Source organism: Pelophylax lessonae (assembly GCF_965119305.1).
Source record: "Pelophylax lessonae genome assembly, chromosome: 2".
Classification (NCBI taxonomy): Eukaryota; Metazoa; Chordata; class Amphibia; order Anura; family Ranidae; genus Pelophylax; species Pelophylax lessonae.
In genome coordinates, this window is record NC_138769.1 from 326,565,947 (window position 1) to 326,638,035 (window position 72,089).

A 72,089-nucleotide genomic window follows, 5' to 3' on the forward strand; every position below is an offset into this window, starting at 1 on the left:
CCCTTTCAATGCAGACTGACCACAGCGTGCCCCCTTTCAATGCAGACTGACCACAGCGTGCCCCCTTTCAATGCAGAGTGACCACAGCATGCCCCCTTTCAATGCAGAATGCTCAGAGTGTGCCCCCTTTCAATGCAGACTGACCACAGCGTGCCCCCTTTCAATGCAGACTGACCACAGCGTGCCCCCTTTCAATGCAGACTGACCACTGCGTGCCCCCTTTCAATGCAGAGTGACCACAGCGTGCCCCCTTTCAATGCAGAGTGACCACAGCGTGCCCCCATCAATGCAGAGTGACCACAGCGTGCCCCCTTTCAATGCAGAGTGACCACAGCGTGCCCCCTTTCAATGCAGAGTGCCCAGAGCGTGCCCCCTTTCAATGCAGACTGACCACAGCGTGCCCCCTTTCAATGCAGAGGGACCACAGCATGCCACCTTTCAATGCAGACTGACCACAGCATGCCCCCTTTCAATGCAGACTGACGACAGTGTGCCCCCTTTCAATGCAGACTGACCACAGCGTGCCCCCTTTCAATGCAGACTGACCACAGTGTGCCCCCTTTTAATGCAGACTGACCACAGCGTGCCCCCTTTCAAAGCAGACTGACCACAGCGTGCCCCCTTTCAATGCAGAGTGACCACAGCGTGCCCCCTTTCAATGCAGAGTGACCACAGCGTGCCCCATCAATGCAGAGTGACCACAGCGTGCCCCCTTTCAATGCAGACTGACCACTGCGTGCCCCCTTCCAATGCAGAGTGACCACAGTGTGCCCCCTTTCAATGCAGAGTGACCACAGCGTGCCCCCATCAATGCAGAGTGACCACAGCGTGCCCCCTTTCAATGCAGACTGACCACAGCGTGCCCCCTTTCAATGCAGACTGACCACAGCGTGCCCCCTTTCAATGCAGACTGACCACAGTGTGCCCCTTTTCAATGCAGAGTGACCACAGCATGCCCCCATCAATGCAAAGTGACCACAGCGTGCCCCCTTTCAATGCAGAGTGACCACAGCGTGCCCCCTTTCAATGCAGAGTGACCACAGCGAGCCCCCTTTCAATGCAGAGTGACCACAGCGTGCCCCCTTTCAATGCAGACTGACCACAGCATGCCCCTTTTCAATGCAGACCGACCACTGCGTGCCCCCTTTCAATGCAGAGTGACCACAGCGTGCCCCCTTTCAATGCAGAGTGACCACAGCGTGCCCCCATCAATGCAGAGTGACCACAGCGTGCCCCCTTTCAATGCAGAGTGACCACAGCATGCCCCCTTTCAATGCAGACTGATCACAGCATGCCCCCTTTCAATGCAGACTGACCACAGCGTGCCCCCTTTCAATGCAGACTGACCACAGCGTGCCCCCTTTCAATGCAGACTGACCACTGCGTGCCCCCTTTCAATGCAGAGTGACCACAGCGTGCCCCCATCAATGCAGAGTGACCACAGCGTGCCCCCTTTCAATGCAGAGTGACCACAGCGTGCCCCCTTTCAATGCAGAGTGACCACAGCATGCCCCCTTTCAATGCAGAGTGCCCAGAGCGTGCCCCCTTTCAATGCAGACTGACCACTGCGTGCCCCCTTTCAATGCAGAGTGACCACAGCGTGCCCCCATCAATGCAGAGTGACCACAGCGAGCCCCCTTTCAATGCAGAGTGACCACAGCGAGCCCCCTTTCAATGCAGAGTGACCACAGCGTGCCCCTTTTCAATGCAGACTGACCACTGCGTGCCCCCTTTCAATGCAGAGTGACCACAGCGTGCCCCCTTTCAATGCAGAGTGACCACAGCATGCTCCCTTTCAATGCAGAGTGACCACAGCGTGCCCCCATCAATGCAGAGTGACCACAGCGTGCCCCCTTTCAATGCAGAGTGACCACAGCGTGCCCCTTTTCAATGCAGACTGACCACTGCGTGCCCCCTTTCAATGCAGAGTGACCACAGCGTGCCCCCTTTCAATGCAGAGTGACCACAGCATGCTCCCTTTCAATGCAGAGTGACCACAGCGTGCCCCCATCAATGCAGAGTGACCACAGCGTGCCCCCTTTCAATGCAGACTGATCACAGCGTGCCCCCTTTCAATGCAGACTGACCACAGCGTGCCCCCTTTCAATGCAGACTGACCACAGCGTGCCCCCTTTTAATTCAGACTGACCACAGCGTGCCCCCTTTCAATGCAGACTGACCACAGTGTGCCCGCTTTCAATGCAGACTGACCACAGCGTGCCCCCTTTTAATTCAGACTGACCACAGCCTGCCCTCTTTCAATGCAGACTGACCACAGCGTGCCCCCTTTTAATTCAGACTGACCACAGCGTGCCCCCTTTTAATTCAGACTGACCACAGCGTGCCCAATTTTAATGCAGACTGATTGACCACAGCGTGCCCAATTTTAATGCAGACTGAGTGACCACAATGCAGAGTGAAAAGCGTGCCAAGCCCCAGTGCACTTGACTTACCTGTTGTAGCGGCGGCTTCCTCTCTTCAGTCCCCGCGTCTCTTCGAGTCCTCCCGCATCCCGCCTCCTCCTCGACCAATGCCACTGGCCAAGGAGGCAGTGTTAATTTTGGCAGCAAATTTCAATTTAGTTTTAGTCTTAGTCTTAGGACTAAAATGGCATTTTAGTTTTAGTCCCATTTTAGTCTTCTGCAAGTGTTTTAGTTTTAGTCGTATTTAGTCGACTAAAACTCCAGTACATTTTAGTCGACTAAAACATCTTACATTTTAGTCATCTAAATGGTCATGGTCAGGTCAGAGAGGAGGCCTGTAATGCTGCTGCCTGCAGTCAGTGCAGTGAGTGCACACAGTGCTGCTCAGAGTGCTGGATGGGGGTCTCAGGTTTAAGGGGGGTCTCTGGTCTGACTCTGAACTGAAGTTGTTGAACAGGATGGGCCGGGCGGGCCTCAGCGGCCTATATGCACGCACACAGTCCTGGATGGATGGCGGAATCGGATGCCAGTGGTGACTGGTGAGTGGTCTGAGGGGTTTCAGGGAGGCAGTAATAGCTGGCCTGGCTGTTAACTCACAGTGGGTGCTCTGCTCTGGATGTGGTGGTGGCCGGGTGCCAGTGCTGTGTGATGAGTCGGGCCTGGCGCGTCTGGCTGTAGTGCTGCAGTGCTCTGGTGAGGTCAGGTGACTGGTCTGGAGTCGACTCTCCAGTCCACTCCTCACGTCGGACGTCACAGGGCACTCCACGCCAGACGCCACACAGGCGGAGCTCTGTGAAAACCGGACGTTGGGTAAACGTCCCTGCCTCACATTTTCGTTTAGTTTTCATTCGTTAACGAAAATGGATTCGATTTTCATCATAGTTGTCGTCATTTGACTTTGCGTCTCGTTTTCGTCAGTTGAAAAATGCCGGTGACGAAAACGTTTTCGTTGACGAAATTAACACTGCTGTAAACTCCATTGGCTGTAATATACGTTAAATCCAGATTTTAGGCAAATAGAAGCAAACAGTAACCTGAACTCTGGTTGGTTGCTGTGGGTCATTGTGGCAATATACAGTATGTTGTGGTTTTTTATTGGCTGTGGTTTTTATTGAATAAGATTGTATCTGTTTAGTTTGATGCTTGAAGTTAACACAACTTACTGTATACAGAAGCCAGTTTTGTCAAAAGTTTTCTTTCCTAACATCTCATTGGCTTCTGACTAAAATGCCATTTTAGTTTTAGTCGTATTTTAGTCTTAAGACTAAAATGCCATTTTAGTTTTAGTCGTATTTTAGTCATCTGAATTGTTTTATTTTCAGTCGTATTTTAGTCGACTAAAATTGTGTTAATTTAGTCGACGAAAATGTTTTAGTCGGTTTTAGTCGAAGAAATTAACACTGCAAGGAGGAGGAGGATCCGTGAGACAGTAGCGAATTTTCATTCGCTATTGTCACACAAATGGACGGGCTCGAGGCGCACTGCTCTGCGCCTCGGGTCCACCCTTTTCGGAGATTCACAGTGTCAGAACGGAGCCATCCGCTCCTTCTGACACAGCGGCACCGGGGGGGGGGGGGGGCGGACAGAACGATCGTGCAGGCCGCATGCGGTTCCCCACCCCTGCCCTAGAGAATAAAATGGCGTTGTCATATATATCAATTATTTGTATAAGATGAAAGATGATGTTACGCGGAGTAAATAGATACCTAACTTATCATGCTTTAAATGTACACGTGCTCGTGGAATGGCGCCAAACTACGGCACTTAAAAATCTCCATAAGCAACACTTGTAAAGCTTCTACAAGTTACCAGTTTAGAGTTACAGAGGAAGTCTAGTGCTAGAATAATTTCTCTTGCTCAGACGTTTGTGGTGACACTTGTGGTGCAAGCACCATTTACCTATGCGTTTACTACTGTGCATGAGCACGCAAGGACAGGGGCGCTTTAAAAAAATGTTTTTATATTTTTTACATTTTTACACTGACTCTTTGAAAAAAAAAATGTGATCACTTTTTTTGCTATCGCAAGAAATGTAAACAATACAGCATGACAGGTCCTCCTTATGGGAGTCTAAACACCTTTGCTGCCATTGTGCTATGTGCTGTATGTTCAGTGTGACCCTGTGCCTTTAAGGAGGGGTGGGCTCCCTCCAGTCACCTGTCCTCCATCTATCCATCTGAGTACATGTGCTCCCACTGTGGAGACTCTTTAAAGGTAGATTTAGGGTCTGCAGATATCAGGGTGCCTTGTCGTGGCTTGCAGCTTACGCATGTATTTGCAAATGTGTGCAACTAAACCCCCGTTTTGAACGCATACTGTTAGACAGGTTAATTCAGTTGGTCGCAGGCTGGTTGGTAAGTTGTGACTGGAAACTCCTTGCCTTTTTGACTCGCGTGCACTGGCGACAACTATGCTTGACCCAAACTGATTTGAGAGGCATAGACCACAACGTGATAACAGTTAAACTAAAAGGACAAATTGGGGGGGGGGGGTATAGAAAGTGATGAACAGGAGCAGTAGTCTCTCATATGATCTCTGTGCTGGCTATGGTTGGGGCCCTTGAAGACTTTGGTGCACTTGAAAGTCCCCATGAGAACCTGCATGCAGTAAAATAAGCACTGAGGAGCCGGCTTATCTCGGTAGAATACTTTGCATCTGCTGTCAGATTTGGATGCTATTAAGGATCCCTGCAGCTCGGTTTCGTTGGATAAGATGAAAGATAATATTTATAACATAAAATCCAAATTAAGTCAGGTGTACTAGGATTCTGGTGCCTAATGCCTATTGTCCTGCTCTCAGTGGCTTGGCGAGAAATAACAGAGAGAAGCAAGGGACTGAGGCTCTCTCACTAACTCCCAGGGCTAGGCAACAAGCTCGTGTCATGAAGGGGGGCCTCCCTTAGCTGTGCTAGGATGAAGGTAGAGTCCAGCAATCTGTAGCAGTGAGCCTGGAAATGTTCTGATCTTCCCGGCAACAATGAAAGAGGAAGCGATAATACAGGCTGTAAAACAAAACCAAAGAAAATTCCCAGCTCAACTTACTGACCAGCCTGCACCCAACCGAATTATCCTGTCTAATGGCGCTTTTCCACTGCATGGAACCGAACGGTTCGGCACGCTTTTGTGCTTTTCCACTGCTGGTACCGCATGGTATAGTGTCGGAACGGTTCGGTACGGTGGCGCTTTTCCACTGCATTGAACCGAACGGTACGGCACGGTACGGCTCTGAAAAAACAGTACCTACTCGATTGTGGTTCCAACAGGTACCATAACTAGTACCATATCCCACAATCCTTTGCATGCAGTCACTACTAGCCACTGATTGGTCAGAGAATCCCACCCACCCCGTTGTTATCCCACCCACTTAACTTTAGTACTACTTTAGTGGAAAAGCAAACCATACCGTACCATACCGAACCGTTCCAACACCATACCATGCGGTACCAGCAGTGGAAAAGCAAACCAGGCCAAGCAGGGCCGAGTAGAGCCGAACCGGTACTTGCAGTGGAAAAGTGCCATAACAGTATGCGTTAAAAACAGGGGTTTAGTTTGTAAATATATGCGTAAGCTGCAGAGCCATTTCATTGCACCCCAGTATTAGCTGCATTCCGAACTCTAAATTTTGAGAACCTCCACAGTGGAAGCGCATGCATTATAATGGATAGGCAGAGGCCAGGTGAGCCTGCAGAGAGCCCACCCTTTCTTAAAGGCACAGGGATGCACTGGACACCCAGCATATAACACAATGGCAGCAAAGGTGTCCCGTCACCAGTATTCCAACAGTACAAACAAATTTCCTCTGCCCCCACCTTTAACTGGCCTTTGCAGCAAGGAGCACATGGAAGGGTGATGCATGTTAAACAAAACCCAAAAAATTTCACAGCTCAACTTACCAACTACAATCAACCAAATTATCCTATCTAACCGTATAGGCTGGGTTGCTCGGTGTCTCGCACATCTGCTGGCAGATGGTCCCGAACTCCACCAGTGCAATCCCCCAAGGATCTGTTTGTCTCCCAACTCCCACGGTGCCATGAATGTGGCAACTCTATTTAAGTCAATCTTGGTCCCTCCTATGCTTAGTGTATAGGAATTTATTGATAAGAAAATCAGCGGTTCCCTTTACATAGTTGTCTTGGAGTACACCTTCCGAACTTCTCAGCACTCTTCATATAAGTGTGTGGATTCACTTTGTTCTGGTTCCCCCTTCCTCTGGTGGCCGGAGGAGAATGATGCAGCATGGCTGCAATAGCCCTTTAGAAAGGGGTACAGAAGTAAGACGGTGTAGTGTTCTCTATATTACTGTAGCCCAGTGCCTGGCTACACTTATCTATGTTATATTGTCTGTAATGTCAAGAGTGACTGATAATCAAATATTAAAGTCACAGAGATAAAAATAGCCTTGCTTTGATATTCTGCACTGACCCTCAAAGATGTCCTGAAATTGTTACTGCTCAGTGGCTCAATCAGAATTCATTATTGTAAAAGAGCAGTAAATATTGTGAAAGAGCAGGAAATATGATAATTTGCAGAGTACATGATCACTCTCTAAACAATAGGTGGTTGCTACCATTGCCATGACTTGTGACATGCCTGTGTATCTAAGTAACAGTATGGATTTAAAATGTTAAAAGTGGATTTTAAATATCATTTATTATTTCATCTTGACCAATAATCAAAAAAGCTTTTGATGCCAGCTGATTATAAATTTAAAAGGCTTATTAGTTAACCCAATAGCCCATCTGGGGATCATGCGCTGCAAATAGAAATAGGATTTCTGTATATTTTTTCTGTTACGCATACTAGTTATTCATTGAAGACAACATTGTGATAATACCATTAATTACTGAAATACATTTGAACCTGACATGCAAATAAAAATCTGGTGGTTGCTTATGTTATCATTGCAACCAGGGTTGTCATTCAGCCAATGATGGTGGAGGGGGGGGGGGGGAGATTCCAAGCACCCTGCCAAGAACATAGTATACAGTCGTCCCTGACAACCAAGACAGGAATAGATCTGTAACACTAAAAATGGCTTCTGTAAATCCTGTACACATATGGCATTTAATATGTATGTTATACTTCATAAACCAGCTTGATAACCATTACCCAAATGGCTTTTAACAAGGGAAAGTGTTATTACAAACATACAAAGTCACTGGTAGGTATTAGCCTATAGGAGACTGATAGAAATTGTAATATTTAAATTGGAACACACATTGATAATACTATTCACAGCAATGATTAAAAATGATTAACTGACTAGTAAGGGCAGCCCTTCTTATAACTATATTGATAAAAGCACTGGGCTTAAAGGCATAGTTCACCTTTACCAAAAAATTTACCAAAAAAAAAATGGAACTGCCTATGTAGGTAATGGGTACCTGTAGATCAAAGCAAACTGTGCAGCTTTGATCAAAGTTGAATAACTGTATTGCTATGAATGTAGGTACTACTTTTGGCTGTAAAGAAGAGGGTTCTCCCATGAAACGCGTCAGACAGGCATATGCGGATGCCATCACGTCACCCAGCACCATAGGAGTATCCCAGCAGTCCTGGAGGCCATTGGTCCCAATTTTCTTACATGCATGCAATTATCATGCCTTTGTGAGTTCAATATGTGCTACCTTTTTGGATTTTAATAAACTTTGAGGTTGGTGCGCCCTTCTCTTGTTGTTGCTTTACAGTGTATTTGGATACCCCTGCTCCTGAGGGGACAACAAGACCTTAGGTGGTGTGTATAAAGACCATTAAGATCACTCACCCTCTCGCATACCACTTGAGCCCAGGAGAGACACTGTTTTTGATGTACCTCCTGAAACCTGACTGAGAAACTATGAGCTCTTTCTATGATTCAAGCCCCTTCACACATGCTCTCTACCCCTGAGCTCAGTGTTTGAGCACTCGCTCCTGTGATAGTAGAGGTGAACAATAACAGCTAGGAGTCTTTCTGCAATGTCCTAGAAACAAGGCAGAACAGGATGATACGATCTCTGGAAGTTTTTCAGCCAGGCTTCAGGAGGTACAAAAAAGGCCTACACTGACAGCAAGTGGATTTTTCAACTTTGGTCAAAGCTAGACAGATTGTTTTTATCTACAGACTCCTCTACTTAACTATGCCTTTAAAGCTATCCATGCCACTATAAGAGCATTCCTGCGCGATTCACATGCGACCTAGGTGCAGTGCGATTTCATGAACCACTATGCAATCCGATTCTGCTGCGGATAAAAAAAAGCCTCATGTGCGAGTTTAGTGCGGATGCGGTGCGAATTCAGCCATACAAAGTGTATAGCTGAAATTTGCACCGCACATGAGATCGCATGTAATTTAGGAGCAGTGCGCTCCAAATTACATGCAATCTCCGTAAACGCACTAATGTGAACCGGGGCTAAGACGAAAAGGAACTGTGTTGCGTTTGATAAATATATACACAGCCATGGCTAAGCCCCCGTTCACACTGGGGCGACCTGTCAGGCGACCTGGTCGCCTGACAGGTCGCCGTAGGACGCCTGGCATAGAGAAGCTGTGGACCCGTTCTAATAGGAGCGACACAAGTCGCTCCGACTTAGAAAAAGGGTCCGGAGCTTCTTTGGGGTGACCTGGAGCGACCTGCATTGACTTCAATGTTATGAAGTCCGTGCCGGCCGCTCCTAGGTCGCGGCGCGAGCAGTGCGCCGCGACCTGTGAGGTCGCCCCGGGAAGTCGGATCGCCCCAGTGTGAACGGGGCCTTAAAGTTTTGAAAATTATACAAATATTATTTTTTCACAAAGTCTGCTTCTTAGTGTTTTTAGATCTTTTTTGTCAATTGTTACTATGGTATACTGAAGTATAATTACAAGCATTTTGCAAGTGTCAAAGGCTTTAATTGACAATTAAACGAAAATGTGCTGCGCTAGAAAATAGTGAATAATAAAATCACCAAAAAATACAAAAATTATATAATACAGAAAATATATATATCACTCTGTATGTGTGTCGGGATAAGGTAACCTGAAATTAATCAGTATTCCTTAAAAAAGTGAATTTCACCAATGTATATCAATAATCACATAAATCATAAATCATCCAGTGTAAAATATAATAGAGTGAAAAAATTAGGATAATAATTAAATTAAATCCCAATAAGGTCCATGCAAAAATTAGGAGAAAATCCAAGAAGGTGTGCCACAGGATCCCAAAGAGTGCATCCACGCAGTTCCTTGTAAGAATATAATAGACACCAACGTGTAAATCACCCAGGGAAAATCAGATGGCTGCTTACCAGAACGAGTAGGTCTCTCAAGCTAATGAGTAGACCACAGAAAGCTTAAGTGTAATGCCAAGGATGGCCACAGGATGTCTCCTTTAAATTCTCAATGGCGATGTCCACATAGTGGGAAACAAATTATGACAGGGACATAGTGTAACTCCGTATACAAGGCATTTATTAAAAAGTAAAAAGCAGATAAAACCACTCACATTTGCGATGTGAATTCAAGGCATCTAAAGGTTACAGGTACGCTGGAAACGAACGAACATCTCCCTCGCTGTTAGTATCTAGGTAGCCGGCTTGTTGGGGGCGTGGTCTCGTGACGAGACCACGCCCCCAACAAGCCGGCTACCTAGATACTAACAGCGAGGGAGATGTTCGTTCGTTTCCAGCGTACCTGTAACCTTTAGATGCCTTGAATTCACATCGCAAATGTGAGTGGTTTTATCTGCTTTTTACTTTTTAATAAATGCCTTGTATACGGAGTTACACTATGTCCCTGTCATAATTTGTTTCCCACTATGTGGACATCGCCATTGAGAATTTAAAGGAGACATCCTGTGGCCATCCTTGGCATTACACTTAAGCTTTCTGTGGTCTACTCATTAGCTTGAGAGACCTACTCGTTCTGGTAAGCAGCCATCTGATTTTCCCTGGGTGATTTACACGTTGGTGTCTATTATATTCTTACAAGGAACTGCGTGGATGCACTCTTTGGGATCCTGTGGCACACCTTCTTGGATTTTCTCCTAATTTTTGCATGGACCTTATTGGGATTTAATTTAATTATTATCCTAATTTTTTCACTCTATTATATTTTACACTGGATGATTTATGATTTATGTGATTATTGATATACATTGGTGAAATTCACTTTTTTAAGGAATACTGATTAATTTCAGGTTACCTTATCCCGACACACATACAGAGTGATATATATATTTTCTGTATTATATAATTTTTGTATTTTTTGGTGATTTTATTATTCACTATTTTCTAGCGCAGCACATTTTCGTTTAATTTCTACTATGGGTTTTTTCTGTGATTCCTTTGTGCAGCAGCTCACCCTACAATACTAATTTTTTATATAATTATATTAGCGCAGAAATATCCACTTTTATATTTAATTGACAATTACATTAAGTATATGCAAAGAGTCAATATTTGCAGTGTTGACCCTTCTTTTTCAAGACCTCTGCAATTCGCCCTGGCATGCTGTCAACTTCTGGGCCACATCCTGACTGATGGCAGCCGATTCTTGCATAATCAATGCTTGGAGTTTGTCAGAATTTTTTTTTTTTTTTACCCGCCTCTTGAGGATTGACCACAATTTCTCAATGGGTTTAAGGTCTGGGGAGTTTCCTGGCCATGGATCCAAAATTTTGTTCCACAAGCCACTTAGTTATCACTTTTGCCTTATGCCAAGTTGCTCCATCATGCTGGAAAAGGCATTGTTCCTCACCAAACTGTTCTTGGATGGTTGGGAAGTTGCTCTTGGAGGATATTTTTGTACCATTCTTAACAAAAATGGCTGTGTTCTTGGGCAAAATTGTGAGTGAGCCAACTCCCTTGACTAAGAAGCAACCCCATACATGAATGGTCTGAGGATGCTTTACTGTTGGCATGACACAGGACTGATGGTAGAGCTCATCTTTTTCTTCACCAGGACAAGGTTTTTTACGGATGCCCCAAACAATCGGACAATAGGGGATTCTTTAAGGAAAATGACTTTACCACAGTCCTCAGCAGTCCAAACCCTGTGTCAGGAACCAGGTGGAAGGCTGAGGTAATGAAAGGGCTCCCCTTGCGGCTAAGTGCTGAGCACCCCTGGAGATGGTGACAGAGGGTGCTGTGCCCAAAGGTGCACAGGTTGCCTGCAGGTGTAGTTGCTTCAGGAATCAGATTTGTAGTGGATAAGGTGGTCTCTGCCACTGGATCACTGGAAGTGCAGGCAGGTCAATGCAATCAAGGTCAGTAGCCATCACGTACCTATTGCTAACGTGCATGCGCGTGTTAGCGCGGCCATCTTGGGCATTAGCATATTTGCCAGTTCTGCTCAAAGCTCTTCCCTGACACCCTGTACCTTTTGCAGAATATCGATCTGTCCCTGATGTTTTTTCTGGAGAGGAGTGGCATCTTTGCTGCCCTTCTTGACACCAGGCCACCCTCCAAAAGTCTTTGCTCACTGTGCTTGCAGATGCATTCACACCTGCCTGCTGCCATTCCTGAGCAAGCTCTGCACTGGGGTTGCCCCGATCCTGCAGCTGAATCGATAGCTGGAGACGGTCCTTGTGCTTGCTGGACTTTCTTGGGTGCCCTGAAGCCTTCTTCACAAATGCAATGGAAAGGTTTTTTTTATGGGATTAAGTTCATTTTAATGCCAAAGAGGGACTTTGCGATTAATTGCAATTCATCTCATTACTCGTCAGAACAATCTGGAGTATATGCAAATTGCCATCTTCAAAACTGAGGCAACAGACTTTGTAAAAAATGAATATTTGTGTAATTCCTAAAACTTTTGGCCACAGCCGTATGTGTTTTATGATTATTAATCAGACTTTACTGTACATGGAAGAATATGTATAAACTTAGAAACAGGCATCACGTTTGTTTGAGGGAATACTTTTCAAACAAATGCATTGGTAACAATTACACAAGCCGTCCTCAAACAATGGGAGCTTAGATGCCATTGCTGCAATTCAGTTGACATTTGGATCAGTTTACTCTGTAACAGTGGTCAAACAATAGCTTGACGACCTGACATACCTGTATACAGTGCCTTGCGAAAGTATTCGGCCTTTAAGAAATGGCCACTCTTCCATAAAGGCCAGATTTGTGCAGTATACTACTGATTGTTGTCCTATGGACAGAGTCTCCCACCTCAGCTGTAGATCTCTGCAGTTCATCCAGAGTGATCATGGGTCTCTTGGCTGCATCTCTGATCAGTCTTTTCCTTGTATGAGCTGAAAGTTTAGAGGGATGGCCAGGTCTTTGTAGATTTGCAGTGGTCTGATACTCCTTCCATTTCAATATTATCACTTGCACAGTGCTCCTTGGGATGTTTAAAGCTTGGGAAATCTTTTTGTATCCAAATCCGGCTTTAAACTTCTCCACAACAGTATCTTGGACCTGCCTGGTGTGTTCCTTGTTCTTCATGATGCTCTCTGTGCTTTAAACGGATCTCTGAGACTATCACAGTGCAGGTGCATTTATACAGAGACTTGATTACACACAGGTGGATTCTATTTATCATCATTAGTCATTTAGGTCAACATTGGTTCATTTAGAGATCCTCACTGAGCTTCTGGAGAGAGTTTGCTGCACTGAAAGTAAACGGGCTGAATAATTTTGCACGCCCAATTTTTCAGTTTTTTATTTGTTAACAAAGTTTGAAATATCCAATAAATTTCGTTCCACTTCATGATTGTGTCCCACTTGTTGTTGATTCTTTGCAAAAAATTACAGTTTTATATCTTTATGTTTGAAGCCTGAAATGTGGCAAAAGGTCGAAAAGTTCAAGGGGGCTGAAGACTTTCGCAAGGCACTGTATGATCTATGGCATGTATGATACCATAGTGTCAGCTTGAAGTCAAATTGGAGAAGGTTTCTCTAATTGAAACTTAGTAGTGTGAAAGGGGCCACACCCATATGGGGATGGTACATTTTCCAAATAAAAGGTCGCCAGGCATTAGCTGACAGGAGGACTCCCTAATGACTTAACACCAAGGAAGATCTGTATCAGCCAGAAGAAGCTATACCCGAAGACGCTTTCCCCTGATCTCCCGCAACTGCTTGTAGATTAAGCCAGGGATCCTTGTTGCCTACGGAGATCATGAACCCACTTTACCCTAAGTTAAGTAATTTTTCAGCGTATTTCTACTGTTTACAGACTATAGTTTCTTCCTGAATAACAAAAGAAGTGCAGCGCTACACAAAATATAGTGAATATCCTTATATTAAATAGTTATAGTCCCATGTGCAATCAATCCTATTAGGTAGAAAGTCCTTAATTGGTTCTAAGGATCAATCATGACCGTGTGATGTGCCAAAATCTTCACTAAAGAGAAAATGTGAAACAGCATATAATATTATAAACTTGAAGATCTGAGTATTGCTCAGTGCTCCTTTAAAGTGATTGTAAAGTCTTATTTAAAAAATTAAAAACATAAATTACATATTATACTTACCTCGTCTGTGTAGTTAGTTTTGCACAGAGCAGCCCGAATCCTTCTCTTCTCAGGTCCCTCTTCGCTACTCCTAGCCCCTCCCTCCTAGCGAATGCGACTGACTTTGATTGACAAACGCGGGAGCCAATGGTGCCGCTGCTGTGTCTCAGCCAATCCTGGATGGCCGAGGGACTCGTGGACATCGCTGGACAGATATGGGGCTAAGGTAAGTATTAGGGTGTGCTGGGGCGGCTGCTACACACAGAAGGCTTTTTATCTTAATGCATAGGATGCATTAAGATAAAAAACCTTCCGACATTACAACTCCTTTAACTGTGTTATCCCGTCATTATTCTCTGCACTCACCAGATATCAAATCACTATGAGCCTTGTATGAATATCCTGGAGCCTGGTGACATCCCATTCAAAGTTGTAATAAGATGGGTGAACCTCATGGGAGACTGACACTGTGAAAAATAAAGTCCACATGCGGGAGCCAAAATGATGCTCACATAGTGTAGTATTTATTAAAATTGGAATGCTTAAAAAACTGTAGCATATATGTCAACAATGGCCAAAAAACAAGAGACTTACAAAAGATGGCCGCTGCTCCCAGCATGAGGACATGGCGGCATCAGTCTGTATTGTTGATATATATGCTGCAGTTTTTTAAGTATTCCAATTTTAATAAATACTACACTATGCAAGCCTAATTCTGGCTCCTACATGTGAGCTCCCATGTGCCAGTCTCCAATGAGGTTCACCCTGCTGATCACAACTCTGAATGGGATGTTCAGAGGCTCCAAGATATTAATACAATGATCATAGTGATTTCATATCTGGTGAGTGCATATGATGCTGAAGGAATACCACAGTTAAAATAGAAGTGAACCCATCCATTTACCGGTTTCAAAAAACAGTTACCTTTCTGGCACGTGCTGGAAATGTAACACTCCCATTGGTTGTGCTCTCAACCAAACTATCAAACCATCCAATGACTGGTGTCATAACTGATCACATGTGCAGCATCGTGGCAGTTGTAGATTAAACAGAGGCCAAGATGGCAGCTTCCTTGGCTGAAAAGAGTAGGGGGGTTTACTCCCACTTTAGGGAGCACTGAGCAATACTCGGATCTTCAAATTTATAATTATATGCTGTTTCACATTTTATCTCTAGTGAGGGTTTTGGCACAACACACGGTCACGATTGAACTTTGGAACCTATTAAGGACTTTCTACCAAATAGGATTGATTGCACATGGGGCTATAACTATTTATTATAAGGGTGTTCACTATATTTTGTGTACTTCACTTGTACTTTCTGCACTTCATTTGTTATTCTGGTGTTTACTGAAGGTTGTATATTCACCTTTACAGTGCAATAAAAAAGTATTCATACTAATTTTCTTATTATTACTTAATTTTGTCATGTTAAAACTAAAAACATAAATGTATTTTATTGGGATTTTATGTGACAGACCAAAATAAAGTGGCAAATAATTGTGAAGTTAAAAAAAATGATAAAAGGTTTTCAAAATGTTTTACAAATATATATGTGAAAATGCATTTGTATTCACTTTGTAGAACCACCTTTCGCTGCTTACAGCTGAAAGACTTTTTGGGGATGTCTCTACCAGCTTTGCACATCTAGAGAGTGAAGTTTTTGCCCATTCTTCTTTGCAAAATAGCTCAAGCTCTGTCAGATTGGATGGAGAGCGTCTGTGAACAGCAACTTTCAAGTCTTGCCACAGATTCTCAATTGGATTTAGGTCTGGACTTTGACTGGGCCATTCTAACACATTAACATGCTTTGAACCATTTCATTGTAGCTCTGGCTGTATATTTAGGGTCATTGTCCTGCTGAAAGGGGAGCCTCCTCCCCAATCTCAAGTCTTTTGCAGACTCTAACAGGTTTTCTTCTAAGATGGCCCTGAATTTGGTTCATTCATCTTTCCATCAACTCTGACCAGCTTCTCTGTCCTTTCTGAAGAAAAGCATCCCCACAACATGATTCTGCTACCACCATGTTTAATGGTGGGGATGGTGTGTTTGGGGTGATGTGCAGTGTTAGTTTTCCGCCACACATTTGCTTTTAGGCCAAAAAGTTCAATTTTGGTCTCATCTGACCTGAGCACCTTCTTCCACATGTTTTCTGTGTCCCCCACATGGCTTCTCACAAACTGCAAATGGGACTTTTTATGGCTTTCTTTCAGCAATGGCTTTCTTCTTGCCACTCTTCCATAAAGGCCAGATTTGTGGAGTGCATGACTAATACAGACATCCCAACCTGCAAAAACTCATTTCGGGGAGGTGCCCCCCCTCCACGCACGCCGCGGCCGCGCCCCCGCCCCCCCCCCCCCCCCCCACGCACGCACGCCGCCACCACCGCACCCCCCCTTCCCAATTTAACACAACCAGAGAATAATTAAATAAAATGTAATTAGTATACCTGGTCACTGGTGCTGGTCCTGGCCTGGTCACTGGTGCTGGTCTGGTCACTGGTGCTGGTACTGGTCACTGGTGCTGGCCTGGTCACTGGTACTAGTAATGGTCACTGGAACTGGTGCTGGTCACTGGTGCTGGTAATGGTCACTGGTGCTGGTAGTGGTCACTGGTGCTGGTAGTGGTCACTGGTGCTGGTAATGGTCACTGGTACTGGTCACTGGTGCTGGTAGTGGTCACTGGTGCTGGTAATGGTCACTGGTAGTGGTCACTGGTGCTGGTAATGGTCACTGGTGCTGGTAATGGTCACTGGTACTGGTCACTGGTGCTGGTAGTGGTCACTGGTGCTGGTCACTGGTGCTGGTAATGGTCACTGGTGCTGGCCTGGTCACTGGTGCTGGTAATGGTCACTGGTAGTGGTCACTGGTGCTGGTACTGGTCACTGGTGCGGGTAATGGTCACTGGTGCACTGCTGGTAATGGTCACTGGTAGTGGTCAATGGTGCTGGTACTGGTCACTGGTGCTGGTAATGGTCACTGGTGCTGGTAGTGGTCACTGGTGCTGGTAGTGGTCACTGGTGCTGGTAATGGTCACTGGTAGTGGTCACTGGTGCTGGCCTGGTCACTGATGCCGGTACTGGTCACTGGTGCTGGTAATGGTCACTGGTACTGGTCACTGGTGCTGGTAATGGTCACTGGTACTGGTCACTGGTGCTGGCCTGGTCACTGGTGCTGGTAGTGGTCACTGGTGCTGGTAATGGTCACTGGTAGTGGTCACTGGTGCTGGTAATGGTCACTGGTGGTGGTTACTGGTGCTGGTACTGGTTACTGGTGCTGGCCTGGTCACTGGTGCTGGCCTGGTCACTGGTGCTGGTAATGGTCACTGGTAATTGTCACTGGTACTGGCCTGGTCACTGGTGCTGGTAATGGTCACTGGTGCTGGTAGTGGTCACTGGTGCTGGTAGTGGTCACTGGTGCTGGTTATGGTCACTGGTGCTGGTAGTGGTCACTGGTGCTGGTACTAGTCACTGGTACTGTTCACTGGTGCTGGTAGTGGTCACTGGTGCTGGTAATGGTCACTGGTAGTGGTTACTGGTGCTGGTACTGGTTACTGGTGCTGGCCTGGTCACTGGCGCTGGTAATGGTCACTGGTAATTGTCACTGGTACTGGCCTGGTCACTGGTGCTGGTAATGGTCACTGGTGCTGGTAGTGGTCACTGGTGCTGGCCTGGTCACTGGTGCTGGTGCTGGTAATGGTCACTGGTGCTGGTAGTGGTCACTGGTGCTGGCCTGTTCACTGGTGCTGTTCACTGGTGCTGGTAATGGTCACTGGCCTGGTCACTGGTGCTGGTGCTGGTCACTGGTACTGTTCACTGGTGCTGGTAGTGGTCACTGGTGCTGGTAGTGGTCACTGGTGCTGGTAATGGTCCTGGTCACTGGTGCTGGTCATTGGTACCTGGTGCTGGCCTCTGGTGCTGGTCTGGTCACTGCTGCTGCTCTCTGGTGCGTGCTGGCCTCTGGGTTAGGTGAGTTGGTCACTGTGTTGTGGCCGATCCCGCGCGCGCCACAATGCCTCCTGGAGTGGACGAAAGCGGCTGAAGTAGAGAGCAAAGCCATTGCTTCCTCTCTGCCGCTCCTCCCACAGGCGGAGTGCATGTGATATCACTCCGCCTGTGAGCCGTCCTTACAGCAGCTCCGTTCTCACTCACTGCAGGCTGACTCATCATCGACATGAGTCATGACACTCAGTGACTGACACACAGCCGGGATATTGCTCTGAGCTCGCGGGTGTCCGTGAGCTCAGGGCGGAAACCGGGAGTCTCCCGCGACTTGCGGGAGACTTGAGATGTCTGCTAATAGTTGTCCTGTGAACAGATTCTCCCACCAGAGCTGTGGATCTCTGCAGCTCCTCCAGAGTTACCATGGGCCTCTTGGCTGCTTCTCTGATTAATGCTCTCCTTGCCTGTCTTTTTTACTTGGATGGCCATGTCTTGATAGGTTGGCAGCTGTGCCATACTCTTTTCATTTTCAGATTATGGATTGAACAGTGCTCTGTGAGATGTTTAACGCATGGGATATTTTTTTATAACCTAACCCTGCTTTAAACTTTTCTACGACTTTATTCCTGACCTGTGTGATGTGTTCCTTGCCCTTCATGATGTTGTTTGTTCACTAAGGTTTTCTAACAAACCTCTGAGGGCTTCACAGAAGCTGTATTTATACTGAGAAAAAAATTACACACAGGTGGACTCTATTTACTAATTAGGTGAGTTCTGAAGACAATTGGTTCCACTGGATTTTAGTTAGGGGTATCAGTGTAATGGGGGCTGAGTACAAATGCATGCCACACTTTTCAGATATTTATTTTTAAAAAATTGTGAAACAATTCATCATTTTCCCCAACAATTTTCATCAACAAGCAGAGATAATTTTCCATGTGATCATTACCCCTAAACCTGGCATCTCTGCATTAACAGGGGTCTTATAAGTCTTTTAGGTAGTTGGGTGAATACTTTATAAGGTAACAAAATACTTTTTTACAAAGTGCAGCAAACACGATTGAGTACTGTCCGTGATACTTTTTCTTTTTGTACTAACATCCAAATTTTCAGGGCAAAGTGCAGAGAATATAGAGGACGTGAAGCGCAAGCCTCACCTGAGGGCCCTCTCAGAGGCTACTATTCTTATTGTGAGTTAAAATGACATGACTATCAAGTTGTTTACAACAGGAAGGCTCACCATGTAGCTTCACAGGTCGCACATAGCTAAGGATGACTATGACCTATTACATACTTACATAGTGAGGTTGAAAAAAGACACCAGTTCAACCTATAATTAGTGTGTGTGTGTGTCTTGTCAATAGTACATTGTATACCCCTGTATGTTGTGGTCATTAAGGTGCCCATCTAATAGTTGTTTGAAACTATCGATGCTCCCCGATGACACCACTGCTTGTGATAGAGAATTTCACATCCTTACCGAACCATTTACACAGTTTAAGGTTAAACCTCAAATTTTAGTGAATGGCCGTGAGTCCTTTTATATTCCCTTTCGCTAAAAAGTTTTTTCCCTATGTTAGGGTCGCCAGTACGGTATTTGCACCTTGATATCGTATCCCCTCTCAAGTGTCTCCTCTGCCTGACATTAGAGTGTACAGGCTTGGTGCAACTAGCTGTTTTCAGCTGTGAAACCCTGCAGTATGATTCAGAAGATTCCTGCTGCTGGGATTCGCCCTTTGGCAAAACACATATGCAAACGTACCCTTAGGGGCAGTTCACACCACATGCAGTCCAGTGCATGGAAAGTAAGTTATATGATTTCCAATGGCGTAGTTCACACCAGTGCTCGCAGTTCCAGTCCTTTGCAGTTCCAGAAGAAAAAAGTAGAACATGCTGCATTTTTACTGCACTGGACTGTACTGGAACGCTGTAAAACGCATCAACAACGCACTGGAATGCACCTAAACGCACTGAAACATACATGTCCTTACTCAAGGTTAAGAAAAAAAAGGGGGGGGGGGGAATGGCATCTAAAACACACCAGACAGCACTGGAACACATCAAAAATGCACATGCAGAAAAGCATCCAGAATGCATCCATACTGCATTTCTATGGTGTGAACTGGCCCTCAGGTTTAGTTTCACTTTAAAAGTGGCATTTTACTGGTATAGCTGCAGTTTATCCTTGTCACTCCTCCTTTTTCTAAAGTCTCAGAGACATATTGTCATATACACGATATTACCAAAAGTATTGGGATGCCTGTCTTTACACGCACATGAACTTTAATGGCATCCCAGTCTTAGTCCGTAGGGTTCAATATTGAGTTGGCCCACCCTTTGCAGCTATAATAGCTTCAACTCTTCTGGGAAGGCTGTCCACAAGTTTTAGGAGTGTGTCTATGGGAATGTTTGACCATTCTTCCAGAAGCACATTTGTGAGGTCTGGCACTGATGTGGACGAGAAGGCCTGGCTCATAGTCTCCGCTCTAATTCATCTCAAAGGTGTTCTATCAGGTCTATAAGGTCAGGCCAGTCAAATTCCTGCACTCTTAAACTTGCTAAACTTGCTCTTCCATATCTTTATGGACCTTGCTTTGTACACTGGTGCCCATTCATGTTGGAACTAAGGGGCCAAGCCAACCCCTGAAAAACTACCCCACACCATAATCCCCCTCCACCAAATGATTTGGACCAGTGCACAAAGCAAGGTCCATAAAGACATAGATGAGCGAGTTTCGGGTGGAGGAACTTGACTGGCCTCCCTCAACCTCCTGACCTCAAACTGATAGAACACCTTTGAGATGAATTCGAGCAGAGACTGTGGCCAGGCCTTCTCTCCAACATCAGTGCCTGACCTCACAAATGTTCTTCTGGAAGAATGGTCAAACTTTCCCATAGACGCATTCCTAAACCTTATGGACAGCCTTCCCAGAAAAGCTAAAGGTGTTATAGCTGCAAAGGGTGGGCCAACTTAATATTGAACCTAACAGATCCCCCTCCTTTTGGTAATACTGTATAGTGTATTTGTGAATGAAAACACCCTTTTACTATAGCCCTCTGCATGCTTTTAGGGCCAGTTTACACCAGAACCAGCCCTCAAAGACCCTTGCAAACTACACTAACTTCCCCTTTATTTATGTAGCACACCCCTTGGAGCTGCAGATGTTAGGTTTTCCCACAGTCCTTTTTCTTGTTTTTGATGTTTTATTAGGGATTGATAACTTGGATAGGAAAGTGAGAGATGCCCAACTTGAAAAATGTCCAGAACTATTCACAAGGGGACAACTTCATTATTTACACTGAAAAATCCTTTTCTTCCTTCCTCCTGCACAAATTTGCTTCACAGTCACAGCACCTGCTGATCACTCCAGACGAACTAACAGTCTTTAATGGTAATTCAGCATCAGCCCATTGCAGGCTAGATGGGATTCCATCCCATCCCTTTGTGGATAAAAGTGGCACACTATGACGTGAACAGCATCTCCTTTTGCCTTCCTGTATATGAGTCCAGTTCCAACTCTGCAGAAGATACCAGCCCACCTGGCTGCTTGCTTCCCCAGTGCTCCTGACTGGTACACTCCCATGGAGATTCCCCAGGGCAAGGATGAAGACTTTAGCACAACTTTGTCTTTAGTGAACACTGCTACAGTTGACAGTCTCTCCCCTTGTTTTTTTCTTGCTGTGGTGGGATCCTTCCAGGCTAGCTTTCCCAAGCCTCCAGCCTGAGGTAACCCCCCCGCCCCTGTAAGGGCCACCAACAGCCTTTTCCCAGCACTGCATCTCCATCTTCCACCTGACTCCCTTGCTGGCATGGCCCATGTCTATTTATGGGAGTTTCTCAGTCCCCTGCCAGCCCACTCCTGGGGATTGGCTTAGGTCTCATAAATATTCAAGGTAGCTCCTCTTCACCCCGCCCACTATTTCTAGAACATTCCCCAATACTCTAAAAACAGGGGTAGGCACCAGAGAGGTGCCAGGATGAGTCATCCAGACCTGAACTCTAATAACCCTGATCCAAATAGGGCTCACATGTTTGCAGCTTGAGTGAGAGCTAGATTTTCCTACACTACACTACTAGTAGCACACAGTAGAGGATGCTATATTTATATGCACCTTGCCACCATGTTATTAAAGGCTTATATCGTGGCCTGTCTATATGAGGCATTTATACTACAACATTAACTTAAACCATTTTAGTTCAAACCTGGTCACATACATGGCAATTATCGGTCAATTTTAACTATGTTAGATCCACCAGGAATCCCAAATATGATAGAAACTAAGATACGAAATATGCAAACACCTAAGAGTTTGACTGACAACCAGAAGTCAGTCAATTGTGAAGTCGAAACTGGGCAAAAAAATTCACAGCTTAAATACAGTCTATTAATATTGTCACAGCAATTTTATCGAAAGTGGTTAGATTTTTCTACCAAGTCAGTCAGAACAATTTCAATCCCATCCTCACGCTGTCGACTGAAAGCACCATTTTGTGGCTTCAATTGCTTTGCAATTGTGACATAAATAGGGAATGGAAAGTTTGATTACTCTATCGAATTGCACATGTACAGTATGGGTGGCTTAAGACCAGTGCCGGCTGGTGCTCAAAATTTTTGGGGGGGCGCAAAAAGAAAAATGTAATAGGTATTGCTTTGCGTCAAAAAACGCAGTAAAAAATTGCGTGACTTTGAAGTCATGGTACAGGCATGGCATAGGTGATGGTATAGGCATGGCATAGGTGATGGTACAGGCATGGCACAGGTGATGGTACAGGAGATGGTATAGGCATGGCACAGATATGGTATAGGCATGGCACAAATATGGTAAAGGCATGGCACAGATATGGTATAGGCATGGCACAGGTCATGGTACAGGAGATGGTATATTCCCCCTTTCAATGCAGAGACCAGCGTACATGCCCCCTTTCAATGCAGTGACCAGCGTACATGCCCCCTTTCAATGCAGAGACCAGCGTACATGCCCCCTTTCAATGCAGAGACCAGCGTGCGTGCCCCCTTTAATGCAGAGATCAGCGTGCGTGCCCCCTTCAATGCAATGAATATTGTGCTGTGCCCCCTTCAATGCAATGAACACTGTGCTATGCCCCCTTCAATGCAATAAACACTGTGCTGTGCCCCCTTCAATGCAATAAACACTGTGACCCCTTCAATGAAATGAACACTGTGCTGTGCCCCCACAATGCAGAGTTCAGCGTGCATGCCCCCTTGAATGCAACTGTGCTGTGCCCCCTTCAATGGAATGAACTATGTGCTGTGCCCCCTTCAATGCAATAAACACTGTGCTGTGCCCCCTTCAATGCAATAAACACTGTTCTGTGCCCCCTTCAATGGAATGAACACTGTGCTGTGCCCCCACAATGCAGAGTTCAGCATGCGTGCCCCCTTCAATGCAACTGTGCTGTGCCCCTTCAATGGAATGAACAATGTGCTGTGCCCCCTTCAATGCAATAAACATTGTGCTGTGCCCCCTTCAATGCAATAAACACTGTTCTGTGCCCCCTTCAATGCAATGAACACTGTGCTGTGCCCCCACAATGCAGAGTTCAGCATGCGTGCCCCCTTCAATGCAACTGTGCTGTGCCCCCTTCAATGGAATGAACAATGTGCTGTGCCCCCTTCAATGCAATAAACACTGTGCTGTGCCCCCTTCAATGCAATAAACACTGTTCTGTGCCCCCTTCAATGCAATGAACACTGTGCTGTGCCCCCACAATGCAGAGTTCAGCATGCGTGCCCCCTTCAATGCAACTGTGCTGTGCCCCCTTCAATGGAATGAACACTGTGCTGTGCCCCCACAATGCAGAGTTCAGCGTGCGTGCCCCCTTCAATGCAACTGTGCTGTGCCCCCTTCAATGCAATGAACACTGTTCCGTGCCCCCATCAATGCAGAGTTCAGCGCGCGAGCCCCTTTCAATGCAGAGCACCACAGCATTGTCCCCAATCACTGCAGAGCGCCACAGCATTGTCCCCAATCACTGCAGAGCGCCACAGCATTGTCCCCAAAGATTGCAGAGCGCCACAGCATTGTCCCCAATGATTGCAGAGTGCCCACAGCATTGTCCCCCAATGATTGCAGAGTGCCACAGCATTGTCCCCAATGATTGCAGAGTGCCCACAGCATTGTCCCCCAATGATTGCAGAGTGCCACAGCATTGTACCCCAATGATTGCAGAGTGCCACAGCATTGTACCCCAATGATTGCAGAGTGCCCACAGCATTGTACCCCAATGATTGCAGAGTGCCACAGCATTGTACCCCGATTGCAGAGTGCCCACAGCATTGTACCCCAATGATTGCAGAGTGCCACAGCATTGTACCCCGATTGCAGAGTGCCCACAGCATTGTACCCCAATGATTGCAGAGTGCCACAGCATTGTACCCCAATGATTGCAGAGTGCCCACAGCATTGTACCCCAATGATTGCAGAGTGCCCACAGCATTGTCCCCCAATGATTGCAGAGTGCCACATCATTGTACCCCGATAGCAGAGTGCCCACAGCATTGTACCCCAATGATTGCAGAGTGCCACAGCATTGTACCCCAATGATTGCAGAGTGCCACAGCATTGTCCCCCAATGATTGCAGAGTGCCACAGCATTGTACCCCAATGATTGCAGAGCGCCACAGCATTGTACCCCAATGATTGCAGAGTGCCCACAGCATTGTACCCCAATGATTGCAGAGTGCCACAGCATTGTACCCCGATTGCAGAGTGCCCACAGCATTGTACCCCAATGATTGCAGAGTGCCCACAGCATTGTACCCCAATGATTGCAGAGTGCCACAGCATTGTACCCCAATGATTGCAGAGCGCCACAGCATTGTACCCCAATGATTGCAGAGTGCCCACAGCATTGTACCCCAATGATTGCAGAGTGCCACAGCATTGTACCCCGATTGCAGAGTGCCCACAGCATTGTACCCCAATGATTGCAGAGTGCCACAGCATTGTACTTCAATGATTGTAGAGTGCCCACAGCATTGTACCCCAATGATTGCAGAGTGCCACAGCATTGTACCCCAATGATTGCAGAGTGCCCACAGCATTGTCCCCCAATGATTGCAGAGTGCCACAGCATTGTACCCCAATGGTTGCAGAGTGCCCACAGCATTGTCCCCCAATGATTGCAGAGTGCCACAGCATTGTCCCCCAATGATTGCAGAGTGCCCACAGCATTGTCCCCAATGATTGCAGAGTGCCACAGCATTGTACCCCAATGATTGCAGAGTGCCCACAGCATTGTCCCCCAATGATTGCAGAGTGCCACAGCATTGTCCCCAATGATTGCAGAGTGCCCACAGCATTGTCCCCCAATGATTGCAGAGTGCCTACAGCATTGTACCCCAATGATTGCAGAGTGCCACAGCATTGTACCCCAATGATTGTAGAGTGCCCACAGCATTGTCCCCCAATCAATGCAGAGACCAGCGTGCGTGCTCCCTTCAACCCAATGCACTTACCTGGCGGCGGCTCGGCTATCGGCGGCGGCTTCTCCCCTCCTCAATCCTTCGTCCTCTTCTGCGGCAGCGGGAAGGTGAGCGGCTTCTCCCTTGTCCTCTTCTGCGGCGGGAACCGGCGGGAAGGTGAGCGGCGGTGACGGTGAGTGACTGACGCACGCACCGGCACCGCTCCCATTGCGACGTTAGCGATCGGATGTCCTGGATGATGATTGGTCCAGGCTGGAGACTGGACCAATCACAGCCAGGATATCACGAAGGTGGGGGTGGCCAAGCGCTCTTTCCTGCGCCCAGGTTACGCCCCCAGAAGGCAGCCAATCGGCGCCTCTTCTGGGTCGTAAACCCCACCCCCCCTTTAGCCACCACATAGGCCGACGAACCGATTTTTTTTTCCATAACTTTATTGTTCTTTTTTGTCATTTTTTTCCCTTTTTTTTAAGGGGGGCGGTGCCCTGGCGCCCCCTATGCACGGGCCGCAACTGCTCAAGACAGAAGTTAGAAAATATCACAGAATGGCAGGCTCCCTTAGATGCGTACATAACACATAGTCTTTGAAGGGGCTTCCTACTGTAAACTGTCAAATACTGTAGAAAGTATCTTTACTGATGAGGCGCATACGTCTAGGAAAACCAATGTTAACATATAAAACTCCCTTGTCGCTCCCAGGTACCAAACACCACGCTTACAACCATTGAGTTGGAAAGGGCAAGTCCACAGCTTTATTTAATTTCTAACACAGAACATGCTAACACTTTAACCCAATGCCATTCACAGTTGTACTGTGAGCATGTGTAACCATACAATTCCAAATAGGACCTGTCCTTACCATAAGTGCTGGACAGAATAACTCTATCTTCCAGTCAAGGGCATAGCCCATTACCCAGTTTTAATGCTGGCAAGGTAAAAAAACAGCTGCTAAAGCTGTGACAGACCAAGTATCTTATTCTGTACTTTGCTGTGTAAGTTCAGTGCTTGCATGTGTTCTATGTTGCATATGCTGTGCCCTGAAAGTTGTGTCTGGGTTCTTTTTTAATATACATGTCTTTTGGTTCATAGCTGCACCAGCTTTAGAAATACATGGGTATGCCCCCCCCCAATTTTTTGCTTGTGTCTGGGTCTGTGCCTGCTTTCTAGAAAGATTAAACAGCTACCAGAGTGCAGAGACACAGCCCTGATTTCCAACCTTTCGGCCCGGTTCACACTGGTGCGACTTGGGACTTAACATGTCAAATTAAATGTTTCCCTATGAGAGCCATCTTAACTGATACTACACAAGTAGCTTCGACTTTAGAAAAGGTCCCTGCACTACTTTGGTCCAACTTTCATACAACTTCAATGCCATAGAGTATAAAAACTCAAATTAAGTCAAATCGGAAGTCCCCTTTATATCACAGTTCTCCCCCCACCCCTTCAATGCAATAAACACTGTGCTGTGCCCCCTTCAATGCAATAAACACTGTTCTGTGCCCCCTTCAATGCAATGAACACTGTGCTGTGCCCCCACAATGCAGAGTTCAGCATGCGTGCCCCCTTCAATGCAACTGTGCTGTGCCCCCTTCAATGGAATGAACAATGTGCTGTGCCCCCTTCAATGCAATAAACACTGTGCTGTGCCCCCTTCAATGCAATAAACACTGTTCTGTGCCCCCTTCAATGCAATGAACACTGTGCTGTGCCCCACAATGCAGAGTTCAGCATGCGTGCCCCCTTCAATGCAACTGTGCTGTGCCCCCTTCAATGGAATGAACACTGTGCTGTGCCCCCACAATGCAGAGTTCAGCGTGCGTGCCCCCTTCAATGCAACTGTGCTGTGCCCCCTTCAATGCAATGAACACTGTTCCGTGCCCCCATCAATGCAGAGTTCAGCGCGCGAGCCACTTTCAATGCAGAGCACCACAGCATTGTCCCCAATCACTGCAGAGCGCCACAGCATTGTCCCCAATCACTGCAGAGCGCCACAGCATTGTCCCCAATGATTGCAGAGCGCCACAGCATTGTCCCCAATGATTGCAGAGTGCCCACAGCATTGTCCCCCAATGATTGCAGAGTGCCACAGCATTGTCCCCAATGATTGCAGAGTGCCCACAGCATTGTCCCCCAATGATTGCAGAGTGCCACAGCATTGTACCCCAATGATTGCAGAGTGCCACAGCATTGTCCCCCAATGACTGCAGAGTGCCACAGCATTGTACCCCAATGATTGCAGAGTGCCACAACATTGTACCCCAATGATTGCAGAGTGCCACAGCATTGTACCCCAATGATTGCAGAGTGCCCACAGCATTGTACCCCAATGATTGCAGAGTGCCACAGCATTGTACCCCGATTGCAGAGTGCCCACAGCATTGTACCCCAATGATTGCAGAGTGCCACAGCATTGTACCCCAATGATTGCAGAGTGCCCACAGCATTGTACCCCAATGATTGCAGAGTGCCCACAGCATTGTCCCCCAATGATTGCAGAGTGCCACATCATTGTACCCCGATAGCAGAGTGCCCACAGCATTGTACCCCAATGATTGCAGAGTGCCACAGCATTGTACCCCAATGATTGCAGAGTGCCACAGCATTGTCCCCCAATGATTGCAGAGTGCCACAGCATTGTACCCCAATGATTGCAGAGCGCCACAGCATTGTACCCCAATGATTGCAGAGTGCCCACAGCATTGTACCCCAATGATTGCAGAGTGCCACAGCATTGTACCCCGATTGCAGAGTGCCCACAGCATTGTACCCCAATGATTGCAGAGTGCCCACAGCATTGTACCCCAATGATTGCAGAGTGCCACAGCATTGTACCCCAATGATTGCAGAGCGCCACAGCATTGTACCCCAATGATTGCAGAGTGCCCACAGCATTGTACCCCAATGATTGCAGAGTGCCACAGCATTGTACCCCGATTGCAGAGTGCCCACAGCATTGTACCCCAATGATTGCAGAGTGCCACAGCATTGTACCCCAATGATTGTAGAGTGCCCACAGCATTGTACCCCAATGATTGCAGAGTGCCACAGCATTGTACCCCAATGATTGCAGAGTGCCCACAGCATTGTCCCCCAATGATTGCAGAGTGCCACAGCATTGTACCCCAATGGTTGCAGAGTGCCCACAGCATTGTCCCCCAATGATTGCAGAGTGCCACAGCATTGTCCCCCAATGATTGCAGAGTGCCCACAGCATTGTCCCCAATGATTGCAGAGTGCCACAGCATTGAACCCCAATGATTGCAGAGTGCCCACAGCATTGTCCCCCAATGATTGCAGAGTGCCACAGCATTGTCCCCAATGATTGCAGAGTGCCCACAGCATTGTCCCCCAATGATTGCAGAGTGCCTACAGCATTGTACCCCAATGATTGCAGAGTGCCACAGCATTGTACCCCAATGATTGCAGAGTGCCCACAGCATTGTCCCCCAATCAATGCAGAGACCAGCGTGCGTGCTCCCTTCAACCCAATGCACTTACCTGGCGGCGGCTCGGCTATCGGCGGCGGCTTCTCCCCTCCTCGATCCTTCGTCCTCTTCTGCGGCAGCGGGAAGGTGAGCGGCTTCTCCCTTGTCCTCTTCTGCGGCGGGAACCGGCGGGAAGGTGAGCGGCGGTGACGGTGAGTGACTGACGCACGCACCGGCACCGCCCCCATTGCGACGTCAGCGATCGGATGTCCTGGATGATGATTGGTCCAGGCTGGAGACTGGACCAATCACAGCCAGGATATCACGAAGGTGGGGGTGGCCAAGCGCTCTTTCCTGCGCCCAGGTTACGCCCCCAGAAGGCAGCCAATCGGCGCCTCTTCTGGGTCGTAAGCCTCACCCCCCCTTTAGCCACCACATAGGCCGACGAACCGATTTTTTTTTCCATAACTTTATTGTTCTTTTTTGTCATTTTTTTCCCTTTTTTTTAAGGGGGGCGGTGCCCTGGCGCCCCCTATGCACGGGCCGCAACTGCTCAAGACAGAAGTTAGAAAATATCACAGAATGGCAGGCTCCCTTAGATGCGTACATAACACATAGTCTTTGAAGGGGCTTCCTACTGTAAACTGTCAAATACTGTAGAAAGTATCTTTACTGATGAGGCGCATACGTCTAGGAAAACCAATGTTAACATATAAAACTCCCTTGTCGCTCCCAGGTACCAAACACCACGCTTACAACCATTGAGTTGGAAAGGGCAAGTCCACAGCTTTATTTAATTTCTAACACAGAACATGCTAACACTTTAACCCAATGCCATTCACAGTTGTACTGTGAGCACGTGTAACCATACAATTCCAAATAGGAACCTGTCCTTACCATAAGTGCTGGACAGAATAACTCTATCTTCCAGTCAAGGGCATAGCCCATTACCCAGTTTTAATGCTGGCAAGGTAAAAAAACAGCTGCTAAAGCTGTGACAGACCAAGTATCTTATTCTGTACTTTGCTGTGTAAGTTCAGTGCTTGCATGTGTTCTATGTTGCATATGCTGTGCCCTGAAAGTTGTGTCTGGGTTCTTTTTTAATATACATGTCTTTTGGTTCATAGCTGCACCAGCTTTAGAAATACATGGGTATGCTCCCCCCAATTTTTTGCTTGTGTCTGGGTCTGTGCCTGCTTTCTAGAAAGATTAAACAGCTACCAGAGTGCAGAGACACAGCCCTGATTTCCAACCTTTCGGCCCGGTTCACACTGGTGCGACTTGGGACTTAACATGTCAAATTAAATGTTTCCCTATGAGAGCCATCTTAACTGATACTACACAAGTCGCTTCGACTTTAGAAAAGGTCCCTGCACTACTTTGGTCCAACTTTCATACGACTTCAATGCCATAGAGTATAAAAACTCAAATTAAGTCAAATCGGAAGTCCCCTTTATATCACAGTTCTCCCCCCACCCCATCACAATGCTCCTTGCAGTCATGCCCCCCAATCACAGTCTTTCTTGCAGTCATGGCTCCCCCATCACAGTCCTCCTTGCAGTCATGGCCCCCATCACAGTCCTTCTTGCAGTCATGGCCCCATCACAGTCCTTCTTGCAGTCATGGCCCCCATCACAGTCCTCCTTGCAGTCATGGCCCCCCATCACAGTCCTCCTTGAAGTCATGGCCCCCCATTACAGTCCTCCTTGCAATCATGCCCCCCCCCAATCACAGTCCTTCTTGCAGTCATGGCCCCCCATCACAGTCCTTTTTGCAGTCATGGCCCCCCATCACAGTCCTTCTTGCAGTCATGGCCCCCCATCACAGTCCTCCCTGCAGTCATGCTCCCCCATCACGGTCCTCCTTTCAGTCATGGCCCCCCCCCCCCATCACAGTCCTTCTTGCAGTCATGGCCCCCCATCACAGTTCCTTTTGCAGTCATGGCCCCCATCACAGCCCTCCCTGCAGTCATGCTCCCCCCATCACAGTCCTCCTTGCAGTCATGGCCCCATCACAGTCCTTCTTGCAGTCATGACTCCATCATCACAGCCCTTCTTGCAGTCATGGCTCCATCATCACAGCCCTTCTTGCAGTCATGCTCCCCCCATCACAGTCCTCCCTGCAGTCATGCTCCCCCCATCAGAGTCCTCCTTGCAGTCATGGCCCCCCCCCACAGTCCTTCTTGCGGTCATGGCCCCCCATCACAGTCCTCCTTGCAGTCATGACCCCCCCATCACAGTCCTCCTTGCAGTCATGCCCCCCCATCACAGTCCTTCTTGCAGTCATGGCCCCCATCACAGTACTTCATGCAGTCATGGCCCCCCATCACGGTCCTTCTGGCAGTCATGGCCCCCCATCACAGTCCTTGCTGCAGTCATGCTCCCCCCATCACAGTCCTCCTTGCAGTCATGGCCCCCCCATCACAGTCCTTCTTGCAGTCATGGCCCCCCCATCACAGTCCTTCTTGCAGTCATGGCCCCCCATCACAGTTCCTTTTGCAGTCATGGCCCCCATCACAGTCCTCCCTGCAGTCATGCCCCCCCATCACAGTCTTCCTTGCAGTCATGGCCCCCCCATCACAGTCCTCCTTGCAGTCATGGCCCCCCATCACCATCCTCCTTGCAGTCATGGCCCCCCATCACAGTCCTTCTTGCAGTCATGGCCCCCATCACAGTCCTCCCTGCAGTCATGATCCCCCCATCACAGTCTTCCTTACAGTCATGGCCCCACATCACAGTCCTCCTTGCAGTCATGGCCCCCCATCACAGTCCTTCTTGCAGTCATGGCCCCCCCCCCATCACAGTCCTTCTTGCAGTCATGGCCCCCATCACAGTCCTCCCTGCAATCATGCTCCCCCCATCACAGTCCTCCTTGCAGTCATGGCCCCCCCATCACAGTCATTCTTGCAGCCATGGCCCCCCATCACAGTCCTCCCTGCAGTCATGCTCCCCCATCACAGCCCTCCCTGCAGTCATGCTCCCCCCATCACAGTCCTCCTTGCAGTCATGGCCCCCATCACAGTCCTTCTTGCAGTCATGGCTCCATCATCACAGCCCTTCTTGCAGTCATGCTCCCCCCATCACAGTCCTCCCTGCAGTCATGCTCCCCCCATCAGAGTCCTCCTTGCAGTCATGGCCCCCCCCCCCACAGTGCTTCTTGCGGTCATGGCCCCCCATCACAGTCCTCCTTGCAGTCATGACCCCCCCATCACAGTCCTCCTTGCAGTCATGCCCCCCCATCACAGTCCTTCTTGCAGTCATGGCCCCCCATCACAGTACTTCATGCAGTCATGGCCCCCCATCACGGTCCTTCTGGCAGTCATGGCCCCCCATCACAGTCCTTGCTGCAGTCATGCTCCCCCCATCACAGTCCTCCTTGCAGTCATGGCCCCCCCATCACAGTCCTTCTTGCAGTCATGGCCCCCCCATCACAGTCCTTCTTGCAGTCATGGCCCCCCATCACAGTTCCTTTTGCAGTCATGGCCCCCATCACAGTCCTCCCTGCAGTCATGCCCCCCCATCACAGTCTTCCTTGCAGTCATGGCCCCCCCATCACAGTCCTCCTTGCAGTCATGGCCCCCCATCACCGTCCTCCTTGCAGTCATGGCCCCCCATCACAGTCCTTCTTGCAGTCATGGCCCCCATCACAGTCCTCCCTGCAGTCATGATCCCCCCATCACAGTCTTCCTTACAGTCATGGCCCCACATCACAGTCCTCCTTGCAGTCATGGCCCCCCATCACAGTCCTTCTTGCAGTCATGGCCCCCCCCCATCACAGTCCTTCTTGCAGTCATGGCCCCCATCACAGTCCTCCCTGCAATCATGCTCCCCCCATCACAGTCCTCCTTGCAGTCATGGCCCCCCCATCACAGTCATTCTTGCAGCCATGGCCCCCCATCACAGTCCTCCCTGCAGTCATGCTCCCCCATCACAGTCCTCCTTGCAGTCGTGCCCCCCCCCCCCCCCCATCACAGTTCACCTTGCGGGCTGGATGTGTTTAGATGTGTTTGAGCATTGCTGCATTCCAATGGCCAGAATAAATAATTATTCTGGCCAATGGAATCCATCAAAGCTAATTCCCTTGAGGCACCTTTACTATTGTGCAATATGTAGCTTTAGGGCCGGTTAACGCTAGTGCGATGTCAGACATCGCATGTGACTCGCACTGCATTGCTATGCAGATCACATGCGATGTCTGTGCGATGCGATTTCAGCCATACTAACTGTATGGCTGAAATTGCATCACATTCGCACCAGAATGGTGCAGGCCACTTTTTTTGGTCCGCACTGGAATCGAATCGCATTTTCACACCTATGCGATCCGATTCCTGCACCATTTCACAGCTCGCACTGCGATCTAAGAACCGATCTGAGGGTGTCATTAAGTTTCCATTGACACCCCCAGTGGTTCGCAGACCTAAGTGTGAACCACTGTGCGATTCAGATGCGATGCGGGAACCAGCTAGAAGAAAAGGTGTTCAGAGAGAATAAAACACCCACCCACGCATAAAGCTTTATTCAGATACATGCTCATCGTGGAACGCATATGACAGTACTAAAAGGTCAAGGTAACAGTTTTATGAAAGCTTATAAACCTGCAACCCTTTCTACCCTTCTATTATCTATGCTGACACAGAACCCAATATGAGACAGGGGGCAATTATAAGCAAGGACAAAAAACAGACCTGCAGTAATCGTAGATCGATAAGTATCATTTTAAGATAGCAGAACTTTATGATTATATACTTTTATCTATATCTAAACACAATCAAAATTATCTGTAAACGATATTAGAATATTACCATAGGATAAAAGGAACAGCCTGAACTAACTGCAAGAGAGAAGGGAGGTCACCTTTCACTTTCACCAATTCCAGCCCAGGCCAATTCTGGCATTCCTCTCCTACATGTAGAAACCATCAGTTTTTTTGCTAGAAAATTACTCCGAACCCCCCAAACATTATATATATACTCAGGGCTTTTTTTCAGCGGGAACGCGGGGGAACGCAGTTCCGGCACCTCCAGAGCTGAATGTATGCAATGGCAAGGGGTGCTGGGGTGTGCTGGAGGGTCTATTGATGCTGGCTAATAGAAAATCTATTGCTGCTGGAGGGGATCAATTTTTGCAGAGGATGGGGGTCTATTGTTGCTGGGGAGGTCTTCTGTTGCTCATAGGGATTTATGGATGCTGGGGTGGGTCTTTTGTTGCTGGTTGGTCAGTTGTTGCTGGAAGGGATTTATTGTTGAGGGAGGGGTCTTTGTCACTGGCTGCTGGAGGGTCTATTGATGCTCGCTACTGGGTAATCTAGTGTTGCTGGAGGGGATCTATTTGTTGCTGGAGGGGATCTATTTGCTGCTGGAGGGGATCTATTTGCGCAGAGGGTATATTGTTGCTGGGGAAGTCTGTTGTTGCTGGTGGGGTTATCATGTTGCAGGGAATCAATAATTGCTGGGGGGATCTACTGTTGAGGGAGGGGTCTAATGCTGCTGGCTGCTGGAGAGTCTATTGATGCTAGATGTTGGAACTCCATTGTTGCAGGGGTGGATCTATTGTCGCTGGGGTGTCCATTGTTTCTAGATCTATTATATTGCCTTTCTTGTTATCGTTAATTCTCTAAAAGGGGTGGTACTGGGATGTGGGTAGGAGGGGAAACCAAGGAACGGTGCTCGGGGGTGGGTAGGGGACGGAGTCAAGGGGTGACTCAGAAGGGAGGAGTTCCTGCACCTATTCTCTGAGAAAAAAAGCCCTGTATATACTGTATATATATATATATATATATATATATATATATTGTGGCAGAGCGTTGCCCTGCCAGGGTCTAGAAAGCGATCGTGACCCAGAATTCTCAACCAGGCAGGTTGAGGGGCTCCAGGGAGCTTGTAACATGAAGAGGAAACTGGCTTTTCAGTTTCCTCTGTGTTTTAAAAAGTCCAGTTTGGGACCTGGAGCCTGGGGATTTCTAAGTGATCCGGGTGGGATGAAATCTCCAATCCTGGGTCCAGTTATTCAGTATAGCCAGCAAACGAATTGGTCAGTTGTGTGCTGGGATTTTAATAATGACCTGACATGGTTCATTGCTCCACCCCGGCAGACAGGAGGTCTGGCCCAGGAGTCAGGAGGGCTCCACGTGGGAGTCAGTGCGGCACGAGGCTGCGATCCGTGTGCACCCTGTTGGGTGAGTGAAGTCTGTGGGACACAGACAAGGGCCAAAGTTTGAGGCCAGAGCAGCAGCGCTGCAAGTTCAGGCCAGGAGGGCTGAATGATCGTTTATTTTGTTTAGGACTGAAATGCTGAAACCCCTGGGAGGGAAACCCTGTTATTGACTTAGATTTCATACACTCTTCCTTTATTTAATTATTGGAATATATTGTTGTATATCACATTGGTTTATATATGATTTTGCGCACCAATAAGCTGTGGAGAAAAAAAAACAGGCAGGGAAGAGAAGGAGGGATGCTTTAAAAGGGGAAGGGAGGGACATACTTTATCTGTTTTTTGTTTAAAAAGTTACAGCCTAAGGAATTGTGATTTTCCTTTAGGTTAATCATTTGAATAAATCATTTGAAATAATAAAAACCAATAGGATGTTCAAACTTTTGACTTCTTTCTTTAATAACTACATAACACAGTACTTCTACTTCTACTTTCAGTACTTGAGTAGAATTTTTTTTCAAAACTACTGGTACTTTTTACTTTTAGTACTTAAGTAGCAATTTTTTTGAAAAAACTACTTGCAATACTTAAGTAAAAAAAATGTTGAATACTTTAGTACTTCTACTTAAGTAACTTTTTCTGCGAGCACTTCCACTTCTACTTAAGTCACTTTTTGATTGAGCACTTGTACTTTTACTCAAGTAGAAATTTCGAGTACTTTATACAAGTCTGCGCACGCGTTGGTCCCATTCACATATTTACATGATGATCACAGCACACATGTGAGGTATTGCCTTGAACATCAGAGCGAGAGCAATCATTTTAGCCATTTTAGCCTTAGACCTTCCTTTGTAACTCTAAACTGATAACCTGTAAAGGCTTATAAAGCGTTGCCTATTGAGATTTTTAATGTTCTCAGAGACGTAAATGTTGACACGGTTTCGGTTGTGCATTGTATCTATCATTATTCTAATTCAGAGTTCGGCAAGCCGTCAATTGGATTGACCAATGGACCGCAGGGAGCCCACAGGTGGATCGTGACCATAGATCTGCCTCTCTCAGCCTTCCCCCGAGTGGAGAGCGGTAGGCACCTTAGTGCTGAATGGAGGGTGGAAGCTGGAGCTGCTCAGTGATTGGTTGCTAGGCGGTCCTAGCAACCAATCACCAGCTTATGTGATAACTCCGGCAGTTCCTGCTCCCGCCTTCCACCCAGCACTATCTTATCTCCTGATCTCCTCTCTGCTGTACACATGCTGGCAGGTAGGAATTGCTACCTACACAGCCTGTGTGTATATGGGGTGGGGGACACTGTTGGAGGTGGAACAGAGGACATCGCAGTGAGGGGGGAGGAGGAATGGGGAGGCAGAGGACACTGCTTTCAGGGGGCAGGGGGAGAGAGGACACTGCTATGGGGGGGGGGGGGTAGAGGACACTACAGTGGGGGGGGGGGTGGGGGGGGGTTATGTGAAGGGGGACAGAGGAAACTGTTTTGGTGGGTATAGGACACTACAGTGATTGGGTGATGTGAAGTAGGGCAGAGGACACTGTTTTGGGGGATACAGGACACTACAGTGGGGAGTGGGGGGTGATGTGAAAGTGGGCAGAGGACACTCTTTTGGGGGATACAGGACACTACAGTGGGGGGGGGGTGATGTGAAGTGGGGCAGAGGACACTGTTTTGGGTGATACAGGACACTACAGTGGGGGGTGATGTGAAGGTGGGCAGAGGACAATTTTTTGGGGGATAGAGGACACTACAGTGGGGGGGGGGTTGTGAAAGAGGGGCAGAGGACACTGTTATGGGGGGTACAGGACACTACAGTGGGGGGTGGGATGAGAAGGGGGGCAGAGGACACTGTTTTGGGGGGTACAGTGCACAACAGTGGGGTGGCGTGATGTGAAAGGGCAGCAGATGACACTGTTTTGGGGGGACACGGGACACTAAAGTGGGGGGTGATGTGAAGGGGGGCAGAGGACACTGGTTTGGAAGGTACAGGACACTATAGTGGGGTGGGGTGGGGGTGATGTGAAGGGTGAAGAGGATACTGTTTTGGGGTGGTACAGGACACTACAGTGGAGGGGGGGTGATGGGCAGCAGAGGACACTGCTTTGGGGGGGGGGGGGCACTACTGTAGGGGGAGGGGATAGAGAACACTGCTTTGGGGGGCAGAGGTTACTACACTGGGGGGGGATGATGTGAAGGGGGCAGAGGACACTGCATTGGGGTACAGGACACTATTGTGGGAGGAGCAGAGGACACTGCATTGGTGGGGGAGAACACTATGTCTGTGTCTGTTTATCTGGAAAGGCTTGGAGACACGCAACCGGGGCCCTCTGGAAAGGCTTGGAGACACGTGTACCTTGGGATTTTTATTGTTCCGCCTGCTTAACAGGTTATGTTTGGTTGTAATGTACCATGTGCTAAAGAGCGAAATAAAAATTATAAAAAAAAAAAAAAAATTCTGGCTTTGTACATGGTAGTGTACTTTATGTATATAAACTATAGTTGTATTTATTTCACTATGTGGTTGGACAATGGCAAAACGTGTCCCTGAGTCCCAGTGATTGAAAAACTAGACACATCTTCCTCTGATCCTGTATCCTTTAAACTTCCTGGAAAGCTTTTGCATTTGTCTCTGAAATGCGTTACAATAGATGTGTGCAGGAAGGTTTGTCAGCGGGATCCTTTGCGTGTATTTTTTCTCTTGCCTTTTTTTTTTTTCAACCAAAGGATTGTAACTGATCTCACAACACTTCCTTCAATTATGAATAGTGTGGCAGTCACGAAAGGTGAGATCAAAGACAGCTGGCCACAAAACAAAAAGTGGCCTCAAGGCATTCAAAGGCTCACAATGCAACATCAGTGTGAATGATTATTTAAAGCTTAAAAAAATAGATTTATTCACTTGCCAGTTTTCTGTATACAAAGATGCTGATTTAAAGGCATCAACGTATACATAGGGGATTTTATTACGAAGCAAAGATCTTTAAAAAGAATGTAAAGGGAGCAAACATTACAGGGGCAGGATATGCTTTCTTTTTTTCTTTTTTCTTTTTTCATTTTTATTATGCCATTTGTAATCCGATATATGCGCAAATGATACTCATTTTGATAAGTTTTCACAAACCCAAAAATGTGTAGTAGATTATATCATTTAATTAGTGATACAGAAATGTGATACAACATGGACACCACCTTCATCTGTTGGGTTGGTTACCTATCACAAACCTAGACAATTTAAACTAAGCATTCTCTTTTTTAGTATGAGAATGCCCTTGACAATAAAGGTAGATGCAACATTTGGCCAATATAGGTGTACGTTTAGTAAACTGAGAAGTTTTCTCTCAGTTCAATTCTCGGCAGTTCTCAGAGAAAAAATATCTCCTCTGGCACCCAGTTTAGAAGGCGGAGAACTTCACTTCTCACAGGGTGATCAGAGGAGAAGTTTTTTCTCTGAGAACTGCCGTGATCTCTGTATAACTGGGTGGACTGCCTGTAATCTCACGAGATTTTGTGAGATTACAGGCACTGCTAAATTTAAAAAGTGAAACTAAAGTTTAAAAGAACTCGTAATGACATGTTCTGACACATGAAAACATATCTACACACACACATGCATGGTATATATACATACAGTATATAAATATATATATATACACATACACACACACACACACACATATATATATATATATATATATACACACATACATACAGTACATACATACATACATGCCAATCTGTATGCAATTGCACTGTGTGTTGGCAGATTGCATGCAGATTGTACACCAGACCACAGGCTATCGTTTGTGGTGTGTGGGTGTGGGGACAGTGGGAAGAGTGATCAACACAGGGGTTCTGGCTTGTAGGATAGCTGGAGGAATCCTAGTAGTGTGTGGTAATTGCTAGACTGCTCCCCAACCCTTAGAGTGCATCAGATTGTATGTAAGATTTGTATCTGCCTGTGTGTGGTCAGCCAGCTGGATTGGACTGGAGTCTCCCTCTAGTGGTGACCGAAGGCAGTGCAGGCTGTGAAAGTATTGCAACCAATCTAATTACTTAAGCCCCGTACACACGTACCGATCGTCGGCCGAACGATCGGCCGTCTTTTGTCCCCGGGATGTCGATGTCCGCTGAAAAGTGCAAAAGACTGCACACGAATTTTGTCCGCCGACTGCAGAAGTGATGTCATGTGATGGTTAACTTTCCCTGTGTTTTTTCTTTTATGAGCATGCCCAGTCTTGCAAATCTGCTGTCTGTCGGCCGAATTCTGTACTGACTGGCGAACAATCGGCCGTTCTGGTGTCGGCATACAAACATTTTAATGCTTGCACGACAGATTCTGTTCGGCCGAAAGTGCGCTGTCGGCTGTCGGAAGCATCATACTAACAAGCCTACATTTGGCCGATCAGTCGTCTGCCGAATCTTTTCTGCGACAATCGGTACGTGTACGAGCCTTTAGTAGGAATTTTCTTTATTTCCGTTATCCCCTTATACTGCCCAGTCACGATTCATCACGTCTCGTTTAGCTAGTCGCCGTGGGCGTGGTTGAATCGTGACAGATTGGTTTCCTCCCACACTCCAAAGACATGCTGGTAGGTTAATTGGATCCTGTATAAAAAAATTGGCCCTGCTGTGTATGTATGTGAGTGATGCCTCGTACACACGTACCGATCGTCGGCCGTAAATATTCGGCCGACGACCGATCGGCCGATTGTATGCTTGTTAGTATGATGCTTTCGACAGCCGACAGCGCATTTTCGGCCGAACAGAATCTGTCCTGCAGGCATTAAAATTTTTGTTGGCCAACACCAGAACGGCCGATTGTTCGCCAGTCAGTACAGAATTCGGCCGACAAACAGCAGATTAGCAAGACTGGGCATGCTCAGAAAAGAAAAAACACACGGAAAGTTATTCATCACATGACATCACTTCTGCAGTCGGCTGTTGTTGGCTGACAAAATTCATGTGCAGTCTTTTGCAGTTTTCAGCGGACAGGACAGCCCTGGACAAAAGACGGCCGATCGGTACATGTGTACGAGGCATTAGGGACCTTAGATTGTAAGCTCCTTGAGGGCAGGGACTGATGTGAATGTGCAATGTATATGTAAAGCGCTGCGTAAATTGACTGTGCTATATAAGTACCTGAAATAAAAAAAAAAATATATATATATATACATACATACACACCAGTACATACAGTATATATATATATATATATATATACACACACAGATATATATGTGATTGTAATGTGTTTCTAACCTGCTGTTGATGTATATTTCACTGCAGTAGGGAGAGTTTTTACTTTCACTTTTGGGCACTGGGACATTCACAGCAGAGATCTCCTATTTCTTCCTGCTATCTCCACCTCTGAGCTGGAGAAGCAGGAAGAGGAGATCTTCAAAGAGAAGCACAGTGATCAGGTGACATCATGTGTTTCTAAACTGGCCGTTTCTATTGCAGTGAATGCAAGCTGTTTGTGTGCTGAGATGAGAAGAGAAGACTATGTTCTCCACTACTCTTCTCAGTATTTTAAACCTGCAATGCTCTGAGACAAGCTGTGATCATCCAGATCTCGGCTTATCTCAGTTTACTAAACGTACACCATAACCACTTAAGCCCTGGAGGATTTGGCTGCTCAAAGACCAGGGCCTATTTTGCGATTGGACACTGCATGACTTTAATGGACAATTGCGCGGTCGTGCAATGCTGTACCCAAATGAAATTGACATCCTTTTTTTCCCACAAACAGGGCTTTCTTTTGGTGGTATTTGATCACCTGTGCTATTTTTACTTTTTGCGCTATAAACAAAAAACTATTTTAAAAAAATAACAATATTTTTCACATTTTTTTTATATGAAATCCCCCCCCCCCCCCCCCAAAAAATGTAAAAATCTAAATTTTTTAACATTTTAGGCCAATTTGTTTTCTGCTACATATTTTTGGTGAAAAAAATCACAATAAGCGTATTTTGATTAGTTTGCGCAAAAGTTATTGCGTTTACTAACTACGGGAAAGATTTATGTCATTTTTATTGTTTTTTTTTAACTAGTAATGGCGGCAATCTGCGTTTTTTTTTTGCGGGACTGCAACTTTGCGGCAGACAGATCGGACCCTTGACTGACATTTTTGACACTTTTGGGAGTACCAGTGACATTACTTCAGTAATCAGTGCTATACATATGCACTGTTAATGTAAAAATGACACTCCAGGGGTTAAGTGTGTCCCTAGGGGCGTGCTTCTAACTGTAAAGGGGCGTGGCTTTTGATGTAACCACAGAGACATACGATCCTACATAGCAGGATCGTATGATCTCTGCTGTTACACCAGGGAGAATGACAGGCGGCTTTGTTTACATTAGCCGCCTGCCTTTCTCCCTCTCCAGCGGGAGATTGCGAGTGGCCGACGGACATCAGAGCCGCCGGTCACTTGCGCGGGGATGGCAGTGAACAAGCTGGGGCAGGAGCGCGCCTCCAGCGGCGCGCGCTCGCCCCCTATTGGCTCGCGGGCGAGTGATGTACCGATACGTCACTTTGCCCAGGGGGGGGCTGACCGCCGCAGTATGTGTACTTGCGGCGGTTGGCAAGTGGATAATGATGAAAGACTAACAGCTTTATTTTGGATAGTACAGTTTGAATTTGAACTGGTGGTACTGGGTTAAGTTGGAGACACTATGCAGTGCGTGTTTGGTGAATGGCATTGGTCTGCTATCTCAAGCTAAGCATTTTTAAAAAGAAAACACATTAAAACAGGTCTTCTTTTTAAGAACAGCATGCAAACATGATCTGTAGATACAGAGATATGGGTTTGCTGAAGCCGTACAGTATGCAAATCTTGACTTAGGCCTCATGCACACGGGATGTTTTTACAGCTGCTGTTTTTGGCTTCAGATGTTTTTTTCTGCAGCCAGTGAACTCCCCAGCATGTTATTCTGTGTGTCCATGCACACATAGGCTGTTATCAGCAGTTTTTGGCAGGGATGTTTTCTGGCTTTAAAAAACCCCCAGAACTAGAGGGGTTTTAGGAGGCGTTTTTCAGCTGTAATATCGCTCTAACTCTGATAAAAGCTAAAAAAAACGCAGAAAAATGCCAAAAAACGTGGCTAATCAGTCTTTATCAATGTTTTTGACCTATAAGCTTCTGTGGAACTATAGTTTTGCTAAAAAAAAAAAAAGCTAAAAAATGCTACAGCTGAAAAAGCTAAAAAAAAAACCGCTAAAAAACGCTACCGCTAAAAGCTGAAAAATTCCTTCTACAGCTACAGTTTTCTACTGGCGTTTTGATAACGTCCAGTGTGCATGAGGCCTTCAAGACCATAGATAACCTTAGCATTTTGACCGGCACTTGCAGTAAGACAAGGCAATATAAAGTGGACATACCCATGTGTTAACAATATGGTGGGACCAACAGAAACATGCCTGGTGAATACAATTTTTTTTGCACTGTGAACCATCAGCCTGTATATTTTTACAAATATTTTTTTCCAGTTATAAAGGCTCATACACACTATCGGAAAATCGGGAGAGAATTTTCGCCTGAAGAACTTTCGTACAATTTTCGTATAGTGTGTACACAACTTTGACAGCCAATTCCGACTTTTCATATGAAAATTCCCAAAGGGACAAACTCCAAAATATTTCTCGTATGGGAACAGAACTAATGATTTTCGTTTACTGTGTACCATTTTTGTACGATTTTCATGCAAGAAAAATCAGAAAATAAAGACTGTGCATTATCAGAAACAATAAACAACAACAAAAAAAAAAATTTTCTTACGAATTTTCGTTCATCGGTTTCGATTTGCTGTGAAACAACGAGGAAAATCGGCCGATCGTTTGCCCAATTTTTTTATAGAGGGTACCCCCTCTAAATCATTACATTTTATTTTATTTTACTTTAATTTATTATTTGCTTACATTGTGCTCTATATAGCAAATATAACTGCAAATCTTTTGTTAAATCCCTTGTCAGGATTTTGATGGTGGGAAAGAAAGATCCGGAGACTTCTGACGGTACTGTGAAAACAGTAAGCTGTGATGGGGGTTGCTGTAATTAATTGGTCATGCATGACAACCCAATGACATGTGACCTTGCATTAGCTTTTGTCTGAAAGACTGCAGGGCTAAGGTCATTGTTGTGCCACCTGCCCCCCACTGGATGTGGTCCTTTTCAAGTGAAAGAAGAGTAATATGAAAGGACCCGCTATATTTTAGTAAAGATTAAATTCATGCAGCCTCAGCATGGAACAAACATGTTACAACATTCTTGTTCTGGGTACAGGACATATATGTTGCTGTAGTCAAAAGCGCTATAAAAAATATTTAAATAATTGTATTTTTCAAGTATTTGTAGAATGTAAGCACAGTTTTCTGTTGTATATTGTGTAAACTCAGTGACTTTTTTTTTTTTTTGCGGATTTATTTCTTAGTTTAAATCAATGAAATTCCAATTTTCTTTATAAAAAGAACAAAGAGACGCCATTTACCCATATTGTTGTATTTATTCATTTGCTTTTGGTCACATACATTTATCCTATCTTCCTATTATTGCATACGTACAGTATGTTAACGTTTAGGCCCCTATTTAGCATCGAGTGGGACATCAAAGTGTTTATTCTATCTGCAGTTGTTAGACTCATTTATAAAATGCTTGTGGGCGGGGCAAGGGCTGTGGTACCCAATGGAGAGGGAGCGCACACACAGAGACCAAAATGTGGTATAGGTGCTTGTATTTGGTGGTTAAGTAAGTAAGTTGTTAACAAGGTAAGTTGCTGTAACATCTGTAGTAACTAGAACTTAAGTAACATACAGAAGATATGCAGGTAATGCAAAAGTACAGTCATTAAAGTATATGTGAACCCACGCCTTGTAAAACAACCCACTAAAATAGAAATGAAAGTCAAAAATCTGTGTATACAGTAGATATAATAATACATGATAAGTACCTTATTTCCCCTTTTTTAGTATTCAATAGTTTTTTATTGATTTTAAACAACACATTGCAGTAATACAATATAAAATAGAAAATGTAGAAAACATAGGCAAGAGAAAAGGGGGTGGCCTGCGAAAAGGCACTCCGTACTCCGTAAGGAGCTCAGAGAGCTGGGGGAGAAAAAACAACAGCACACTGATCATTGGAGGAGAGCAGGCTAAGTTCCTAGCACAACTAGAAAACTGACCATGCTATGCTCTCATGCCTAGTGTGATCAGTTTTTAATAGTAAAGCATGGGGACTGGCAGTATCCCCAGGGATTTCACACAAAGGAAGAAATACAAAGAGAACAGGATACTTGTTCATACAAGTACATGGTACAGCAGGCACATATCAGGTATATGAAATGTTGGGGTAACTTATTCTTTAATGGCACAATTTGCAGCTTTCACTCATTCAATGAGGCACTGATTTGTAACAGCAGTAATGCAGCGGTATATTACACAATATCAGCAGTAAGGCAGTATTCCAGGCCAGCTTTACCAAGGATGGCTTTTGCTGGATGGGTGGCTGACTTGATACACAAGTAACGGCTCTTCTGTGCTGAACAGGGGACTGCTGCAGTTGCTCCAAATATTGGGAGGTACCCCTCCCCTGTCCATCCTTGTACAGGAGCCTTTCCCTGCACTAAGACTCACCTTAACAAGCGGGATCCCTGCCTCACCTAGCCACTCAGAAAAAGCATGCCAGGCTGAGCTGGGCACTCCTATTTAAAAGGAATGCCTCATGCAAGATGACCAAGGGTCAACAGGGATCGTAGCATCCAATAAGACAGCTGCGCCCCCTGAGACACTTATGAAGCCTGCAGAAAAACAATCTTCCTCTAAGGCATCTCTCCATCTGTACAGTGGCACACCTACTGGATGGAGCATAAATGACTCCTACCTACATGCTGATATGTGCAGTGTGTGTCCTATGGAGTGTCTTTGCATTACCTTGAAAGTGGAATCATATGCAAAGTATTCAAAATGGGCAAACAGTCAGGATTTGTCTCTTCTGCATTAAAGTTACCTACCTGCCTGTCCACCCCTATACAGTGAGCTGCGCACACACACGTCATTGTACAAACGCGGCAATGCCGTGTTGACTAAACTCCGTCTCATTAAGACTGTTCCATTAGACCTACCCTTTTTACCCACCCGCTCCATTCATAGAAGCCATACTCATATGAATGATATGTGATCTGTGAATGGAGATTGGACAGATGATTGATAGCTCTGCCCCCTGCATTCATCATTTTATTTTTTTTTTTATTTAGTGGCTGTGGTACCGGCTTCTATGAGTGGAGCAGCGGGGTGGAAAGCAAGGGCATAATCAGGTACTCATAATGACAATCTGTCACAGCCCTCTAAGCCTCGTACACACTAGAAGTATTTTTTTTTTTGGTTCAACCCAGCAGGGCTGAAGAAAAATAAAAACTGACAGCTCAGTAGGAGTCACTGTACTAACAATCCAACGTTATTATCCCCGCACATTGGTACAGCGATCTCCCCTGCTGTGCTATTGTGTTCCGACAGGTGGGCGGCCCCCTTGCCAGATCACTCGGATCAAGAGCCAATCGGCTTCTGTCGGACCGACTCCACTACACACAGGTCGAATATCGCCTGGCCATGTGTACTAGGCTTTAGTTCTGTTAACCTCTAATGCACCAGAAGATTACTGCAGGGCGGGAACCCTCGGAGGAGAAAGGAGGAGGAAGATTACAGTGAACAGAGGATGCAGCAGCACAAGGTACACATCTCATTGAGGATAAGTCATGTCCCTTGCGCAAATATTTTCTTTTTTTTGTTTTTAGTAAATGTAATTGAAGTGCTTGAAGAGGACTATGCATTATGATCACATTAAAGTGGGCTTTCCATATGTAGCACCCTCCTAGGTAGGTGCTAGAGAGTACATAGTTTTTGGGTTTCCCTGCTTAACAGGGGGATTGTCCGGCAAATGTAAGTACTCTACAGGGAGCAGTGATCCATTGATAGGGTATTCTCAGTGTGATCAGATGCTGCTCATGTTGTCTGCCTGTTTCACACTGGTCCAAAAGGAGGGGGTATATTGGACAGTGTAAGGAAACCTGACAAATGGGAGCATGGGTGTGGATACAGCCCTGGCCATTGGCAGAGGAAGGGGCCTCAAGGCATGGTGGGTGACTGTATATATATATACCAAGAGAGCATGTGTGCATGGGGTTTTTGGCTGGAAAGCAAGATCCCGGAGGAAGGGGGGGTCGCTGCCCCTACTCTGTAAAAGCTGCCATTCGGCCTCAGGTGGACGATCTGAGGACCAGACTTACAGAAGCTGCAACACAGATGTCCTGCAAAGCTGACTGAGGGGGGGGATATACTTGGAAGGATTTGTTCCTGGTTACTGTAAGTACAGATCTACGGCTAGGGACATTCTTGCAAGCAAGAAGAGTCAGTGGATGGGTGCCACCTATAGAGGATACTGGTTAGTGTCCTGAAGAATCAGTGTACACTGAGTCTGCTGCTAGAGTGAGCAAATGACCTATCCTTCCATACAAAATGCTGTAGTTGCTGTGGTTCAGCAGAGGGTCTGCTGTTCAGTTCAACCAAGTGAGGCCAAGTGAGAGTTTTCCTTATCTGTGCATAGTTAAAGTTGGAGTATCCCACTAATCCCTTCTCCTATCCAATTTCTATCAGTATATACAAAAAAAACAAATCACCTAGACTGGTCATTGGGTAACGAGCGGATGAGCAGATGAACCTGGACAAGTGAAAACATCCAAGTAACTGGCTGCAGGATAATCAGAGGGAGACCCAGGGAAGCCTATACTCAGCCACCCCTACATGGTGTAGTGCTACACACAAATAATGGAAAGGCAGTTTTCCTGCCAGCTCCCCACTGCCTAAATAAAATTGGCAGCAAAACAAAAAAATAAAAATAAAGATGTTACAGAAAAAGATTTGCAAATATTTACCTCTGACAGTTCAAGGTGGCTAGGGTGATGCCATGGTGCCCCATGGCTGCCTCCTGGGATAGTTGGGCACTTAAATTTCTGCCAGATGCACCTCAGCCTATCGCAGGATTACAATATCATGGGATTTTGAGTGCTTAGGGGACAGCAGTGGACCAATGTCATCTTCACGTCCCAGAAGCACCAGAGGTATTTTTTTTTTTAACATCTTTTTTTTTTACAATTTTCTTGCAGCTAATTTTATTTACGTGATAGAGCGGATATTTCCGTCTGTGATGCCTTTGAAAGTTACCCTCACTTCATGTCTGTTAAAATGTTGTCAGCAGGACAGGAAGTGAGTAGCAAGCAGTAAAAACCTGACAGGGGTTTTGCACGTCCAAACTTTTCTTTCAAACTCTGCTTCCGTCATTATGTTGGTAGAGTTTATATGAAAGGGGGCTACATTAGCCCCTCTTTCTTATGGGATGGCGGAAGGGAATAGGGACAATTTAGCTTTTGCCCAGCCATTTGTCAGTTAGCTTAATTAGGGTTTTTTATATTTAATTCAACCATTTGTATTTTAATTTTATACATGAGTGACCTTTTGACCCTCTCCTCAGCTTTCCTAGCCTTCCCGCTCTGGGAAGCCCGCCTTCCCTGTAGCTGGGCAGTTTATGCTAGGTAGCTAGGCAGCCTCTAATCTTCCCCTATTTTTTAGCGAATGAGACCCCTTCCCGCCTTCCCTTTCCCACCTATGAGCCCTCTAGTACCTCAGCTTAAGGCTTATTTAAACAAGGTTCCGTGATCCCAGGGCTCAATCTCTTCAAGGAATCTCTCACCAGCGTTCCCCCTCCCTCCCTCCCTTTGGTTTGTCGCGGCTACAATATTAACTGGTTGGGTCACCTCTGCTTTGCAGAGGGGGACGTGTTTTGATAAAAATCTGTTATGATATACTGTTAGTGACAACCCAAGTTGTTGATGACTGGGTTGGTCTGTTGGTGAATATTTGGTGTTATAATACTACAATATTAACTGGTTGGGTCACCTCTGCTTTGCAGAGGGGGGCGTGTTGATAAGTGTTAAAGGATGGTTTGAATTTTGTGGTTATATTTTGATGGTACAACCTGAGTTGTTCATGACTAGGTTGTTGTGGTGGTGTTTAATTACGTTATTAATTATTTATTTATGTTTATTTTACCAGTTAATAAACAGCCGCGGCCTTTATTATCCAAACAATTTTGTCCGAGTGCCTTATTTCTTATTTAAATATGTACAGTTCCTGTTTCACTTACTTCCTAATTTAATGGTATTTTATTGCTAAAAAATTTTGGTTAACATGCTTAATAACTCCTTCCTGCCATCCCATGAGAGGGAGGCTCCTTTTACCCCAATTACAGGGGCAGGCAGGGAAAATTTGGTTACCCTCGGAATCTGGGACTATTGGGAGGTCTGGTGTTAGGGCTGGGCCAACTCCTTACATTTTTATGATGGTTTTAATAAAATGAAAGCGCTCCTCCTTATCATATGGACTTCCTCTCATAGCAGAAGATGAATCAGCAGCTTTGAGTTTACGACCAGGTTCCCTACACCACAGTTATAACACAAATAAGTATTTTTACTATTCTCTCTTGCTTTATAAAGACAAGTAGGTATGTCTTAGTGTTCGAATGTCATTTTTTTCAAGCAAGATCTGCATTTAGGACACCACAGATTTGTGGCTTTTTGTTTGCTCCCTTTGTAAGGTAAAGGATATCCTGTGTCTGGGTCAATTCCTCTCATTTTCTTAAAGATAACCAATATTTGATTGTGACCATCTAAAAATGCAGTGATTTACAAATTTTAAAGCAATATTCAATATATATTTGATAAAATAATGTGCCAAAAAATTCTGAAATTAATCATACAAAGCATAGCTTTAAAAAATTACTAGCAAATAGTCATTTTTGGAGTGAGTGCTTTGTGTAAAAAATTGGTCATGTGCAGCCACATCAGACAAAAAAAAAAAAAGATGTCTTTCAGACCACCCACCGCAGTAAGCATTGATGTTCAGGTCATCTAAAGCTAAAATCATTCATTAGCACATCCTTTCTTGCTGTCCTTGAATCCTTGAATCATCTAATTTTGTTCAAAAGCCTTAAAATATTTTCCAAACCTGCTATGTGAAAGGAATCCTATATGTATTAAGCAGGTTTCATTGTAATATGTATGGTTTTTCCACAGTGACAACCAGATTCATAGTTAAAACATTGTGTAAGAAACATTTTCCATACTGCTCCTTTGACATTTCTTGTCACTACAGTCCAAAATGAGTGTGAGTTTGACCCCAATAACCATTAGAAAATCAAATGTTCCTAGCCTAGTACACACTATGAGAAAATTGGACGAATGATCGTCCAGGTTTTCCAAGAAAGGTGCGCATTATGATATAACTGAGAATTGTATTAACTCTCGAACAACAAAGGCAAACATAGCTACTAACCAGGTCGGCCAGGTTGTTCTTTGCTAATGATCATGCGCAGTATTTGCTATTCGATTATTCCTGTACACATTGAACTAAAAGTAAACATTGTGTTTGTGTACTACTTCGGGTTTTTTAGTCTGAACAGTCAAACTCAGTTGTCGAAAGCACTATACTGATAAACAGATAATCAACTGATTGTTCCTTATATGGAAATTTTCATTTATTTTCTTATCGCGTGTACGGGCCTTAATGCTTCATTGTTATTACTATAAAGGAAGGCTCACCACTAAGGATGATCGAACGGTTCGGGTCCACCATCGGTTCGGCCCGAACATTGGGTGTTCGAGGTTCGGCCGAATTTAAAACTTTTTGCCCAAAAAGTTCGGAATTCGGCAACCAGAACCGACCAAAATGCAATGCTTCAGGAAATGGGCTTTAAAAGCCCGTGATTGGACCAGAACCATTAGCAAAAGCAAATTGAGGGGGCAGGAGAATGCTAGGAATGTGATTGGAGTGACTAGGGGGTCCCTAGACCAATCATTAGTGAATACGCCCCCCAGTATATAAGATCGCCCGCGCCATATTCCTAGCATTGTTATACTGGACATGGAAGAGAGTGGAAGCAGTTCTGTTAATTTTACTTTAAAAGTGTCATTTAGCATTTATTAGTGTGAGGAAAGGGATATCTAGTGTAGTTAGAGTGCTCCTTTACACTTAAGTTAGCTTCAAAAATGTAGTTTCTGTAGGGAAAGTGTTAAGTGTAAGGGGACCGTAGTGTAGTGTAGGGTTAACTGACAGTGACTGCTATGGAAGGGTGACAAAACCCTTCCATAGCAGGGTGACCGCTATAGAGAAATGATCATTTCTCTGAGTTGCTTCGGGACAGGAATATGGCTTCTCACCAGCCAAGCATTTTTAATGCTGCAGGGGCTGCCACTGCCAGTGCTTTTTTGAGGACATGTTTGATGTCAGACATGACATCTGAACATGTGTATAGGGGGTATATATACACATATATGTCTGTATATATACCCCTAGACATATATAGGTGTGATAGTAGCAGAAATATATGCTTGCGCTAATGAAATCATTTACAGTAATATATTTCTGCTACTATCACACCTATATATGTCTAGGTGTCTATATACATATAATTATGTGTGTATATATACCACTATACACAAGTTCAGATGTTTTGCCTGCCTCAAAAGAACCCCAAAAAATGCCAAAAAAACGCTAGCGTCAAAAAAAAAATGCCCAGGTGTGTTTTTGGAGGCAGGCAAAACATCAGAACTTGTGCACAGTACCACTATACACAAGTTCAGATGTTTTTCCTGACTGCAAAGAACCCAAAAAAATGCCTGCTATTAAACCGGCAAGGTGTTACAGCAGAAAAGCCAACCTCCTGTGCTGAAAGTTTTTGAATACAAACGATCTCTTTTTTTTCTTTTTTTTTTTTAATTTTTCAATAATTGGCTTTTTTTATCAAAAATGACAATTTTTAAGAACTTTTTTTTTGTGTGATTTTGTGTCTGGGGGGTCTAAAAGGTGTACCTGTGAAGTTTCAGCTCTGTAGCATGTCCAGAACCAGAAAAAATGATGATATAGGTGTTAAAGGAGGGTCCCACATCCCTGTTCTACTGAAAAATTATCTTTTTTTTTTTCATGGTTCTGGACATGCTACAGAGCTGAAACGTCACATGTACATCTTTTAGACCCCCCAGATACTAAATCCAAAGTCAAAATCAAAAAATCTCTTTTTTTTTTTTCAATAATTGGCTTTTTTATCAAAAATGACAATTTTTAAGAACTTTTTTTTGTGTGATTAATAGTTAATGGGGCATGACCCAGAACCCTAGGCACTTTTTAGGGGCATTTATTGGGTTTTAGGGCTTAAAAATTGTGTTTTTTGATTACTGAAGTTCGGGTCCCATTGATTTCAATGGGGTTCTGAAATCCGGGCTGAACTTTCGGGAAGTTCGGATGTTCTGGCCGAACCGAACTTTTCAAAAGTTCGATCATCCCTACTCACCACAAGCCCAATCACTTCTCTCAGAACTCTCAGCCAGTTACGTCAGTGTCTGTCTACAGACATAAGAATGTTGCCTGATCAGGCAACAATTAATCCATGTGTAAGGAAACTTGAACCAAAAGAATATTGCACAAGAATATTTATCTAAATATACAAAGCACCGGAGCTATTACTTATGCGCTCATGTTCAATCAAATCAAGTGCAAAAAATCAACCTGTAAATATCAATATCCAAAAAATCAATATAATGTCCAAATATCGTGACTCAACACCAAATAAAACTTCAATTGTGTCCTCTTCTTTTTTATCTTTCAGTCTTGTAAATCACTACATGATTGTAAAAATGCACGCTCATCACAGGAATTTGACCCCTAGATATAGAAAAGTCATGAAATGCTTTGTTTTCCTATATGTCTGTATATCAGGATAACTTGGTATCCTCTCTCGTTCTCTGTGTGGATTCCATTTTGCTCCAAACTATTCACCAATAACCAGGAAGATGTCAAAAATAAATTAAATCATAGTGCAGTATTTATTGAATAAAAGGATTCTATCAAAAACATATTTGCATTCTACTCACATTTATAAGTGCCTTTTGAAACCGGCACCAGCTAATGTTAAGACGGTCCACTCCACCACTCCTCTCACTAGAGCTAGCAAGCGTTCCAAATACTGGAAATCTAAGGCCGAATGTAACGTCACTCAGGAACCTGAAGACGCCATAATTGGTGAAACACGTTAAAGTGCTCATTGCCATAATTTCCGGTTCCTTATGCCATCCTAACGTATTCATTAGGAAAAAATTGGTTGCAATGGCTGCATAGGATGAAAAGTTTTACATTTCTCATATGGACATTAGAATGTACAGTATGTGTGATGATAAAAATAGTGTATCACAAACAGTTTAATACTTACCTGTAACACTGCTCCAGAGATCTTCACAGTGTTGTCCTACACGATAGCACACAGCCTTTGTTTGAAAACAGTCTGGAGCTTACACCTGGACCTATAGCTGGGTGTGCGCTACAGATGGCTATGCAGTGCCAGGCAGGACCACAGAGTCAGGATCATACAACCATTTTGGCTGTGCTGTATGTTACATTCTCCAAACCAATCCACTCTGTATAGGTGATGTACATGATCTACTCTGGACTACCCCACTCCAAACATACAACCATAAGCACTGTGCTGGATGTGACATACTTCCTAATGCTTCCTTATGTATTCTCCGTTACATACTCCAGACATTTCTACGTTCAACAGTGCGCTTTACCTTAAATACTACATACAGGTAATCATTGCATCCTTCCATTGAAGTTTAAAGTTTGATCACTAAGAATACAGAATTTCTCCCTGTTCCATGAACAGGTACATGTTTAGCTAGTATATTTTTAATAGGCAAAGCTATGCAATGATAGCTAAGCAGTTTTAAAAATGTGCTTAGTAACCTAGGAAAGTGCTAATCTAAGATAACTTCACTGAAACTATGGTAAAAATTAGTACCCAAGGTCAATGTTAAAGTATTTATTGGACCCTGGGAATTTCCAGCTTCTATCTTTAAAGCAATTCCATAAAACAATTGCTAGCTAATGTATAAGATACAGTATACTAACCTTTCTCAACCATTTGAACACAGAGGAACCCTTGAAATACGTTTCTGGTCTCGGGGAACCTCTGCTAAAAATTAAAAATCTACAACTCATGATACATTAGTGTGACAGTCAGTAGGAAGAATGTTCCTTACTCTTGTCATCATTGGGAAGAATTACCCCCTTATAGATAGCTAAATGGAACAATTATGTCATTGGGAACTTATCTGAGAGGCAGAAATTGCCCATTGCTCAAGGAACCCCTAGTAACCTCAGGAGGAACCCTAGGGTTCCACGGAACACTGGTTGAGAAACCCTGAGATATAGGTTAAAATTGCACTGTTTTAAAATATTTTGATTGCTATACTGCATTCCTTCTCAGAGTCATGTGAAGTATACCCACTTGCATAAAGTTGTTGCAATATATTGAACACATGACCCTATGAAGAAGGGCTTGTACAGGGACCCAACAAGGTTAGCTAGTTACCTTTAATTTAGATGGGTTAAAAAGGTACTAAAAATCCTTCTCTCTAAATAACTGTACTATACCTGCCTAAAAAAGGTGATATTCACAGCACCACTTCCAACACAAATCCAAAAACATATAAAAGATCATTTCTCATTTTAAGATAATGGAGCTGCACAAATCATTACTTGATTCCCCTGTGGCTAACATTCAGAACAGATAGTTTTTATTAAAGATACAGCCTAAGGCCCCTTTCACACAAACGATACGATCAGATACGCCTGTCAATTTTTTAGGTGGATCTGATCGGATCCTCCATGCATCCCTTTGGGGCAGCGGATGTCAGCGGAGACATGTTTTTCCATCCGTCCATGGGATCGGATTGGATCGGATGGGATCGGATGAGAGCGGACTGCTATAGCCACTGACAATAATCACTGTTCTTCTTCTTACTTGTTTTTTCAGCTCATACCCCAATTCACTTAACCTTGACTATTGCTCAAACAGTTCCCACCTGGCCCCTGAATGAGGCCTTGCTACAAAACCAGGATACTATGCTGGAGGCTACTAAGGAATTACAAGGGTATTTCCAGTCTAATAGTACAAGGGAGGAGTCCTCCCCCACGGTTTGGGAGGCACACAAATGCTTGGTACAAGGCTTTTCTTTATTAAACATGAGGCCTGTCTAAAAAAAGCAACATGTACTTTAGTGCCAGAATTTATATATACTTATTTGTCATTTAGAACTCTCTACAGGAGAGTTGAACTCTTTGTTATTTTATGACATTTAAGAGAAGCTCTTGAAAGAGCGCAAGTCTTTCTATCATTTATCAAATAAACCGAGTCGAATGTTACCAAGAGTTCTGCAGGGTCCACATCAAAAAACATATCACTTCCCTTATACAGCATTTGACCTTTTTCTCAGCAATTAAACTTACCACTTCCAGCAGGACAGCAAAGGAGTATCAACCCTATTGCCACAAATTCCACAATTTTTCCACACAAGCCTCAACTCTGACTGCACGTAGACAACCTCTCATAGACTCTTTCTTTACGGCTTTGGGTCTTGAGATGCTGATTCCATAGATCAGTGAGACTCTTGAAGCCACAATCTCAGAAAAAGAACTTCACTTGGCTATTACATTGGCTCAGCCAGGCAGGGCCCTGGGACATGATGGTCTCTTAGTGCCATATTACAAAACCATATTACAATATAGGCCTGGAGAACTTCATGTTAACAGGAATCTTGGCCCTCTATTCAGATTCAGATCTGGATTATTGAAATGTGTTTGAACTACCTCAAGTTGTCAAATGACAGAAAGCAGGGCTGCCCCCTTTCCCTCATGCTTTTTGTTCTGGCACTTAAACCTCTATTGTGCTTCATTAGGGAGTGCCCAGGCATTACTGGTTTACATAGTAAATTTGGGAAAATCACAAAGTCATGGCCTATGCCGATGACCTTCTCTCCATTATATCGAACCCAGAGGTGAATCTTTTGAACTTAATCTTGTAATTTCACCAATATGGTACCCTTTCAAATTACCAGACTAACTACACCAAATCCGAAGCCGGTAATGTTTAATTATCAGGTGACTGTGTTTTTAAAGTGATTGTAAAGTCTTGTGTTTTTTCTTTTTTTAAATAACGAACATGTTATACTTACCTCCTCTGTGTAGTTGGTTTTGCACAAGCTGGATCCTCCTCTTCTCGAGTCCCTCTTCACTGTTTCTGGCCCCTCCCTCATTTTGAGTGCCCCCACAGAAAGCAGTTTGCTATGGGGGCACCCGAGCTGAGCTGCAGCTTCGTGTGTCCATTCAGACACGGAGCTGCCATTCGGTCCCGCTCCATCTCGTTTCTGATTGGCTAACTGACCTTGACTGACAGCAATGGCACCGCTGCTGTGTCTCAGCCAATCAGGAGGGAGAGTCCGAGGTACTCGAGGACATCACTGGATAGGTAAGTATTAGGTGGTATTAGGTGGCTGCTACTACACACAGAAGGCTTTTTATCTTAATGTATAGAATGTATTAAGATAAAAAACCTTCTGCCTTTAAAACTCCTTAAAGCTCAAACAATCTTTCCCTTTTCCTGCCAGTGTTAAGTACCCAGGGGTTCAGCAGTTGGAGCAATGACAACCATGTCTCAGTTATTATATCTGATCCAAACCCTTCCCATACTTCTCTCTTTCTCTTTCTCTGCATGCCTCCGCTCATTACTCCTTCAATTTATCAGGCACAACAAAACAACCTTCATAAGTATCTCACTTCTGACTCTAACTAAACATAAAGGGCGCATTAGCTTACCGGACATTCAGGTCTACTATAAAGACCTGCATCTGGATAGTCTTCTAGTAAACTGACAAATCAGAAGCCTACAGGATCACCTGAATTGTCTGGTCATACTTCAGACATTCTTCAGACTTCGCTACATACTTTGGCACATACCCTAAAGTACACTGTTCCTAGTTTGAACAGCTTTCTTGGAGCATTCAGGGAGGTGCTGAGCCCCCCCCCCCCCCCATCTATCCCTTTCTCTCAGTTTGATTGTCAGGTACATCATTAATTGTCAGTATAATTAATGTTGCCATTCTGGACCCTGTGTATTTAGAGAAGCATGGTGGGCTTGTTGTTGAGTGGCCACGCATTTCACTGGTGTGGGTGTTCACCCCTCCCTCTATATGCATGGGTCTCAATATCAGGCCTTATTTCACAACATCCTTCCTGTCTGACTTAATATCTGTAAATACCAGGGAGGTTGATTTTGGTGATTTGGTTCTGTTGTTATTTACGCTTATTCCTTCTAATATATCTTGTGATACATTAATTTTATCTTGCTTAGGCAACAAATGTCTTTGATCTTCTTCAATATCAATCTGTACTGGATGTTCTTCGATATTTATGTACTTTTTTTGTTATGAAAAAATGATAATAAACACAGATTAAACTTAAAACCCTAAATCCCCCTGAAGTGTGTAGTCAGTTGGTGTACTCAGGTTAAGGTGAAGCCTTGGGTGGGGATAGAACAGGAGAACTTCCCGGTTCCATTGTCCTGTATTCCATGACCTTGGTCTTATAATATGTATCCCTCACTACACATAATGGTGTTAGAGTCATACCCTCAACCTTCCCTGTAACAGAGATCTTGCTGTACCCATCTCCTTTGGTTTTTATTCTGACAAATCTGGACTTTATGTCAGGTACTTCTACTAAACATACTGCATCGATCACCTCTTGGACTTAGCAAATTTTTATCTCCAAAGGTTTATGACTTGTTCAGGTTGTCTATCATTTGCAGCCATCCAACCACTATTAGACTGCCTATTGATGTGTGGTTGGCATTTCAGATTCCTCATTTCCTAAAGTCCACCATGCCACAAATGGGCCCCCTTCAAGATACTACTATGTTTAAAAAATTATGCAACAAGGAATATTATGCTTCTCATCTCCTTACCGTGCCGGGTGCAATTCAAAGGGCATTGGTTGTTGCATGAAATTAGGCATGTAGGCAATTTTTATCTCAGTATTCTTTCAAACAATTTGCAAAAAAACAGTGGACAGTAATTATTGTTGAAAAACACAACAACAACAGACATAACGTTATATATTTAGTTTTAACAGCAGTCATAAATAAGATAGCAGCCAAGGATATATGACATCGTGGGAAACTTCTTGAGATAAGCCAAATGAGCTCAGTCATGAAAAAAGTCCCTTTCAAGGTGTATCTTAATGGGGAGATGAGAACTATGGATAGGATTAATTTAGATCAATCGAATGGAGGACCAAGATTTTCTATGAATGGAGGGGACAGTTCTTTTGGGTCCAAAGTTAGGGTGTCATATTGGTGGGTTGATTGACATGGGTAGGGAGAGAGGTAGAGAAAGGGAAAGGGAGAAGGTACCTTTTTTTTGGATAATACTGTTTCCCATACAATATTTTTGATGAATGGATGAGTCTCCCATTGATTTTCTAAGTTGGTTAATTTTTTAGTCTGTTTTGCCAGATGAGAAGCCCTCTAGAAAGGGGCGAAAGCTTTCCGTCTCGTTCAATCCAGGTGGTTCTGTTGCCTTAAGGCGTTTAATCCATCTCATTTCCATCTGTAGTAGCCTTTTATTCCAGTCACCTCCTCAGTGTGGTATATGTATTCTCTCCAAGGCAATAAAAGTGACTTTTGGCATCTTATTTTTGTGATCATGTGCCACATGTCTACCCAGAGGTAGATAAAAATTGCATATCTGCATGCTGTAGATGTGTTTGTTTACTCTCTTTCCCATTTCTTGTTTCGTTTTTCCCACATAGTAGGCTCCACACTCGCACCTCATCAGGTATACCACTCCTCTGGTTTTACAGTTTGCAAAATGTCGTGGTTTGAAGGTTTCTCCATTTGGGAGTACGGTGTTGGTACATCTTTTGATAACGCTGCATTGTGCGCAGCTACCACACGGAAAAGTGCCCTTGTCCTTACAGGGGTCTTTTTTTCTTCCTTCCTTGTACTCACTGTGGGTTAGGTTTTGTTTTAAGGAGCCTGCTTTCCTGTAAGTGACTTGTGGGTTGTCTGATATTAAGTGTTTTACGATGGGGTCCTCTTTTAGGATAGACCAATGCTTCTGAAGAATGTTTTTGATCTTCTGATGCTCGTTTGTAAATCTCATGATTATGCGGGTATTTTCTTGTTCCTTTGGTTTGTTTGTGTCTTTCTTTTTAAATAGAATTTCATGTCTTTCTTTTTTCTTGACTCTGTTGTATGCTTTTCTTAGGGTGGTCTTGGTATACCCTCTTTTTCCTAGTCTTGCTGTCAGGAGGTTGGCTTCTTTTTGAAAGTCTTCTTCACTTGTACAGTTTCTTTTCAATCTTAAGTACTGGCTATATGGAATTGCCTTTTTGAGGGGTGTTGGGTGGAAACTCGATGCGTGTAGAATCGTATTCCCGCAGTTTCCTTCCTGTAAAGTGTTGTTTTTATTGAGCCATCCCTGTCCTTGAGTATCCATGTATCTAGGAAGGAGATTTTGGTTTTGTCATAATTCAGCGTAAAAAACACGTTGTAGTCATTGGTGTTCATAGCTCTTAAGCAGTCTTTTATCATATTTTTAGGTCCAGTCCAGATAATGAAGATATCGTCTATAAATCGTTGCCATAAAATGATGTTATTCGCAACGAGGCTGTTTTCCTCTTTAGCCAGAAATTCCTGCTCCCATGCTCCTAGATAAATGTTGGCATAAGATGGTGCACAACTAGTGCCCATGGCTACACCACACGTTTGTAGGTAGTATGAGCCGTTGAAAATAAAGAAGTTGTGATTAAGTATGTACTCAAGCATCATTATGATAAACTCATTGAACTTTTTGTCATGTTCACTTTGTTGTCTCAACATTTGTTTTATCACCTCTATGCCTTTAGTGTGCGGGATGTTATTATATAGTGACTCTACGTCAACTGTGATGAGGAAAGCTTCTTCTGGTATACTCAGACCATCTAGAGTTTGGAGGAGATGCACTGTGTCTCTTGTATAAGATGGTAGTTTAGTGACGTGGGGTCTTAAATATGCGTCAATCACCTGACTGGTTGTTTCCGTTAGATTCCCTTTCCCCGAGATTATGGGCCTTCCAGGGGGGTTGTTTCTGTCTTTATGTACTTTGGGCAATGCGTAAAAGGTGGGAGTCCTTGCATGTTTAGTCCTCATGAACTTCCATAGAGATTGTGAAATGGTACCTTCGTTTAACGCTCTGTCTATTTTTCGGTAGAAATCCTCTTTAAAGGATTCTATCATAACAAGCAGTAATTTTATGTAACACTTGGTATTATTAAGCATTTTCAGGCACATTACCTTATATGTTATATTGTCCATTATTACAATGTTACCCCCTTTGTCGGAGGGTTTTATTGTTATTCCTTCATTGTCCTGTAGTTCTTTTATGGCCATTTTCTGTGCTTTGGTTAAATTATGTGTTTCATGGTTTTCTTTAAGTTTTTCTATATCTTTTGTAGTTTCCCTTCACAAAAAGGGCAATAGCAGGGTTCAAATTGAGGGAAGGGAATTTGTGTGATTTTTTCTTAAATTCTGGCTGTTTCTTTTTGTCTGGAGGATCTTCTTCCTCCTCATCTTCCTCACTGTCCATTTGGGTACCCTCTTCCGTCCAATCCTCCATTCCTCCCTCTTCTAGTAGCAGGTTCAGGTCCCGGATGGCCCTAAATTCTGCACCTTTAAAGCATTGATGATGGTCAGACCTTCTTGTTCTCTGATCTCATCTTGAATTATTTCGTGGACTGGGGTGGTTTTGTCTTTTGTTTGCCTAAAAAAACCCTTTGTTGTCTTGGGTCAACATCTTTTGTCCTTTGTGATCTTGTAAATATTTGATGATGCTTTAAAGGTGCAGTGGTTTCTCCCTCATTTTGTAGGTTTGATTCTGAGGAACCACCGACAACCCTAACAGCAGCAGAATTTAGGGCCATCCGGGACCTGAACCTGCTACTAGAAGAGGGAGGAATGGAGGATTGGACGGAAGAGGGTACCCAAATGGACAGTGAGGAAGATGAGGAGGAAGAAGATCCTCCAGACAAAAAGAAACAGCCAGAATTTAAGAAAAAATCACACAAATTCCCTTCCCTCAATTTGAACCCTGCTATTGCCCTTTTTGTGAAGGGAAACTACAAAAGATATAGAAAAACTTAAAGAAAACCATGAAACACATAATTTAACCAAAGCACAGAAAATGGCCATAAAAGAACTACAGGACAATGAAGGAATAACAATAAAACCCTCCGACAAAGGGGGTAACATTGTAATAATGGACAATGAAAAATATAAGGTAATGTGCCTGAAAATCCTTAATAATACCAATTGTTACAGAAAAATACTGCCTGTTATGATAGAATCCTTTAAAGAGGATTTCTACCGAAAAATAGACAGAGCGTTAAACGAAGGTACCATTTCACAATCTCTATGGAACTTCATGAGGACTAAACATGCAAGGACTCCCACCTTTTACGCATTGCCCAAAGTACATAAAGACAGAAACAACCCCCCTGGAAGGCCCATAATCTCGGGGAATGGGAATCTAACGGAAACAACCAGTCAGGTGATTGACGCATATTTAAGACCCCACGTCACTAAACTACCATCTTATACAAGAGACACAGTGCATCTCCTCCAAACTCTAGATGGTCTGAGTATACCAGAAGAAGCTTTCCTCATCACAGTTGACGTAGAGTCACTATATAATAACATCCCGCACACTAAAGGCATAGAGGTGATAAAACAAATGTTGAGACAACAAAGTGAACATGACAAAAAGTTCAATGAGTTTATCATAATGATGCTTGAGTACATACTTAATCACAACTTCTTTATTTTCAACGGCTCATACTACCTACAAACGTTTGGTGTAGCCATGGGCACTAGTTGTGCACCATCTTATGCCAGCATTTATCTAGGAGCATGGGAGCAGGGATTTCTGGCTAAAGAGGAAAACAGCATCTTTGCGAATAACATCATTTTATGGCAACGATTTATAGACGATATCTTCATTATCTGGACTGGACCTGAAAATTTGATAAAAGACTGCTTAAGAGCTATGAACACCAATGACTACAACATGTTTTTTACGCTGAATTATGACAAAACCAAAATCTCCTTCCTAGATACATGGATACTCAAGGACAGGGATGGCTCAATAAAAACAACACTTTACAGGAAGGAAACTGCAGGAATACGATTCTACATGCATTGAGTTTCCACTCAACACACCTCAAAAAGGCAATTCCATATCGCCAGTACTTAAGATTGAAAAGAAACTGTACAAGTGAAGAAGACTTTCAAAAAGAAGCAAATCTCCTGACAGCAAGACTAGGAAAAAGAGGGTATACCAAGACCACCCTAAGAAAAGCGTACAACAGAGTCAAGAACAAAGAAAGACATGAAATTCTATTTTAAAAGAAAGACACAAACAAACCAAAGGAACAAGAAAATACCCGCATAATCATGAGATTTACAAACAAGCATCAGAAGATCAAAAACATTCTTCAGAAGCATTGGTCTATCTTAAAAGAGGACCCCACCGTAAAACACTTAATATTAGACAACCCACAAGTCACTTACAGGAAAGCAGGCTCCTTAAAACAAAACCTAACCCACAGTGAGTACAAGGAAGGAAGAAAAAAAGACCCCTGTAAGGACAAGGGCACTTTTCCGTGCGGTAGCTGTGCACAATGCAGCGTTATCAAAAGATGTACCAACACTGTACTCCCAAATAGAGAAACCTTCAAACCACGACATTTTTCAAACTGTAAAACCAGAGGAGTGGTATACCTGATGAGGTGCGAGTGTGGAGCCTATTATGTGGGAAAAACGAAACAAGAAGTGGGAAAGAGAGTAAACAAACACATCTACAGCATGCAGATATGCAATTTTTATCTACCTCTGGGTAGACATGTGGCACATGATCACAAAAATAAGATGCCAAAAGTCACTTTTATTGCCTTGGAGAGAATACATATACCACACCGAGGAGGTGACTGGAATAAAAGGCTACTACAGATGGAAATGAGATGGATTAAACGCCTTAAGGCAACAGAACCACCTGGATTGAACGAGATGGAAAGATTTTGACCCTTTCTAGAGGGCTTCTCATCTGGCAAAACAGACTAAAAATTTAACCAACTTAGAAAATCAACGGGAGACTCATCCATTCATCAAAAATATTGTATGGGAAACAGTATTATCCAAAAAAAAAGGAACCTTCTCCCTTTCCCTTTCTCTACCTCTCTCCCTACCCAATCAACCCACCAATATAACTGTCCCCTCCATTCATAGAAAATCTTGGTCCTCCGTTCAATTGATCTAAATTAATCCTATCCATAGTTCTCATCTCCCCATTAAGATACACCTTGAAAGGGACTTTTTTCATGACTGAGCTCATATGGCTTATCTCAAAAAGTTTCCCGCAATGTCATATATCCTTGGCTGCTATCTTATTTATGACTGCTGTTAAAACTAAATATATAACGTTATGTCTGTTGTTGTTGTTTTTTTCAACAATAATTACTGTCCACTGTTTTTTTGCAAATTGTTTGAAAGAATACTGAGATAAAAATTGCCTACATGCCTAATTTCATGCAACAACCAATGCCCTTTGAATTGCACCCAGCACGGTAAGCCCCTGCTTTGCAAGGGTTAAACTGGACCAGCAAGGGATAATATCCTCCTCCCTTGATCTCCGTCAGGAGATAGTGGCTCCTCCCATCCGTGTTGGCGGCCACCAATATCGGATCGGCTCCCGATACGCGCGCATCACCCAGGCGCATGCGCAATATAGGGAAGCCACGTCACCGACAATAGAAGCCCGAGTATGTGCGGCGCCCAGTGCGCATGCGCGAAGGGCTTTATAAGGCCGTAGAACCGGCGTCTCTCCTCACTTCCCTCGCAGAGAGGCAACAGGAGAGACAGAGACTGCGCTAGCCTGGAAATCACCTTTCTTCACTGGAAATTCCACATACAAACCGTAAGTGCAATATGGATCCACTATCCACCAACGCTACTTGAAGTCACAAATAAAACATGTTTTACTTCACTAAACTAGTAAAATCATTAAGTTACTACAAACACTATATTACTTATACTTCAGAACATCCAGCACAAGGGGAAGCAAGCTAAAGAATTTCCCACTACCCTGGAACTGATATGTGACTGCAATTTGTTGCAGCACCAGTTGTAAGTCAAAAGCTTCATTTATTTCTATAAAATATTCCTGACCACCTCCATACCCATTTCTATCACCCATAACTTCTGTATATATACTATTTCAGGCCGCATTCATTTTGGTTCCTGCTGCGATTATATAAGGACACAGGGAAGGTTACAGAAAAAAGGCAAATATATGTATGTATAATTCATGTACTATTGTCACTTTTTTGTGACCCAACACTGTATATATTCCCAATAACTGATCTGTTATTGTTACAAATTACAGACTGGGTGACAAAACCTTTGAAAAAGGCTTTAACAATAGCCAAAACGCGTCAGAAATTTGGATGGTCTCTGTGAATATTTGTTCCTATACCATCTGCAGGAAAAACAGAGACAACATCTACATCTATGTCACCATAATCACACCTGTCACATCTCCTTTCTACCATTTTCACTTTTGGGCCTTTAACCCAAGCACTTATTAACACAACATATATATGTGTTCTCTTGATTTATGTATACTCAATGTCAAATAAATCTATTCGCTTTTATATAAACTGGCGTACATGATCACTTGCCCGTAAAGTCCCACCCCTTTGGCCTGAGGCACCAAAATATCCCCTACTATATATATATAGGGACGGAGGCAAACCTTACTACCACAAGCTCTCCAGAGATCAAACCCCCCCCCCCTAGATCTAGGTATGATCTTCTCTCCAGCTCAATTGGAGCCATCCAATTAATGCATAGATTCTCCATTGTCAATAAACTTCAAGGAGCAGGGATACAATATCCATCTCATTGGTATCAGGTCCTAGTTGCTCTCTATAGGATTTTTCCACAAACCTAGCAAAGGAGGAGGGCTCTTTTGTACATATTTTCTGGCTCTGTGTGAACTTATAGCCATTCTGAGAGAAAGCAAGACAACTAATACTCCACCTCACTTCAATAGATCTGGGTCGCCAATGCATGAGCTACTTACTGCATAGTGATGGAATACCGCTATCCTGCTATAAATCTTTGCTAATGGTTCACCTTCTAAATGCAGCTAGGACACATTTACTGTGTTGTGCCGTCTCCCCTTTTGCCGTCTCCCCTCTAGTGCCCTCCTCTACTCCCTCTTTACCCCGTTCCCCTCCCCCCTTCTTTGTTACCTACCTTTCTCCTAGACACTGCATAGGGTGCCCAGGCTGCAGCTGATTGGGCTGGCACTGACTGCTTCTTTCCTGGTTTGGCTGAACATGGCTTTGGACCGAACCCAAAGCTTATCCCTGGAGGTACTCCAAGAAATGTGTCCATTTCAGCGCCAATTTATGAAGGTTCCGGATCCATCTGAACCTGTTAGAAACCGTTTGTTAGAAACTGCTAATTGGCTAATACGCATGCGCAAATTAGCTCCCGTTAGCAACCGCTAATTAGCTAACGCGCATGCGCAAATTAGCCAATGTGCACGTCACATTCTCACGTTTGCACGCACTGACCCAGACGTTTTGGAGCAAAAGAAGGCCTATTTAAAGGCAGCTGATGCACTGGCACTTTGCTGTCTTGTCTTCAGCTTTTGCCGTTGTTCCTGAACCTGTGACCTGTTTCCTGCTGATTTCCTGTTGACCCTTTGGCTTGTTCCTGACTCCGCTCATCTGCTGCCCGTCCTGACCCCGGCTTGTTTGACCATTCTCTCGGATCTCCCTTGTCTGTTTACCTGCCTTCGGACCTTGACCGGTTCTCCCTTGGTGGGGCAACCCTGAGGACCGCGACCTGGTATCCACACGCAGCGAAGTCCATCCTCACCGCCAGAGGCTCTGGCGAAAACCGGTGGATACTTAGATTCCGCACCTCAGGCTAGCCTGTGTCACTTACCTTGGGGGTTCCTGTCCAAGCTCTGCCCTCTAGCGAACATCGGGGCCTATCTCTGCCGTCAGGTTACCACCAGCACCCTAACAGAACCTATTTAGGGCCTGAACTGTCTACATCACATTGTTGGTTAGAGCCTGGACTGACTGTTAACAAGATATTATCTATGTACTGTATCCCAAAATGGGAATGCCCTTAGGGCATAATAAGGCCAGCTAAGGTACTAATACCTTAGTAAACATTTGGGGTGTAGAAAGCAGACCAAATTGAAAGGCTACAAACTGATACTGAATCATGTTTCCCATAATAAATATGTAAAAGGAATACAATTTTCACTTTTTTAAAAATGTATTTCTGTATTTGAGGGCTGCTGATCTTCTCTGACCTTTCATCAGCTGCTTTCTATCTACATGCACTCACTCCAGAGATGGTTGCAAAGCAGTGCATCATCCTGACCTACTTCCTGGCAGTGGCATACCTAGCACATCTGGGACCATGGCAAATCATTTTTCTTACATGACCCCCACCACTACCATCTGTGCCATGCAACCAACAGCTAGCGCTGCCTGCTACATCTGCCCTCGTGCCACTCTGTGTCCTCACACCTCCTGTCACCAGTACTAGGGGTGTTAGACAAGAGGTGCAAGAGAAACCCCTGCTTCAGCTCAATTTCCACCAAGTACAGTATTTCACAAAAGTGAGTACACCCCTCACATTTTTGTAAATATTTTATTTTATCTTTTCATGTGACAACACTGAAGAAATGAAACTTTGCTACAATGTAAAGTAGTGAGTGTATAGCTTGTATAACAGTGCAAAATTGTTGTCCCCTAAAAATAACTCAACAAACAGCCATTAATGTCTAAACCGCTGGCAACAAAAATGAGTATAATGGAAATGTCCAAATTAGGCCCAAGGTGTCAATATTTTGTGTGAGTCACATGACATCGGGGAGGGAAAATGGCTAACTGGGCCAATTTGGACATTTTCACTTAGGGGTGTACTCACTTTTGTTGCCAGCGGTTTAGACGTTAATGGCTGTGTGTTGAGTTATTTTGAGGGGACAGCATATTTACACTGTTATACAAGCTGTACACTCACTACTTTACATTGTAGCAAAGTGTCATTTCTTCAGTGTTGTCACATGAAAAGATATAATAAAATATTTACAAAAATGTGAGGGGTGTACTAACTTTTGTGAGATATTGTATATGACATATCCCTCTCCCTAGTACAGACCCCTTAGCACAGAACCCCCCCTCTTCCCAGCACAGACCTCTCAGTAAATAAAGCCCCCTTCTCAGTACAGACACCCTCCATATAGATTCCAGGTACTGAATCTTTAGTACAGCTCTACCTCCTCCCTAAGCTCACTCACCATATGGCCATATGCATTGGGAGCTTAGAGTGGGGGAAGTCCTGCTCTTGGCTCTGTCATATGAGCAGAGCAGGGAAGAGGACTTTCTCTCACTCTGAGCTTCCACAGTCACTGAAGAACAGGGTGCAGACTCACTGGGGGTGCTGTGGCTGCCTGACTTTCTTTTGTGGCACAGCACCATACCCCCAGCGAATCCACACCACCCCTAGTATGCAACTGCCTCCTGGTAGTGACATAGGTGGATGATGCCTGGGAAATGCAAGTTGACATGGCCACTTGTAGTCTAAACCAAGAACCTATGTGACAGGGTAACAACACAGGAGCACATTTGGGAGCCAATTGTAAATACACATGCTAATTGATTCTTTTTTGTTACTTCCACACCTCCTAATAGCTGTTCTTGTTAATCAATGCATTTTTTAATTAGTCTGGAGGTTTTTTCTAGACTTTGATATTATTAGATAATCTTCTATTTCAAAAATTAAACAAGTATGAAAAAAATAACTTTTCTATCCTACATAGTTCAATAGCCTCTGGAAAAACAACTTCTACATTTAAACATCTTTGCACTCCATTGGTTGTTTACTTCTATATTAACTTACTGTCTGGGATAAAGCCATTAAAATTATTTATCTAATGCTTTGCAGATGCATTCTCCTAGGTTTTGGATAATTCTGCTTTCTGGCATGGTCTGCAAAAGACTCATCTTGTATTTGCAAGTTATTAAGGGGAAGGGATCTGCTGCCCTCTACTATTAGCTGCTAATATCGCATTGTTATGTATATTTATTTAACACTTCCTGTCTCTGGGAGGGGCTTTGAAAAACCCCAGAAAGAGGAAGGGGAGAGAGAAAGTTTCAGCTACATGTACTGTCTATGCTGCTAAATCCAGACCAGAACAGAATATTATGCAAGATTTCCTATGTTCCAATAGTTTAGACTAATCAGTACTAATATAGCATTAAGTCATTTAAACTCCTGGAATATTTATCTGGTCAGTTAAGTAGCAGAGGGGGTTGTCAGTTTCAGCTTCTTTGGTGTTAATGAAATTAACAACAGATGCACTAGATGGACAACAATATGACAACCTCCAAAACAGGAATGTTTTTACAGGTGAAAGCCAATGACATTTTTTTTCCCCTACTCATCTTTTCTGACTGTTTTTCACTAGTTTTGCATTTGGCTAGGGTCAATGTTAGCACTACTACTGATAGCATGATGCGATACCTGGGCCGTATAGAGGTTGCAGAGGCAGTCCAACTCTTCCAGGATGACACATCAATATGTGCCATTGCCAAAAGGTTTGCTGTGTTTCCCAACACAGTCTCAAGATCATGGAGGAGATTCCAGGAGACAGGCAGTTACTCTAGGCGAGTAAGTGAGTGAGTGAATTAAGGACGGTACGTTGTCCTTGTAACGGGCATCCAGCAGCGTGGCCACCCAGTAATCAGCACAAGTTAGAATGTGGGCAACTCGGCGGTCGTTGTGGAGACACTGCAGCATGTAATCGCTCATGTGTGCCAGGCTGCCCAGAGGCAACGAAAGGCTGTCCTCTGTGGGAGGTGTATCGTCTGTGTCCTCTGTATCCCCCCAGCCACGCACCAGTGATGGCCATGAGCTGGCCTGGGTGCCACCCTGCTGTGAACATGGTTCCATCTCCTCCTCCATCTCCTCCTCCTCATCCTCCAGAACTGTGCCCCTGCTGGACAATTGTGTACCTGGCGTTTGTGTGTGCAGGAACCCACCCTCGGAGCCACTTGCGAATGACTGCCCTGAAAGCCTTGGAAATGTTACCTCTTCATCCTCCTCCTCCTCCTCATCCTGTGCCACATCCTCTTCCATCATAGCCCGAATGGTTTTTTGAAGGAGGCATAGAAGTGGGATAGTTAAGCTGACAACGGCGTCATCGGCACTGGCCATGTTGATGGAGTACTCAAAACAGCGCAACTAGGCGCACAGGTCTCGGATGGAGGCCCAGTTATTGGTGGTGAAGTGGTGCTGTTCCGCAGAGCGACTCACGCGTGCGTGCTGCAGCTGAAACTCCACTATGGCCTGCTGCTGCTCGCACAGTCTTTCCAGCATGTGCAAGGTGGAGTTCCACCTTGTGGGCACGTCACATATGAGGCGGTGAGCGGGAAGGCCGAAGTTACACTGCAGCGCTGACAGGCGAGCAGCAGCAGGGTGAGAACGCCGAAAGTGCGCACAGATGGCCCGCACTTTCTGCAGCAGCTTTGACATATCGGGGTCATTTTTAAGGAACCTCTGCACCACCAAATTCAGCACATGCGCCAGGCAAGGGATGTGCGTCAAACCGGCTAGGCCCAGAGCTGCTATGAGATTTCGCCCGTTATCGCACACCACCAGGCCGGGCTTGAGGCTCGCTGGCAACAACCACTCATTTGTCTGCTGTTCCATGCTCCTCCACAACTAATGCGCGGTGTGTGTTTTTTTCCCCCAAACAGGCAAGTTTTAAAACTGCCTGCTGTCGTTTACCCCTGGCTGTGCTGAAGTTGATGGTGAAGGTGTTACGCTGACCGGATGAGGAGGCGGTAGAGGATGAGGAAGCGGAGTAGGAGGAGTTAGGAACAGGAGGCAAACTGAAGTGCCCTGCAATCCTCGGTGGTGGAAGGACATGCGCCAAATTGCTATCCGCCTCAGGCCCATCCGCCACTGCATTTACCCAGTGTGCCGTTAGGGAGATATAACGCCCCTGACCGTGCTTACTGGTCCACGTATTGGTAGTTAGGCAGACCTTGGCACAGATGGCGTTGCGCAGTGCACACCTGATTTTTTCCCCCACTTGGTTGTGCAGGGAAGGGATGGCTTGCCTGGAAAAGTAGTGGCGGCTGTGTACGACGTACTGTGGGACAGCCACCGACATAAGGCTTTTAAAACTGTGCGTCTCCACCAGACGGAATGACAGCATTTCAAAGGCCAAGAATTTTGAAATGCTGGCATTCAGGGCCAGGGATCGCGGGTGGGTAGGGGGGTACTTCCTCTTCCTCTGAAGTATTTGGGAGATGGAAAGCTGAACGCTTCCACGGGACATTGTGGAGATGGTTGGTGACCCAGGTGGTGGTGTTGCTGACAGATCGTCTGTTTGCGGGGTGGCAAGTGCCGGTATCACTACAGAGGTGGATGAAGAGGCCAAGACTGCAGCAGAAGAGGAAGCAGGAGGAGCCAGAGCCCTTTCTTGGTTTTGAAGGTGTCTACTCCACTGCAGCTCGTGCTTTGCACTTAGATGCCTGATCATGCAGGTTGTGCTCAGGTTGAGAAGGTTTATGCCTCGCTTCAGGCTCTGATTGCACAGGGTGCAAACCACTCGTGTCCTGTCATCAGCACATTTTCTGAAGAACTTCCACGCTAGAGAACTCCTTTGAGCTGACTTTGGTGCGCTCGGCCCCTTGCTGCGTTGGGCAGTAGCAGGCGTATTGTCTAGGGCACGGCCGCTCCGCTTCTGCACCCTGCTACCTCTTCTGCTGTGCTGGTAGCTCTGTGCGACCACCGCCTCTTCCTCCAAACTACTCAGGTCACCTGCATGACCTTCATTCCATGTGGGGTCGAGGACCTCATCGTCCTCCACATCATCTTCCACCCAGTCTTCACCCCTGCCCTCCTTGTCGGTCTCCACAATTCTGAGTGCCGCAGCAGTTGGCACCTGCGTTTCGTCATCATCAGAGACGTGCTGCGATGGTCCTTCCATGTACTCATCTTGAGAAATAAGTGGTTGGGCATCTCTGCACTCAATCTCTTCCACTTCTGGGGCAGGGCTAGGTGGATGGCCCTGGGAAACCCTGCTGACAGAGTCATCAAAAAGAAGAAGAGACTGCTGCATGACTTGGGGCTCAGACTGCTTGCCTGATTTGCAAGGGGGTGAGGTGAAAGACGGTTGGACATCGGCTGCAGGTGCCAACTCTGACCTTTCTGCAGTAGACTGGGTGGGAGACAATGTGAAGGAACTGGAGGCACTGTCAGCAGCAAACCAATCTACTATCGCCTCTACTTGTTCTGGCCTCAACACTTGTAGAGGCGCATGATGGATGCCCTACCATGTACTGCTGCAGGTTCTGTGGCCTACTCACACTTGAGGAAGGTGTTTCACTTGTGCGTGTAGCTGGCACAGATCGACCACGTCCTCTCCTTGCAACAGGAGCTCTACCAGCAGCACCACGACCCAGGCCATGGCCCCTATTTGACGGTCTCCTCATATTTCTGTAATTTATGATCTTGCCCTAGAAAGGTGTTTATTGAATAGCGGAACAAAACAACAAAAGTATTGCACGGGTGTATCTCACAGTCAAATATGCAAACTATGCCGCAATTTATTTTTTTTTACCTCAAAAAGGGTGTTTATTAAATAGCGGAATAGAAAAACAGTATACAAATAAAACGGGTGTATCTCACAGTCAAATATGCAAAGTATGCCACAATTTAATTTTTTGTTCACCCCAAAAGGGTGTATATTGAATAGCGAAATAGAAAAAAGGATATAAAACGGTGTATCTCACACGTACAAACACAGACTAGGCCCCGAGTACAATTTTTTGTACCCTAAAGGGAGGATGAGGATGAGGAAGAGGAGTTCGGAACAGGAGGCAAACTGAAGCGCCCTGCAATCCTCGGCGGTGGAAGGAGATGCGCCAAACAAATTTAAAAGGTGTATCTCACACGTACCGATACAGACTATGCCGTAATTTAATTATTTACACTCCAAAAGGGTGTATATTGAATAGCGGAATAGGAAAAATTTTATAAAACGGTGTATCTCACACGTACAAACACAGACTAGGCCCCGATTACAATTTTTTGTACCCTAAAGGCAGGATGAGGACGAGGAAGAGGAGTTAGAGGAGTTCGGAACAGGAGGCAAACTGAAGCGCCCTGCAATCCTCGGCGGTGGAAGGAGATGCGCCAAACAAATTTAAAAGGTGTATCTCACATGTACCGATACAGACTATGCCGTAATTTAATTTTTTACACTCCAAAAGGGTGTATATTGAATAGCGGAATAGGAAAAATGTTATAAAAACGGTGTATCTCACACGTACAAACACAGACTAGGCCCCGATTACAATTTTTTGTACCCTAAAGACAGGATGAGGATGAGGAAGAGGAGTAGGAGGAGTTCGGAACAGGAGGCAAACTGAAGCGCCCTGCAATCCTCGGCGGTGGAAGGAGATGCGCCAAACAAATTTAAAAGGTGTATCTCACATGTACCGATACAGACTATGCCGTAATTTAATTTTTTACACTCCAAAAGGGTGTATATTGAATAGCGGAATAGGAAAAATTTTATAAAAACGGTGTATCTCACACGTACAAACATAGACTAGGCCCCGATTACAATTTTTTGTACCCTAAAGGCAGGATGAGGAAGAGGAGTAGGAGCAGTTCGGAACAGGAGGCAAACTGAAGCGCCCTGCAATCCTCGGCGGTGGAAGGAGATGCGCCAAACAAATTTAAAAAGGTGTATCTCACACATACCGATACAGACTATGCCGTAATTTAATTTTTTACACTCCAAAAGGGTGTATATTGAATAGCGGAATAGAAAAAATTTTATAAAACGGTGTATCTCACACGTACAAACCCAGACTAGGCCCCGATTACAATTTTTTGTACCCTAAAGGCAGGATGAGGATGAGGAGTAGGAGGAGTTCGGAACAGGAGGCAAACTGAAGCACCCTGCAATCCTCGGCGGTGTAAGAAGCGCCCCAAAAATTGGAAAGGTGTATCTCACACGTACCGATACAGACTATGCCGCAATTTAATTCTTTTTACCCCAAAGGGTGTAGATTGAATAGCGGAATAGAAAATATGATATCAAAAGGTGTATCTGACACGTACAGACCCAGACAAGGCCCTGATTACTATTTTTTGTACCCTAAAGGCAGGATGAGGAGTAGGAGGAGTTCGGAACAGGAGGC